The sequence below is a fragment of the Hibiscus syriacus genome, unplaced genomic scaffold, assembly GCF_006381635.1.
Source record: "Hibiscus syriacus cultivar Baekdansim isolate YM2019G1 unplaced genomic scaffold, ASM638163v2 tig00113302_pilon, whole genome shotgun sequence".
NCBI lineage: Eukaryota > Viridiplantae > Streptophyta > Magnoliopsida > Malvales > Malvaceae > Hibiscus > Hibiscus syriacus.
The window spans coordinates 21,034-93,122 of NW_024063454.1; the positions used below are offsets into that span (position 1 = coordinate 21,034).

General features: G+C 35.3%; 4 protein-coding genes, 2 non-coding genes and 1 pseudogene across 6 annotated transcripts; 4 read left to right on the plus strand and 3 right to left on the minus strand.

The window, feature by feature from the left end:
- Positions 1–17,022: 17,022 nt before the first annotated feature.
- On the plus strand, positions 17,023–22,558 carry LOC120186164 (protein NRT1/ PTR FAMILY 5.1-like). The gene is made up of 3 exons (XM_039190177.1): positions 17,023–17,102; positions 17,230–17,332; positions 22,049–22,558. Exons 1-3 carry the CDS (start codon positions 17,023–17,025, stop codon positions 22,556–22,558), a joined length of 693 nt encoding a protein of 230 aa, XP_039046108.1.
- A 15,183-nt stretch (positions 22,559–37,741) lies between these two features.
- LOC120186165 lies at positions 37,742–38,272 on the minus strand. Its single transcript, XM_039190178.1, has one exon. The coding sequence runs from the start codon at positions 38,270–38,272 to the stop codon at positions 37,742–37,744; it is 531 nt and encodes a 176-aa protein (XP_039046109.1).
- Positions 38,273–46,839: 8,567 nt separating this feature from the next.
- LOC120186166 lies at positions 46,840–48,063 on the plus strand. Its single transcript, XM_039190180.1, has one exon. It carries the CDS (start codon positions 46,840–46,842, stop codon positions 48,061–48,063), a length of 1,224 nt encoding a protein of 407 aa, XP_039046111.1.
- A 2,661-nt stretch (positions 48,064–50,724) lies between these two features.
- On the plus strand, positions 50,725–51,430 carry LOC120186167. The gene is made up of 2 exons (XM_039190181.1): positions 50,725–50,914; positions 51,061–51,430. The coding sequence occupies exons 1-2, from the start codon at positions 50,907–50,909 to the stop codon at positions 51,428–51,430; spliced, it is 378 nt and encodes a 125-aa protein (XP_039046112.1). The 5' UTR covers positions 50,725–50,906.
- A 2,424-nt stretch (positions 51,431–53,854) lies between these two features.
- On the plus strand, positions 53,855–55,950 carry LOC120186163 (annotated as a pseudogene).
- A 7,498-nt stretch (positions 55,951–63,448) lies between these two features.
- TRNAC-GCA lies at positions 63,449–63,520 on the minus strand. Its single transcript has one exon. It is a non-coding gene; the product is annotated as a tRNA-Cys (tRNA).
- Positions 63,521–64,575: 1,055 nt separating this feature from the next.
- Positions 64,576–64,647, minus strand: TRNAP-UGG. Its single transcript has one exon. It is a non-coding gene; the product is annotated as a tRNA-Pro (tRNA).
- Positions 64,648–72,089: the final 7,442 nt, after the last annotated feature.

Sequence of the window (72,089 nt, forward strand, 5' to 3'; positions counted from 1 at the left end):
CATGTTCGGATTTATGGTAAAAAATACTCAATTCGACCCGAAAAAATATAATTTTACTTTATATATTTAAGGATAATTACAATAATATCCCTCTATATATTATTTTTTTCCAATCAAATCCCTATTTTTATTGAATAAAAATAATAGTTTTTATTATTTAGGATCGAGTCGGGTTGAATTTTATCTCAAAAAGTCATTGGATTCAGGTTGGTGGAAGGTGTATATTTTTTGAGTCAAATCGAATCAGATGAAGAGTGTAAAATTTTTAGATCGGGTCGGGTTTGAGTCGGATCCCTAGTACATAATGTGATAGTTCAATATGTAGCAATCTCTAGGCAAGGTAGTGAACCATTATTTCTTTTGACTACCAAAAGATTCTTTTTTCCTCTATTTTTTAAGTTATATATTTTTAATTAATATTAAAAAAGTAATATTTATTATAATGTGAGTTTGTTTGGTTCATTATATATATATATATATATATATATACTTTAAATACTCTAACTTCTCAATATTTTATTTTAGAATAAAATATATTTTGTTGAATAAAAATTATTAATCGATAAGCTATCAACACATATTGTTGACGTGAGATTATTATATGTCTAAAGTGAAGATGTGATACATGTCACAAGTTAAAAGTGAGGACATAGTATATGTCATGTGTCAAGAGTAATGACGTGGTAGTCTTACATTAATGGTAAGCATTGATTGTTAGTTAACTAACAATTTTCATCTAACCAAAAATAAGGTAAAACTAGGAATTTCTTATAGTGAGATTAAAATATTTTTATTTTATATAAATACAATTTTTTTAATTGAGGGTGCTGTTAAATGTTTTGTTTATTTTTCAAAAATATATATTTTCAATATTAAGTTCTTAATGGCAGATATAAAATGAAACAAAAACTAAATTTTAGGTATGATTTAAAAAAATAAAAAGTTTAAGTAATAAAACGGACTAAAACTAATAATTTAGGTACTAAATGTGTAATTTATCCTTGAAAAAATACATCATTGCCTTGGTTAATAATTTAATGATAGATGAGAAAAAAAAAGGTAAAATGGAGGGTTGTTTTCTTGAGAGGTTTCTAATTTGAGTAGCCATATTTATAAGGTGTGTGTGATGTCAACAATTAAGAAAAATTCTCAATATATTTTCTTATAATCGTTTAAAGAAAAAATAAATAATTTTAAAACTTTTAAAAGAATAATGGATTATTAGTTGGGTACAGTGCAACTAGGAAGCTTGTGTTATGATTTTCCTTCTGGACTTTCACCATAGAAATAGATACCTTATCATAATCTCAAATAGGATGTCAATAGATGGATTATGATAGCACAATTTACATTTCACATCACATACAGAGACAGACGTGTACTTTTTGTTTTAGGAATGTGGAATTTTAAATATTATATTATATTATAAATTTAAGAACAAAAAATTATAAAGCTTTAAGAATATAAAATTAGATCATTGCATACTTAGATTATATGATAATTTAAATTGTCGGAGACACTGTCCTCTTCGATCCATTTTTACACGCTTCAGATAACTAATCAAAATAAATATTAATTAGGAAAAGAGGTGAATAAAACATGCTGCTTTCAAATGGTGGAGAGGGCATCCAACGTTACATAGACCTCATTTTCCCTCAATTGTAAGCAACAAATTAGTTACTATTCCACACATACTGAAAAGCAAAAAAAAAAAAAAAAACCTACTTTGTTTCATAATGTTCCCTCTGCTAAAAAAACAACTTAATTTAAAGCTAAAAAATAACATAAATAGGTGCGACTAAAAATGTTATCAAAAAGCATAAATTTTACGTTGTGTACAACTTAAAATTTTATCTTCTTCATAACATTTTTAGTTGTCTAGTGTTAGAGACAAATCATATCCATGAGATTGCCTGACAATAACCCAATTTAGGACCAAGCAGATGCATTTGTAAGTCAAAGTAAAGCTTGAAGAATGGTGATGGATGGTCTGTCAAGGTAATGGCCTAGTTTCGACCGTTCTAACGTCTATTGGTTTCATAGCTGGTTAGTTTATTTAGCTTGTTGCTCAAATATTGGAAATAGGCTAGTTAGGTTATTCCACTAGTATATGCTCAAATTAGGTTATTCACTAGTGTTGATAACTCAATTGAAAATTGGAAATATGCTAGTTAGGTTCACTAATATATGCTCAAAATTAGGTATTTCCACTAGTATTGGAAATGACCATTTTACCCTCACTATTTAGCCTATAAATAGTGAGCAATTTCATTCATTAAGTATCATCCCAACAAACATTTGTTTTGAAATACTCCTATCTTAAGAGTGTTGTTTGAGTTGAGAGAAGAGCAATACCACCAAGTTCACTCCAGTTTTCGGGTGTACGAATTTTAGGAGAGCCGTGTTAACCTCAGGGGAACGGTCCGCCTACTGTAGCGATTATACACATCGGAACGAATTTGTTTCTAAGGCAGTGGTTTTTACCACGACACGGTTATCATTCTGATTGATTATTTCATTTAATATTTTTCAGTAATTGCTAACGCCTTGTTTTGCAGCAGTCTATTTTACCAACAATTTAGAAACAAATTATACTGCTGTTGAAAGAATATTTGTCATGTTTGATCATTGATACAAGGAGTTCAGGTTTGATCTATCTTGTTACTGGAAGTTAAACTGTTTATATGTTTTACATGGCTACAAAATTGCGTAATTGGTATTGCTTGACTAATTTTGAATGATCGCATGTTTAATAAAAAAAACAAACGGGTTTTCCTCTAAACCATTTCAACTAAAAGCTTTAAATCTTTGCAAATAGCTTTTGCAAAAATTATTAGAATATTTCTAAACATTTGTGAGGAATGCAACGTGGAATAATGCATGATTGGAAACAATTGTTAAGTATTATTTAATAGCTATACAAGTTTTTGGGTAATAAAACGTTTACTGTAAAGTAAATGTACGTATGGGTAAGAGAATAACGTTCGATTCCTTGATAGTAGGAGGAAGTATAAAAATATTTATTTGTTCAAAGGAAAAATATTTTATCATTAAATATTTTATAATAGAACCGTTTTATTTATAGCTTTTAATGATTTTTATAAGAGAAAATAACCTCAGTGACCAAAAATCCCATATAATATACGATTTTAACCAACTTTTTCCGGATTTGCCAAAATGACCAACAAAATCGCAATGCAATCGCTAATTCGCAACGATCTCCATTATCGCAAATTCGCGTTGCATTTTCGCAATGCAATAGTTGAAAATCGCGTTGCGATGGTCTACAGTCGTTGCGATTTTCCCAATTCGCAATGCGAATAAGTAAATCGCAACGCGAATTGGGAAAATCGCAATGCGAATAAGTAAATCGCAACGCGAATTGGGAAAATCGCAATGCGATACTGACTATCGCAATGCGATAATACAAAATCGCAACGAGATACTTACTTTCGCAACGCGATACTGACTTTCGCAACGCGATTCTGACTTTTGCAACGCGATAATACATAATCGCAATGCGATTTTCAAAGCGCCATTAGTATCCTGGCCAAGTATTTTATTTTTAAATTCCAAACACGAATATTAATATATGGAACACTGAACCGTCCACAGTATATCCGTAATCGCAACTCATAACCTAAAACCTAAAATCACAACTCAGTCACATCTCCATCTCTCACTCTCTCACCCATCTCCGACGAAATCCGTCCCATCTCGAAATCCGTCTATCTCCATCTCTTAGAGCCACCCTCACAATCAGAAATGGAAAATCAACCAAATCAACCAACAGGGTTAGTTTTTTTAATTATTCTCTTTTTGAAATTTTTGCATTATTATTAGGTTTTTCATATTGAAATTGATGATAAGTTTACTGGTAATTTCAATAATAGATTAACCATTTCACTTAGATTGCTTATTAAATCAACCGAGAATCGCAACGCGAAATGCAAATCGCAACGCGATTTTAGTTTCGCGTTGCGATTCTCTCGTTGCGATAGTCATTTTCGTGTTGCGATTTTCATTTTCAGAAACTATTCTTCTTCTGCAAATTGAAACTTGAATGAATTGCATTACTTCAACCAAAAAACAAAGACAAATACGAAATTCACAGTGTTGCAAATTTAAGTTTGAAGAATAAACTACTACTCTTTATGTTTATTATTGTTTTTGGTATATCTTCACAGTGTAGTTTTTGGTATATCTAATTTAGTATGTTTATTGTTTTTGTAGAACTTTTATTCGGCTCAATTGACCTTGAGAAATAAAGTCAGCCTGGCCAAAACAATTGCGTCGAAGCTTTCACCTGCACAAAGAAAAATGTTTGAGGATACATGCTTCGGGCCATGGCTGAAAGTACAACATCCCGGTAGAGATGCGATGTTGACACACCTGTTTCTTCAAACCATGACTAGCGATCTACCAGAGACTATACAACGTCGTGATGAAGAGATATGGTTTGATTTTCCACCGGCGTATACGTATTTTGGGCGGGAGGAGTTTTGCTTAATCACCGGTCTACGCTTCGGACACGATGATGTAGGTCGGTACACTAGACACATTACCCCCCATCATGGCTATCCCGGGTTTTTCCTGAGCTAGAGAGGCCGAGTCTACACGTAGAAGACCTGACAAGATTGTTGAATAATAAAGATGGTTTTACTCGGATGGATGACGTCGACGTTGTCCGAGTATGCCTTCTAATTCTTTTGCATGCCGGCTTTTTAGGCAGAGAGGCCAGATAACCTATTCCAAATGATCTAATCAAATTGGTAGAAGACCTAAATGCGTGGAACCTGTTTCCGTGGGGCTCGTATTTATGGAAAGCTACATGGAATAAGTTATCGTCTGCCTTGGATGATCGAAAAAGTTTGCATGGCGATGGTTCCAAATACACTTTGACAGGCTTTATTTGGGCCTTTAAGGTAAGAATTTTTATATGATGTTTCCAAAATTATAAGTAATTATTTAACAATTACTAATGTTTGTTATTATATTGTTTGTAGATTTGGATATTTGAGGCCTTTCCCGCCATGAAGACATATGCAATAAAAACTTCAAATGATATTCCCAGGGCTATTTCCTGGAAGAGGAAACGGACCTTGCAATGGGAAGATTTACTACGGTATACGACAATAAATAATGTAAGTTAACATAAATACTACCATATGTTTATAAACAAGTTATTACTAGTACACGTTTAACTTTGTTTAAGCTTTTATATTGTTAGGAGGCCAACACTCCTCTACAGAGGCTGACACCCACGGAAGCTGAGCTTGCCACTGATTGGTGGCAAGCTAGTAAGCATTTTTTTGATGGAACGGTTGATGAGCAGCCTCCACTTCGGGAGCCATCACCTCGCCCAGAGCTATCACCTCACCCAGAGCCATCATCTGATCGACCCGCTATATACCTCCACAACGACAGCCATCACCTATTCTGTCACATCATCGAGCCTCTTCTCCACCATCACCGCAAGATAGGCGACCGGCAAATATGCCACGACGTTTATCTCCCTGTTCTCCCTCACCTCAATGGGATGAGTTAGGGGAGTTACGTGAGAGGTCAATGCCTTGCGTGAGGAGGTCGGTACTTTACGCAAAGACGATGGTGCATGGCGTGTTGAGGTGTCTACATTACGCGGTGAGGTAGCCGCTCTACGTGAGATGGTAGCATCGTTGCAGAATGAGGTTCATACTCTATGCAACGAGGTAAGTTTAAGATTTTTCATACTCGTAATTCATTCGGTTGCTACCAATACTGCTAAACTGTTTTTGTTAGTATTTGTTTTTGGTTTTGTTTTTGTCTTTTGGTTGAAGTAATGCAATCCATTCAAGTTTCAATTTGCAGAAGAAGAATAGTTTACTTTCGCAACACGAAAATGACTATCGCAACGCGGAAATGACTATCGCAATGCGAAATGAAAATCGCAACGACAAAATCGCAACGCGAAATGAAATCGCAACGCGTGTTCGCAATTGCGATTTGTGTTTCGCGTTGCGATTTCATTGCGATTTGCGTTGCGATTTTCATTTCGCATTGCGATAGCCATTTCGCGTTGCGATAGTCATTTCGCGTTGCGATTTTAAGTTTCGTGTTGCGAAAGTAAACTATTCTTCTTCTGGAATGTTATATATGTTGTCCTTTTAAATGTTTATATAAGTGCTTACTTCTGGAATGTTATCTGAGCATTTTGTGAACTATGATAGAATAATGATTTGGGTGAATACAATGCTAGTTTGAAACATATTTGTCTTTTTTAATATCATGTCTGTTTATTTACTGATTTATGTATTAATTTTTTTTAACGGCCCGATAAGGTGGATGCTTTACGTCGGTTTTCCTTGCACGACGGAGTTCACGCATCAGACGGCGTGGACGTGCTATTACGTCTCGTTCACCCCAATGGTGCGAAGACTCCGCAAGAAGAAGCCCGACTCACCGGTCATCCCTCAAGAGTCCCCTCCAATCGTTCAAGAGGCCCCTATTCTCCCTCAAGATTCCCCCCACCGTTCAAGAGGCCACTGTCATCGTTGAAGAGGTCCCTCCCACCATTCCAGAGCCCGATTCACATGGGGTAATATATCGAAGTATTGAGAAACCCCCACCGGTTCCGGACATGATGGATGAGAGTTGGCTCTCGTATGAGTTACCGGCTAGTACCCTTCCGGTATCTGAAGTGGAGAAAAGACAACTACCGGAAACAATTGTGGATAATACCCTTTGGGCTAAGACCGCAGTTGATTTTTATCTACATGAGCGGAGCCAAGGGTGTTACACTGACATCAACAAACTCAACGATGAAATGTTTTTGTTGCTTGATCGTCTTGGTGGGGTGTGCTATTAGGGGTTGAAGACAGTGGCTATTTGGATGGGGAGGTAAGTCTTATATTTGTCTATATATGATTTTGATTAATTTGTTTAAAAATTAATGTAATTCACTAATATATGTATTTTTTTGTAAAACATATCGATGCGTGGGTGTCACGTCTACTAATAATAAGGAAGCTTAGGAAAAATAAAAAAAATTCGCTATATACAATAATGCCGACGGCTTTTCACGCAGTTCACTTGAAGAATCAACGAGATGAATCATTTTTGTTGGGCAATGGACAAGCTAAACTTTATCCTGCATGGTGGGAGGTCGATAAGGTTAGTGTTTATTTTTTAAATTTTTTAAAGGTGTTCATAAATAAGTGTGCAAATAAATGAATTATTACTTATGATCGTAGGTGTTTATCCCTGTTTTGGAACGTCGTCACTGGCTTCTCGTCCAACTTCAGCTCCCATCCCTGAAGATAATAGTGTATGACAACATGATCAATTACATATCACTGTCTGATTTGAGAGATATTTTCAAGGGATGGAGCTCTCATTTGGCTAAATTCTTGGATGGGATTAAGTATTGGAGTCATTCTGGACACAAGAAGCCAAAGAAGTTCAATGTCACAGTTGTCAGAGACGAGACCGCGCCACAGCAATCGCGGAGCCAGAGGGGATTGTGGTCCTCTCGTATGCCTTTGCTTGGCGCGTTTGACGACGGGAAACACAGAGTTTTTACCTCCCACCGATAGAGATAGAGCTGCAGTAGGCTTGTGGTTTCGGCATTATATGGCTAGAGCAATATATTCGAGACGCTGCCTGCCTGCATCCGCGTTATGAAAGTGTCCATTGTTAATTGGTAAGTCAAATGCAAGTTTTGTTAACATATATACTCCTTTTGGTTTGAAAATGTTTGGTTAAGTACCTAGAATTCAATAATTTGCTGTTTGTAGGTTTTAGATGTGTAGGAAGTCTTGTTTGAGCAAATGTTTGGTTTCTGCAGGTTAATCCTTAAGTGAGCTGCGTGAAATGGATGTACGGGGTCACAAAGTTGTTGATTCATTGATTCAATAATTGATGAAGAAATAAGAATTATTATTATTTTTTGATTGTTTAATTGATTTGTAAAAGATGATTTGTAAATGTTGATTTTTTAATTGATGTGTACATAATTTGTGTTGAAATGTAATAGTTGATTTGTTGATTTTCAATCTGCTTTATGTTGAAGGCAAAACAGACTATCGCAACGCGAAATGGCTATCGCAAAAAATCGCAATGCGAAATGAAAATGCAACGAGAAAATCGCAATGCGCATTTCATTTTCTCGTTGCGATAGCCATGCGATAGCCATTTTCGCGTTGCGATAGTCAAATGAATGTCTAATAAGTATAACAACTGAACAGATCATATAATGTTCAAACTCAAGTTACTAATACATGCCTAACTGAAAATGTTAAAAGTGCACACATAAAATACACATAATGCAAGTTTTGTTAACATATATACTCCTTTTGGTTTGAAAATGTTTGGTTAAGTACCTAGAATTCAATAATTGTTAAAAGTTTATGCATGTTAATCCTCGTTGCCTTTTTCATTTCGCATTGCGATTCTATCGTTGCGATTTGCATTTCGCATTGCGATGGTCAAATGATTGCCTTTCGCAACGCGATTCTGACTTTCGCAACGAGATAATACAGAATCGCAATTCGAGTTTCAAAGTTCGCAACAGTTTTAGTTTCGCAAGCCAAATTTTTTGTGTATATATACGCAGTAGCAAAACTCATAACCTAAATCCCTAAATCACAACTCATTCCATCTCCATCTATCACTCTCTCCGGCGACATCCGTTCCTATATCCAACGACATCCTTCCCATCCGGCAACAGGTCTTAGTTTCGCATCTCGTTTGTTTAGTTACAACCATGAAATCATCTAATGTTGATCATGTTTGGATAGATTTGTGTTTTGGAGGGTCATGGGAGAATGTTCATGGTGTTTTACAATAATGCCTTTACCCATGAATCTTCAACTAAAACTGTCATTAAAGAAGTTAACTTATGAAACCCTAATGTTACGTGTTTCAAAGAAATTGAATTTAGAGCCCCTAAGTGGATTTAGGCTATCTTATCAGAGAAATGGTAAAGTTTATTTGTTAACCGATAATGAAGATGTTGACGATTCATTGCTTACATTAATGTTTCAAGTGATGATGTTACATTGTATGTTGTTGAACCTAGAAGTAGTATTGTTGGGTCAGTAGCGGGTAGTAATCAACTAAGTGGGTCTCAAAACCCACAGCCTTTCTCTAATCCAAATCCAAATCAACTTTCAGCACCAAATTCCGGTTTTCGTATTGACCAATTAGACGATGATGAGCCAAGAGAAAAAATTGTGAGTACTAGTCAGTATTCGAAATTTGATCTTGGTCAATACCCGGACTTTGATATTGGTCAATACACGGATTTTGATGATGTTTTAGAAGAAGAAACAGACCCTGCGTGTAATGATTTTGATATTGGTCAATACCCGAATTTTGATGATGAAACACCCGTTGCCGAGGAAGATGTTGTTGATGATAATGAGAGGAAGTTACGACTGTGAATGAACATGTTGAACATCCATTCTGTAATTCATATAATCCTGAAGAAGAAAAAGAAGAAGAAAAAGTCCCGAAGAAAAAAAATGCCACGGGAGTATAACTGGAATATGCCAGAATTACTTCAGCTACCGGAAGAAGAGTTGGCAAAGAAAGCAGTTGATTGTTACACAAAAGTTATTCGTATCAAGAAAGATGATTGTTTTGATACAAAGGAAGACTTGAAGATAGTTTGTATACGAAATGTGTGGAAGATGGCTATAAACTAAAAGTTAACAAATCAAGCAAAGATCGTTTCGAAACAAGGTGTACGATTGACAAAAACTGTACGTGGCGTATGATTGCAAAGAGGATAAAAGATTCGCAATGTTTCAAGTTAGGACTTTTATTGATAAACATACATGTTCAAGAACCAAGTTTTTCCTCACCATAGACAGGCAAACAAAAAGTGTTGGGTGGTTTTCTGGCTGAGTTAATGTTTTTGAATGGCAGGGTATATCGGGGACATGAAATTATGACTGACATGAATGCTCGGTTCAAGATTAGTATATCATATTCTCAAGCTTGGAGAGCCAAATGTTATGCCTTGGAATTGAGGGGGTCGCCAGAAGCATCGTTTGCCCAACTGCCGGCTTATTGTCACAATTTAAAGCTGAAAAATCCTGGGTCGGTAACTCATATCAAAACATAGAGATGGACGCTTTGAGTTGCTGTTTATCGCCATTGGTGCTGCGGTTAGTAAATCAATATAATTCTGTTGACTCATTTCTATTAGTTACATGCATTTCACATTTAAATGATTATATTTCTTGTGTATATTATTTTGTAGATTCGTTCGTTTATTACTTGCATGCGCCCAGTTATTATAGTTGACGGAGCACATTTGAAAGGTCGATACCTTGGAGTAAACTTATTAGCAATAGCCATGGATGCTAACAATGGGATATTGCCAATAGCTTACGGGGTTGGCAAATCTGAAACCTCTGATTCATGGACATGGTTTATGGGGCATCTTAGGGATTGCATAGGTCCTATTAGCAATCTGAAATCATATCCGATAGGGCAAACTCATTGACAACGCTGTTAGAAGGTGTTTCCCAAATGCTTTTCATGGACTTTGTGGTGTTCATTTGTATAGAAATCTAAAATCAAGGTCGCTGGTATAAAAAAGCACAAATGGACATACTGGAAGGCTGTAAAGGCTTATCGGGAAGTGGATTTCAATAAGCATATAAACTGTTTAAGACGTGTTTTGCCTCAGTGTGCTCAAACACTAGAAGATGTCGGGTTTGAAAGATGGTCAAGAGTACATCAACTTGGAGCAAGATATGGTTTCATGACGTCTAATAGTGCAGAATCAATTAACGCTCTAAGTCGTCATTCCCGGAAATTACCCATTACTATGTTAATGGAGTTTTTTCGAGCCTCTATTCAACAGTGGTACTACAAGAAAAGAAACCATGCATATTATTTCTTTGAATTCGTAACTTATCATATATTTTACTAAGTATATTTATTTAAATTTACAGGAACATTGGAACATCGTGTTACACCATGGACTGAAAAAAAGATAACGAAACGTGTTGTGAAGTCAACGTCATGGAGAGTTGAACCATGTTCAAACACTTTGTTTGAAGTACTGGATAATAACTTAAATGGGCTTGTCGATCTAAATGCAAGGACGTGTAGTTGTATGAAATGGCAAACATCTGGTTATCCGTGTGGCCATGTTATAAAAGTTGCTCTTCATCTAAACCAAGATGATTCAAGCACATACGTATGGATTGCTACACTACAGAAGTATATCGATAGACTTATACCGAGATTGTCTACCCTATTTCACATCCTTCTGAGTGGGACATACCAGATGACTTACAAACAGTTTTGCCACCAGCCATGGACAGAAGGCTACCTGGCCGACCAAAAAGTCACGATCGTATACCGTCTAAGGGTGAAGAGAAGAAGAGATCGACATGTAGTCGGTGCAAGGAAAGTGGTCATACAAGGTTGACATGTGGATCACCAGTGCCATCACAATCATCTTTCCTCTACCAAATATGGATCATCATCAAAATCCAAAGCTCATATGGTGTCAAGAAAAAGGCAATCAAAATCGCAATCATCTTTAAAATCCCAATCACAACTGACTTCACCTTTTGGGACTGTTAACTTAGGTGATTTTAAATGCAAACGTTGTATTATGTAGATTTTATGTGTGAACTTTTAACATTTTCAGTTAGGCATGTATTAGTAACTTGAGTTTGAAAATTGCTATGATCTGTTCAGTTGTAATCACTTAATAGGCAATCATCTTAATGTCTATCGCAACGTGGAAATTACTATCGCAATGCGAAATGAAAATCGCAACGAGAGAATCGCAATGCGAAATAAAATCGTAACGCTAATTTCGCAATGCGAAATGAAAATCGCAACGAGGGAATCGCAATGCGAAATGAAAATCGCAACGCGAATTTAATTTCGCGTTGCGATTCTCGCGTTACGATTTTCATTTCGCATTGCGATAGTACTTTTGCCTTCAACATAATGCATATTGAAATCAACAAAATCAACCATTACATTTCAATCAATTAAACAAGCACAATAAGAATTATGTTAACATCAATTAAACAAATCAACTTTTACAAATCACCTTTTACAAATCAATTAAACAATCAAAAAATAAGCAATAATTATTAGAGAAAATAACACTTCTACTATTGAATCAACTTTTGCAGCCATACATCATTTTCACGCAGCTCACTTCTGAGATTAACCTGCATAAACCAAACATTTGCTCAAACAACACTTTCTACACATCTAAAACCTACAAACAGCAAATTATTGAATTCTAGGTACTTAACCAAACATTTTCAAACCACAAGCCTATAAACATACCAATTGTTTATGGACATTTTTATAACGCGGATGCAGGTAGGCAGCGTCTCGTATATATCGATCTAGCCATATAATGTCGAAACCACAAGCCTACTGCAACTCTATCTATATCGGTGGGAGGTAGATACTTTATACTTCCTGTGATCAAACGGTCCAACGCCAAGCATACGAGAGGACCACAATCCCCTCTGGGTCTTTCGTTTGTTGTGGTGCGGTCTCGTCTCTGCTAACTGTAATATTGAGCTTCTTTGGCTTCTTGTTTCCAGAACGAGTCCAATAATTTATCGCATCCAAGAATTTAGCCAAATAAGAGCTCCATCCCTTAATAATATCTCTTAAATCAGCCAATGATATGTAATTTATCATGCTGTCATATACTATTGCCTTAAGGGATGGGATCTGAAGCTCGATGAGAAGCCAATGGTTACGTTCCAAAACAGGGATAAACACCTACAATCATAAGTAATAATTCATTCATTTGCGCACTTATTTATGAATACCTTTAAACTCAATCTAAAATAAACACTAACCTTATCGACCTCCCACCATGCAGGATAAAGTTTATTTGTCCATTGCCCAACCCAAATGATTCATCTCGTTGATTCTTCAAGTGAACGGCGTTAAAAGACGTCGGCATAATTGTATATCGTGTATTTCTTTTATTTTCCTTAAGTTTCCTAATTATTAGAAGACGTGACACCCACACATCGATATGCTGTTTTACAAAAAAAGACATATATTAGTAACTTACATAAATTTACAAAAAAATAATCAAATGAAAATATAAGAAAAATATAAGACTTACCCCTCCATCGAAATAGCCATTGTCTTCGACCCCTAATAATACGCCCCACCAAGACCGATCAAGCAACAAATAGATATCATCATTGAGCTTGCATATGTCAGTGAAACACCCATGGCTTCGCTCATGTAGATAAAAATCAACTGCGGTCTTAGCCCAAGGGTGTTATCCAGAATTGTGTCGGTAGTTGTTTCTCTCCTCTTCAGATACCGGTATGGTACTGGCCGGTAACTCATACGAGAGCCAACTTGAATCCATCATGTCGGCACGTTAGAGGGTTTCTCAAGAATCCTACATATGACGCCATGTGAATCGGGCTCTTGAATGGTGGGAGGGACCTCTTCAACGATGACAGTGGCCTCTTGAACGGTGGGAGGGGACTCTCGAGGAATGATAGGGGCCTCTTCAACGATAGGAGTGGACTCTTGAGGGATGACAGGCGAGTCGGCTTCTTCTTGCGGTGTCTTCGCACTATTGGGGTATACGGAGACTTAATAGCACGTGCACGCCGTCTGATGCGTGAACTCTGTCGTGCAAGAAAAACCCGACGTAAAGCATCCACCTTATCGGTCCGCTAAATAATTAAATACAAATATCAGTAAATAAACATACATGATATTTAAACAGTGAAACAAAGATAAATATATTTCAAACTTTCAACCAAAAGACAAAACAAAGACAAATACTAACTTCACAGTGTTAAAGTAAAAAGTTTAGCAGTTTTGGCAGCAACGAATAAATTTACTAAGCAATCTAAGTGAAATGATTAATTTAAGTGAAATTACGAGTAAATTTATCATCAAGTTAAATATGGAAAATCTTAAACTTACCTCGTTGCGTAGAGTATGAACCTCATTCTGCAACGATACTACCATCTCACGTAGAGCGGCAACCTCACCATGTAAAGTAGACACCTCCACACGCCATGCACCATCGTTATCAAGTAGAGTACCGATCTCCTCACGCAAGGCATTGACCTCATCACGTAACTCCCTTGACTCATCCCGTGGAGGTGGAGAATAGGGAGATAGAAGTCGTGGCATCTTTGCGGTCGCCTATCATGAGGTGATGGTGGAGAAGAGGCTCGATGATGTGACGGGATAGGTGATGGCTCTCGTTGTAGAGGTGTATAGTCGGGTCGATCAGGTGATGGCTCTAGGTGAGGTGATGGCTCTCGAAGTGGAGAAGTGGAGGCTGCTCATCATTCGTGCCATCAAGAAAACGCTGACTAGCTTGCCACAATCAGTGGCAAGCTCAGCCTCCGTGGGTGTCAGTCTCATTAATGGAATGTTGGCCTCCTAAAAATATAAAAACTCAAACAAAGTTAAACGTCTACTATTAATAACTTGTTTATATATGATAGTATTTGTGTTAACTTACATTATTTATTGTCGCATATGGTATTAAGTCTTCCCAATCCAACAGACGTTTCCTCTTCCAGGAAATAGCCCTGGGAATATCATTTGAAGTTTTATTGCATATGTCTTCATGGCGGGAAAGGCCTCGAATATCCAAATCTACAAACAATATAATAACAAACATTAGTAATTGTTAATAATTAATTATAATTTTGAAAACATTATATAGAAATTCTTACCTTAAAGGCCCAAACAAAGCCTGACAAAGTGTATTTCGATCCATCGCCCCGCAAACTTTTGCGGTCATCAAAGGCAGACGACAACTTAGTCCAGGTAGCTTTCCATATATACGAACCCCACGGAAACAGATTCCATGCATTTAGGTCCTCTACCAATAATATTAGCTCCTGAGGAATAGGTTGTCTGGCCTCTCTGCCTAAAAAGCCGGCATACAAAAGTAGTAGAAGGCATACTCGGACAACATCGACGTCATTCATCTGAGTAAAACCATCTTTCTTATTAAACAATTTCTTCATGTCGTCGACGTGTAAGTTCGGCTTCTCTATTGATCATCAGGAAAAACCTGATAACCATGATGGGCGGGTGATATGACGAGTGTACGGCCTACATCATCGTGTCCGAATCGTAGACCAGTGATTAAGCAGAACTCCTTCCGCCCAAAACAAGTATACGCGGTGGAAAATGAAACCAGATCTCTTCCTCACCACGTTGTATACTGTCGGGTAGATCGCTAGTCATGGTCTGAAGCCACAAATGGGTCAAACTAGCATCTCCACCCGGATGCTGTACTCTCAGCCATGGCCCGAAGCAGGTTTCTTCAAACAATTTTCTTTGTGCAGGTGAAAGCTTCGAAGCAATTGTAGTGGCTAGGCTAACTTTATTCCTTAATGTCAATGAAGCCGAAAAAAATTTCTACAAAAAAACAATAAACATACCAAGTTAGATATACCAAAAACTACACTGTCAAGATATACCAAAAACAAAACAATAAACATAAATAGTAGTATTCTTGAAACTAAAATTTGCAACACTGTTTTGTCTTTTGGTTGAAATGAAAATCGCAACGAGATAATGAGAATTGCAACGCGGAAATGACTATCGCAATGATAGAATCGCAACGAAAGAATCGCAACGCGAAATGACTATCGCGACCAGACAATCGCAACGCGAAATGAAAATCGCAACCGCGAAATAAAAATCGCAACGCGAAATGAAAATCGCAACGCGAAATGAAAATCGCAATGCGATTTTTGTTTCGATTGCGTTTTTTTATTTGCGTTGCGATTCTCTCTTGCGATAGTTATTTCCGTGTTGCGATTTTCATTCTCGAAACTGTTCTTCTTCTGCATTACTTCAACCAAAAGACAAAAAAAGACAAATACTAACTTCACAGGCTAAACAGTTTAGCAGTATTGGCAACAATCGAATGAATTTAATAAGAAATCTAAGTGAAATGGTTAATCTATTATTGAAATTACCAGTAAACTTATCATCAATCTCAATATGAAAAACCTAAAATAATGCAAAAATTTCAAAATAAAAATAAAAAAAACTAACCCTCGGAGGTTGATTTTCATTTCTGAATGATTGTGAGGGATTTTGACTGTGAATGGTTGTGAGGGATTTCGCCGGCGATGGGGACAGAAATCTTCGGAGATGGGGACGGATTTCGCCGTAGAGAGTGAGAGATGGAGATGGGACTGAGTGTTGTGATTTTGGGTTTGAGGTTATGAGTTGCGATTACTGTGGACGGTTCAGTTTCCGATTTATTAAGAAAAAATTCGTGTTTGGAATTTAAAAAAAAATACGCGTTAATACGAATGGCGCTATGTAAATCGCGTTGCGAAAGTCAGAATCGCGTTGCGAAAGTCAGTATCTCGTTGCGATTTTGTATTATCGCATTGCGATAGTAAGTATCGCATTGCGATTTTCCCAATTCGCGTTGCGATTTACTTATTCGCATTGCGAATTGGGAAAATCGCAACGACACTGTATACCATCGCAACGCGATTTCCAACTATCGTAACGCGAAATGCAACGCGAATTTGCGATAATGGAGATCGCGTTGCGAATTAGCGATCGCATTGCGATTTTGTTGGTCATTTTGGCAAATCCGGAAAAAGTTGGTTAAAATCGTATATTATATGGGATTTTTGGTCACTGAGGTTATTTCTCTTTTATAATGGCCATGAAAACATTGGTTTTAATATGGTTTATTGAATTGAAGAACAATTTTAATGGTTAGATTAATCAAAGATTAATAACCATTTTTAATTGTAAAAGGCCAAATGGTTATGGAAAATATTTATTAAAAGCTTATAAATATTTGGGGATATGTTATTCAAAACATTGGAACGGTCGAATGACAAAAGTTTTAATTTGTATGTATGATAGTTGATATGTGGAGAAGAGTAACTATTTATTTTCATATGGGGTAAGATTTTTAGTTTCTGAATATTAAGTTGAAAATAAATATAAACTATTTTATCATACTAATAATTCCTTTGAGAAATTTATAAAGACAACAGGATGGTTGCAATTTTAGAGAATCAAGAAGATGATGATGTTGAACGAGAAGATTCTTCAAACCGAATAGTTGTTAAATTCGGGTTTGATTTTCACAATCTACTGAAGATAAGAAACCAAAATCCTAAAGATAAGGATCTTGTCACAGTCAAATTATTGTTAGTAAATTAATTTCGTGACTAACCATGTATATTCTTCATTTGACTTCAGAAGATTTAAAAGAGATGATGGTTCAGATGAAGAGATTGTCACGATGGATTTTGGGATCATGCTGATTAAAAATGATAATGCAAAGGCTGAAGTAGCATGCATGGTGAGAATGAATAAGTCTATTTGGAAATTATGACTCTATATGCGAGGTCAGATTATTTAGACTTGTTATATGTTAATTCATGTTTTTTTTAAATACATGAATTAGATTGCATGAGCCTTTAAGATAGTCTTTAAAACTCAGTGGATACTATGAAATGAGATAAAACCACTAGTAAAGACTAAGGTAGTACTACTAAGGCTAAGGTAGTAGTGTGAGCCCAAAAATATATATGCATAATAAGATACTATTATGAGTAAAAGTATCAAGCATAATTCTTTAAAGAGATCGTATTTAAAGAAAGAGAAAATTCACAAATGATTTATTGGAAAGTAGTATGAAAGTGCATGTCTAGGATTGGTTCTATGAAGACTTGGTACTTAACCGCCTAGTGCACCACCTCTCTTCATAGAAACCTACCTGGTGCATTGTTCATTACTATGCTCACTATTCAAATACTATGACAAGATACAAACTCTTAAAACTTAGTGCAGAAGTTAAAAGAGTAGAGATTAATTTGGTTGAGTGGAATACCAAATTTAGTCATAGTAAATAAAATATATGATGATCTCTTTAAGGCTAATATGTTGAATACCACGAATGAAAATATGATAGACACTATAGCTACTAAGAGTGTGTTGTAGCTATTAAATCTCTAAGTGATTTTCCTAAGTAGAGGAAGAAAAGAGATATCTTTTTCATAATGGTTTATGCATTTTAATCTTAATGATTTGTAACTTCTCAAAACTTTGAGAATATAATTATGTGTAAACAAAACTTGAGTTTGTTAAAATAGTTTTATGGCTAAAACTCATAACAAACTTTACTCTTGTATGATTGAGTATTTGTTTACACGTTTTACAAGATACTTATGGATATCCTAAAATGTTAGAAATGTGGATTAAATGCATAAACTTAAATAGAAAATATTCTATCAACTTCTTCTAGTATTTCTGCTAGGTCTTCTCAAGAAATTGATTTCGAGACTAGAAGAAGTAAAAGGCTATTTGGACCAAATTTTATCACTTTCTTTATTTCTGAGATAAATGATTTAGACTCTCTTTCTGATCATATAGCTTAAATATTATATGAGGATCTTAAAAAGGCTATAAGATCTATCGATACTAGTTCTAGAAAAGCACTATTAATGATGAACTAAAATCGATAATGTCTAATCATACTTGGGATTAGTTGACTTGCCTAGAGGATTTAAACCTATCTATAGCAAATGAATCTTCCGGAAGAAAATGAGACCAGATGGTTTGATCCAGTGGTACAAGGCAAGGCTAGTTGTCAAAGGGTTCACTCACAAGTTTGTTTTAGAATATTTGATTCTTACTTCCCCGTTATGAACATCTCAACGATCCTGCATTATTTGCACTAGCCTCCATTCATAAGTTGTGAGTACATCAAATAGATGTTAAGAATGCATTTCTGAATGGAGATCTAGATGAGGAGATCTATATGAGAACAATGGTACAAGAAATTTCATAAAACTATACTTAGTTTTGGTTTTGTTGTGAATGGTTCGAATGCTTGCGTGTATTCGGGTTTGGTACTGATTACGTCATCATAAGTTTTGTATGTCGATGACATGTTGATTTTCAGTTCTAACATTGAGATTAACAAAACAACAGTTTTGTCTACTAAATTTGAGATAACGAATTTGGGAGAAGTCAATGTAATCTTATAAGTCAAATTATCAAAACTGAAAAAGGATTCCTTTAGATCAAACACACTATCTGAGAAAGTGTTAAAGAAATTTGACAGTTTTGATGTTGTCTCTGTTTGAACTCTTGTGACCCTAGCATATATCTCTTTAAGAATAAAGGAAGTATTTCCCAAACAGAATATGCTAAATTTGGAAGCTTAATGTTCTTAATGAACTATAATCGGCCTGATATTGCTTATGTTGTTAGTAGACTAAGTAGATATACTCATAATCCGAGTGGTGAACACTGGATTGCTCTTAGACACTTACTGAAGTATCTTAAGGGTATGTTGGATTGGAAACTTGAATTTGTTGGCTATCCCGTGGTACTGGAAGGATATTGTGATACCAATGAGTTTCTGATAATGATAAGGTAAGCTCTACGAGTGGGTATGTTTTTACTTTAGGTGAAGCATCAATTTCATGGAAATCATCAAAGCAGACTTATATTGCTCATTTTACCATGAATTTAGAGTTTATAGCTCTTGACCTAACTGGGCAAGAAGCCGAGTGGCTCAGAAGTTTATTAGCAGATATTCCGTTGTGGGGAAGATCGATTCCTTCGATTTATTTGTTGTGTGATTCATAAACTGCGATATGTGTACAATGGTAAGAAAATACACATTTGCATAAGGCATGAATCAGTTATACACTTAATAAAGAACAGAGTGCTCTCTTTAGAGTATGTGAAGTCGGAAAGGAACCTAGCAGATCCTTGGTCCTAGATTCGTCGAGGGGGATGGGTCTAAAGCCCATTGGTTGAGGAATTCATGGTGGATACCCAACTTAGTTATCTAAGTTCTATGTGGTCAAACGAAACCATGGAAAGACTCATAGTGCACATTCCTACTGCCTATCCCTATGATGAATAATGTGCATACCCATGATGAGCTTAGTTGCTCTTAATAAATTCATAGCCCAGGATTTGGGTGGTCTTAGTGAGAAAGACTTGATGAATTTACCAATTTTGGCTGAATATCTATTCTTAATAAGTTCATAACCCAGAGTTGAGTGGGTAGTTCTAATCGCGAAAGACTGGATGAACTTACCGCTTGAGAGGATGAGTTTTATTAAGATCTTAATGAATTCAAACCCAAGAGTTTGGGAGTTCCTAGTGAGAAGAACATATTGAATAGGAGTTCCTAGTGAGAATGACATATTGAATTCACCGAATTATGAGGTTGAATATTTATTCTTAATGACTTCTTGTCCCAGAGTTTGGGTCGTTCATTTTTAATGAACTTGAAGAAAGTCACCATACCCTTTGTAAGGTTGAGTTATTATAAAAGCTCTTAATTATTTCATAGCTCAGTTTGAGTGGTTTATGTTGAGATAAACTTGATGAAATAACCTATGTAAGTGAAAAGGATTAGCCACCTTCTATGAAAAACGTTGGGCCATTTTTCTAGTACACTTATTAGAATCCTGAGGAAAAAGGGCTAAACATATATACGCTTTTGTATATATTCTTTGTAGACACATCGAGAACTTTAGTGGATGAAGAGGTTAGTTGCGTGTTATGAGTTTACCCCAATCTTAGAAAGTTCAAGACTAGTTTCACTTATCCAATAGAAGGATTACTCATCATCACTATGTACTAGTTCCAGATACATTCACTAGTGCTTAATCAACTAATCTCGCTATTGCTCTTCTCATGTTTTAACTTCATTGCTCTCATCTTTACAAAAGAATTCTTTCGCATTAGTGGGGGAATATTGATAATGCTCAAATATTGGAAATATGCTAGTTATGTTATTCCACTATATATGCTCAAATTAGGTTATTCACTAGTGTTGATAATGCTCAATTGAAAATTGGAAATATGCTAGTTAGGTTATTCCATTAATATATGCTCAAAATTAGGTATTTCCACTAGTATTGGAAATGACAATTTTACCCTCAATATTTAGCCTATAAATAGTGAGCAATTCCATTCATTTAGTATCATCCCAAGCAAACATTTGTTTTGAAATACTCCTATCTTAAGAGTGTTGTTTGAGTTGAGAGAAGAGCAATACCACCAAGTTCACTCCAGTTTTCGGGTGTACAAATTCTTGGAGAGTGTGTTAACCTCGGGGGAACAGTCCGCCTACTATAGCGATTACACACATCGGGGCGAATTTGTTTCTAAGGCAGTGGTTTTTTACCACGACACAGTTATCATTCTGATTGATTATTTTATTTAATATTTTCCAGTCATTGCTAACTCGTTTGCAGTTTATTTTACCAACATAGCCCCCTAGGAGGAAGTGATATGGTGTTGGGTCTCTATCATCCCCTTATCCTGAGCTAGCGTGTGGAGCTACATGGTGTAAACGACCTTCTCCTAGATTCATGTGGACCTTAGGTGCGGAAATTGGAACCAAGTGGATGGTACAATGTCTCTCTAGGATTATACCTAGGAACGATTTAGGGCATGTGTGTCCCTTATCACGCTCTTGGTTGAGGAGTGAGGTTGCAACGTAACATTAGATATTTCCTGCGTGATCTCTCTTCCAAGAGTACTTGGTGACTTTGGGATTATATTGTGGCTCGTGGACTACTACGAGGCTTGTTTATTTGGACATGTTGATGTGGGATTGGCTAATGAACCGAGGGAATGAATCTTGTTAAGTATAGCATGGCTTTATAACGGGATAATCTGAGGCACATTTCATTAAGGAAAATGATGACTTGTATGGGATTTGTCCATTTAAGTGACACACGGCGTAATGTCAAGGCTGAGATGTTATGTCTATGACACCCAGTAGGGATGGAAAGGAAAGGGAGTGCTCGTACTAGATAGAACTCATGACCTTAGAGAATGTGAGAGAATAAAGATGAGCAGTTTAGTCTGTAACACCCTAGACTAGTACGACACACAGTCAACCTATCCGGGTGCTACACGGAGCCACCGGAGTAGCTAACCAACTTCTTTTTGACTTTCTTTTACATAAAAACCCTAAACCACCAAAAACCATAGAGGGGCAACCCTCCTTCAAAGGATTGGCATTGGATTCTTCATCCAGATCATCGCCATTGCTATTTCATATGTTGTCGAGGTTCTAAGGCTGCATGTCATTAGAGTGCACCAAATCATAGGGCCTAAAGAAATAGTTCCCATGAACATATTCTGCCTGTTGCCTCAGTATGTCCTGTTGGGGATTGCTGATGTGTTCAATGCCATTGGACTGCTGGAATTTTTCTACAATCAATCACCGGAAGACATGCAAAGCCTGGGGACGACCTTTTTTTCCAGTGGTATCGGAATCGAGAACTTTTTGAACAACTTTTTAGTAATAGTGGTGGATAAAATTACAAGCAGAGGTAATAACAAAAGCTGGATTGGAGACAACTTGAATGACTCTCATCTAGATTACTATAGATTCCTTTTGGTCATATCAACCCTTAACTTAGGGGCCTTCCTTTGGGCATCAAGCATATATGTCTACAAGAGGGAAACCAACGAAGTCAATGAGGGTTCTATTGAAATGGATAGTAAAGCCTTAGAGAAATATCCAATAGGATTTCAATTATAAACAGGTAAATATATACATACATATATTAAAAAATGATGTTATATGAGATCATGTTATGCCCTTTTGTATGACATGTTCATCAATTAATGTTTTCAGCTTCTATTTTAAAGAGGTAAGTGTGTATGTGCATGTATCATAACCAATGCAAACTATATATATAGAACAACAATTTGAAGCATGAAGACAATCCAAAACACTACTCTTGATTGATGATATTCTCCAATACAATACAATAGGAAGCGGGTTTAACTGCTATAAGAAGATTTATCTAATTGCAAAACTGAGATCATTGGTTTTGTAATGACTCTTAATGTACAAGATCTTGTGAAGGTTAGATGTACAGATTCCGTACAAATGTAACTCTACCAAGCGACATAACGTTTTGCATTTCTCATTTTATCCTCGCCGTTTTGTAGTGTTGTTCCTCCGTTTAGCTGATAGTCGAGGCCTCAACTGCACAGGATATGAAATGTGGCACTACAAGGTTCAAAACTATCCTGAATTCATATGAAGTTCTATGCAAGAATCTCGAGTGCTGTGATTCTAGAGATTAAGGCAAGCCCAAAACAACGTAAATAATGAATTAATAACCACTTAATCATATAACAGTTGTCCAAGAAATTTGATTCAATAAAATTTCATTTTATTCCACCTTGAATTTCTGTTTCACCCCTCCGACCACTAGGAGCCTTTTATCCGGAAATACCATAAATAATTAATCAAATACAGATCCTGTGTATCTGTTAATCTGATGTCAAGGGAACAATCTAACCTGTTGCAGGAGTTTATTCTTTGAGTTCATTCTTTGTAAATTGAAAATTTTGAACTGTATTCTTCCAGCTTTTCAGAACACTTAAAGATCTCTCTACAATTATCATCATCAACAATATCTTAGGCATGTAGCCTGACCAGTTATCTCCTCAATTTTCAAATTTACTATGAGAAACAATTTCATCTACAACCGTTAAGCACACAATAAGGGAAAGGAGGTGATATATGGCAGATATCCTTTTATTGTTTGTCGTTTGCTACTAGAGGATCAACAGTATCGTAATAACATGTTTAGTTCAGGATATGGTCCTTTGTTCAGCATTCAAATTTTTAGACATAAACTGATATCATTTTAAGTTTTAAAATTAAACATCCATAACTTAATCACAAATAAACTGATTACGATACCCTAGAAATAAGTGCCATGAGTTTTAGAAAATATCGACTTTAAACTAACATAAATGGAAAGGAAGAAGAAAAATATCAAAGCAAGTAGACTATACCTGCGCCACTTTCCGCAATGGTTCCTTTGCTGCCTTCTATGAAGTCTCTGCATTGAAGCCAGTTCCCTATCGAGCTCACTTTAGATGACTTGTTGCAATTCATTTCCTATGAAAGATTTGTCAACTCTCCTCAAACCAAATTGCCACTTGTCTGCAAAATGCAAACACTAACCATAAATCGAAGCCTTACATGTAAATCAGGAAATTCTGAATATCCAAGTTTAGTGGTTCACCATGGTATCAACATCACTGCATCATATAAAAAAAGAAGGTATTTATGAAAGACACACTTGTGGATTAAGAAAGGACGCAATAACACCTAATTTTTTTTCCAAAAAGATTAACTTTTCCAAAGCTGAACTATATATGAAGGACAATACTTGGATCAAGAAAGCACACAATGGCTACTAATTTTTTCCAAAAGACTAACTTTCCATAAGCTGAAAATTATCAGTTCTATTTCGCCCAAGAATTATGAACGTAGGGACTCCAAAACAAAGTGGTAGCTAAAGCAGACCCCTTCCAATCAGATAAATAACTGTTAACTCATTAAAATAACATAGGCACTTGTAGAAAATCTCAGCCATGGAAGGTAAATGAGAGACTCGACTACATTATTATAAGGGACGCATAACAGTTTCTGACTAAATATCATAAATTGAAAATCTAATTCTGACTTCTTCAGTAAAAAAAGTCACTTAAGCAAGATCACATCAACAGTGATAATCTGTTCTGAAATAAAGGCAGAATTTCTTTTGCCATTGTTGCATGCAACCTTAAACAATTAGACTGCAACATGACAATGATCAAAGAATCCTATCAGTGTAATAGAAAGAAAGATGGTTGGCATCATCGCTATCTTCAAGGTCGATGCAATTAGCCTGTTCCTAAAGTCAATTTCTTTTATCTCTTCCCTGGAACTTATCTAACCTCCCAAATTTGGCTTCTCTCTAACTCAAGACGGAATCTGTACCTAGGACCTTTCTTACAAAAAATGATAAAATGTTCCACAATCATTAAAATATAACCTCTTAGCAATCTCTCCTTAAACTCCTCATATCTAAAGGCATCAAACAGTACTTTCGACTGCATTGTTTCAAGCAGATTTTCATCTGTCACAAAGGAAGCCTAGGTAAAAGTATTTGGGAACATGACAACATAAATACAACCTCAAACAGAGAAGTGCATCATCCTCTATGTTCTGGTACGCACAAAATTAGAGAGCATCTAAATCCATGCAATCCTATAGACAAATAACTTAAAATAAATAGTTCATGAACATACTTATCAATTGGACCAGAATAGTCTGGAAGTTTGAAAACCTTTGCCAATTCGAACACTAGTTCTATAAGACTCTCAGCATCTCTCAACATTAATTCTATTGGACTGACTTCCCATTTAGATGATACATCTCTCTCTCTACCATTCCACCGGTGATACTAGAAGGCCTTCTTGCAATTATCTCCTTGAGCATTATCTGCTTCTTTTTCATACACAAAATACAATACCACTCAACAGGTATTTTCTTTACCTTGGGCTTGCAGCAACGCATACGAAATGCCTCTTCACAACTGTCACAGATTAGCATCTTTTGTGCTGTTTCTGAACGGCCAAAATGCATAACCTAGAATACCCTACTACCAGTACTAGTTCCAATTTCATTAGCACAAGCCCTAGATATCCCAAATTCCTCAACATTCTTCTTCTTCTGAAGCAGGGAGCCACTTACCTTTCTCAAATAGATCTACCCTCACAACTTTGGCAGCTATTATTACTAGAGGAAGTGCACTCAGCATTTTTTCCACTCACCTTTCGTAGAAGCTAGTAAAAGATCCAAATTGACTTGACGATGTACCTCTATCATTCATACTTTAAACTGTGCGGTTCTCTATTGCATACAAGAGGCTTCGCAGTATCTCCACAGCTACATTTCTATGTTCAACGTGAGAAAACTCCATTCGCTCCATGTTGCCACTGAAAGAGCATCCGAACTGACAAAGAAAACAATCTCACTTCTTGGAATTCACTGGGGCCTCTGCACAACAGTTGGCAACAGAAAACTACCATTGCCACTGCTGCCTTGCCGTTTCTTCCTCCTACTGGAAACAAAAGCAGGGACAGGGATTTGGACAGAAACTCACAGATAACCGCTGAGAACCAGATCTTGGTAAAGGAGGGCATGAGCACTCAGCCACTTTGCATCCTCAGAAGAGAAGTGTCATCACATCTAGAAGACATCTGCCAAATTTTGATACCAGGCATCCAATCAAAAAGAATCTTTGTCTTCCAAGGTTAGATACATAACTAGGCTGGCTTCATTGAAGTCTCCATCAACAATTTACTTTTATTTATTCACAACAACAATCTGGGTATTTTCTTAAGCACTCTCATTACTTCCACTAATCAAGAAACCCCTCTTTATTCCTTTCAACCTTCCTAGTCAATTCCAACGATATTTTTCGTCGTGGTCGTGGTCGTGGTCGTGGTCGTGGTCGTGGTAATACGTGTCTTCGACACGTCCGCGCGGATACTATCTTTTTAGAGAAAATTCTTAAGAAACAAAATTTTTTTAACTATTCTTTTGACCGTTGCGATTTTCTTTTTAACGTTGCGATTCTCTCAATCGCATTGCGATTCTATAAATCGCGCTGCGATTCTATAAATCGCGCTGCGATTCTATAAATCGCGCTGCGATTCTATAAATCGCGCTGCGATTCTATAAATCGCGCTGCGATTCTCTCAGTCGCATTGCGATTCTCTCAGTCGCATTGCGATTTTCTTCTAAATCACGTTGCGACTCTCTCAATCGCATTGCGATTCTATAAATCGCATTGCGATTCTATCAATCGCATTGTGATTTTCTTCTAAATCGCGTTGCGAACTTGGAAGCTCGCGTTGCAATTTTCTTTTGACCGTTGCGATTTTCTTTTTAACGTTGCGATTTTCTAAATCGCGTTGCGATTTTGATATCGCGTTGCGATTTTATTGGTCATTTTGGCAAATTCAAAAAAAGTTGGTTAAAATCGTATATTATAAGGTATTTTTGGTCACTGAGGCGATTTTCTCAAAAATAAATAGTTCATGGAACATACTTATCAATTGGACCAGAATAGTCTGGAAGTTTGAAAACCTTTGCCAATTCGAACACTAGTTCTATAAGACTCAGCATCTCTCAACATTAATTCTATTGGACTGACTTCCCATTTAGATGATACATCTCTCTCTCTACCCATTCCACCGGTGATACTAGAAGGCCTTCTTGCAATTATCTCCTTGAGCATTATCTGCTTCTTTTTCATACACAAAATACAATACCACTCATCAACAGGTATTTTCTTTACCTTGGGCTTGCAGCAACGCATACGAAATGCCTCTTCACAACTGTCACAGATTAGCATCTTTTGTGCTGTTTCTGAACGGCCACAAATATTGCATAACCTAGAATACCTACTACCAGTACTAGTTCCAATTTCCTCATTAGCACAAGCCCTAGATATCCCAAATTCCTCAACATTCTTCTTCTTCTGAAGTACAGGGAGCCACTTACCTTTCTCAAATAGATCTACCCTCACAACTTTGGCAGCTATTATACTAGAGGAAGTGCACTCAGCATTTTCATCCACCTCACCTTTCGTAGAAGCTAGTAAAAGATCCACAATTGACTTTGACGATGTACATCTATCATTCATACTTTAAACTGTGCGGTTCTCTATTGCATACAAGAGGCTTCGCAGTATCTCCAACAGCTACATTTCTATGTTCAACGTGAGAAACTCCATTTCGCTCCAATTTGCCACTGAAAGAGCATCCGAACTGACAACAGAAAACAATCCTCACTTCTCTTGGAATTCCTGGGGCCTCTGCACAACAGTTGGCAACAGAAACACTACCATTGCCACTGCTGCCTTGCCGTTTCTTCTCCTCCTACTGGAAACAAAAGCAGGGACAGGGCTTTTGGACAGAAAACTCACAGAAACCGTGAGAACCAGATCTTGGTAAAGGAGGGCATGAGCACTCAGCCACTTTGCATCCACTCAGAAGAGAAGTGTCATCACATCTAGAAGACATCTGCCAAATTTTGATTACAAGGCATCCAATCACATAAAGAATCTTTGTCTCCCAAGGTTAGATACATAAACTAGGCTGGCTTCAATTGAAGTCTCCATCATGTCGTAACCGGTTTTCGTCCGGGCACGAAATATTATACTTGGCGGGAAAATTGATGTGAGTAAATGGTTTTGAAAATAATTTGGGAGTCGCCATCGGCTTTTTGGGTCAGGTAGGTCGAATACCTAAAATTTTTTTTTAAAGAGTTTTAAGAAACATCAATTAAAAAATGACTGATCTGCGTTTATAACCAAAAATTCGTTCTTTTAATAATAAAAAGGGATTCGTGGTCAGTTACGTTTAGGGAATGATTAGCACCCCTACAACGCCCAAAATTGGTACTTTTTAATTATAAATTGTCCTATTATTAAATTTAAATTTTAAAATATATTTAATTTATAATCCTATTATTTCAAAATTATATTTATTTATTTAAAAATATCGGAAAGGACTTCTAGGTGCCTTAAGACAGTTCTTTTCTTTGATATTAATAAATATTAATTAAATATATTTTTAATATTTAATTTTAAAATACCAGAATAGGACATCCAGTTGTATTAAGACTGTACTTTTCTTCGATATTGAAAAATAAATATTAAAATAATTTATTAAAATATATAAATTATTATTTATTATATATTTATGACTATATAATAATAATAAAAGTATTTAAATATAAACAAATAAAACAATAAAACAATTAGAACGATATATTTAAAAGCAGTAAAATAAATGAAATCATTTAAAATTAGTGACTAATATAGTAAAATTAAGATTAAAAACCTAATTCATAATTAATCAAAATTATAGGGATTAAACATACTATTTTTTTTATTTTATTAATTTAGTGACTAAAATAAAACTATATAAATTCGGATATTAGATTAAATAATTAAACATATTATTCAGATTAAAATATTAATTATTAAAATTATAGGACTAAATCTGTTATTTATCCTATATATATTATTTTAATATAAAGGACTAAACAAATAAAATGAAATTAAAGAACCGAATTAAAAGGATTATAAACTCGATTAGACTAAAATGTAAAAGTTACAAGTTATAATGGCTGCGGACGGGATTTAAAATTTAAATTTGCACAAATAGTCCTTCCCGAAACGTCGTTCGGGAAGGCCTATTAACGTTTGAAACGGCTGGCCAGCCGTCATTTATCTATTCTCCTCTCTCTCTCTTCTCTGAGAGAGCAATTCTCTCTCGCTTCTCTCTAAAACAGAGGAAGCCAGACGGTCGGCAGCCGTCCTCCGGTGTTCTTCCGCCGCCAGCCATCGCCGCCGGCCACCGAAGGCGGTGGCCGGAATTTTTTTTTTTTATACTAAAACATAGATCGGCCGTCCTAATGACGGTTCCGATGGCTTTTCTTTTAAACGGCTCCCGATCGGAGCAAATCTAAGAAATATACCTTCGGTTTTTCGAAGGTGGTGAGGTCCGGTGGTCGGGCTCCTCGGTAAGCTCTCTCTTTCTTTTTCTTTTCTTTCTTTTTTTTTCTTTTCTGTTTCTTTGCTGCGTTGTTGTTGACTGAGATCGTTGGTAGTTTTTTAGTATCTTGTTTCTGTTTCTCTCTCGGTCTCTTTCTTTTCTTTGCAGGTTGGGTGATGGCTTTAGCCATCACCGGGCTCGTCTCAAACCGGTCGAAAGGGGTTCTTCGTGGATCACCGGACTTCCAGTGGTGACTCACATTTGGGAAAGACTTGTGCGGCTGGAGTGGCGGCGAGACTGAAGCAGCGCCGCGTGGTTTCTGGAATCTACGGCGGCGCTGGGACGTGTCCTAGGGTATTGATACCCTAGGGTTTCCTCTGGCAAACTGTGGACCGTTGGATCAAACCAGATCCAACGGCTGAAACTGAGCGGCGGCAGCTGGATGATACAAACCTAAATTGGGTTTAGGGTTTACTGTGGGATTTTGGATCCGGGCCACTGTTTGTAATTGGGCCTCCATTTTGGGCTGTATATAAATAATATATATTAATAAATAATAATAATTATTATTATTAATAATAATAATTATAATAATAATAATAATATAAATAACATTAAAATGAAAAAAATGAATATCTTCACATCAACAATTTACTTTATATTTATCAACAACAACAATCTGGTATTTTAAGCACTCTCAAATTACTTCCACTAATCAAGAAACACCCATCTTTATTCCATTCAACCTTCCTAGTCAATTCCAACGTATTTTTCAGCAAACTTGTCACACCCTAATTTAGGTGCTAAATTATAATAATTTTAAGTATCGAATTAAAGTCGTAACAAGGGAGAAATTAGGGATCAAATCATAAATTTTTAAATGTTGTGGAGTGATTTTGGAACTTGTTGAAAATTCAGGGACTTGAACTCGACTTATCCTATTTTTAACGGGCATTGAAAAATAAAGCTCAATCGTCTTCTCCAGTTCAAAACGTAAATCCAAAACGGTGAGAAAACCCTCCCGTTGCCTTCTCCGATTCGGCGTTATCCGGAAGTTTCATCGAAAAACCAAAACTGCCACCTTGCCACCTTATTTTTCTTTGTTTTTGGTCATTTCAGTCGCCATTCTGACTCACGCCGGCCACCGTTGCACTCCCCAGACAATTTCGATCAGTACCCGACCCATCTCGTCGCCTAGTATTACGTCGTTGTTGTCATTCGTCGTGGGTAAACTATCGATCTCAATTATCCGATTGATTGTTGAGTTTTTGGTCGATTTATTTGGGTTGTTTTGAGTTGTTTGGTGTTTGTTTTCTCGTAGGAAGAATCGGCCGACCACCTCGACCTCTGTCTCCGCTGCATGCGCTGGCAGTAGTGGGGCTCATTCCCCCGCTCTGGTTTCTTCTTGAGATCGGTCTGGATCGACTTAACCCAACTCGAACCGAGTCAACCCGAATCGAGTCAACCCGAACCGAGTCAACCCGACCCGACCTGTTGACCGGTCTGACTCGTTGACCATTGACCGATTTGACCATTGACCATTGACCGATATGACCGTTGACTTTGACCAGTCAGACTGTTAACCGTTGACTTTGACTGAAAAGTCAAATTTTTCAAAAATTCATATTTTATGTTTTTTAATGTCCTAAGTCTGATTTTGAGGTCTGTTTTGCCAAATTTACACTCGATAAGCCGTTTTTCAGTGATTTACATTCGGATTCAATATGAATTCTCAATTAAGTTCAGTTCCTGACGTAAATTCAGTTGCTTTGTATCCGAGGAATTATTGGACGTTGAATTCAAGATCTAGAGTGGTCGAATGAGGATTAAATGTTCAATCGATAAAGCACGAAAATTGAGGTAATACATTACTACTTTATGCACGCTTTATGGAACATTTTGGAAAGTGGTAGATATAAGGATGAATATGATTGGCCTCATCTATATAGTAAATTATTTCTAAACTCGATCCGAATACGATAAAAAGATGGGAACCAAATATAACGCATATGGCTCGCTTAAGAAATTGGAAGAGCAATAGGAAATAATAATAATAATAAGTTCAGTGATTCTATAACAAATGAATTGATTTTAAGATCCGTAAATTTTGATAAATTTTCTTTAAAGGTTAAATACCAGGATTAATTGGATACAAAATTAGTAAAAATAGCCTGAGGTAAAATTACAAAAATGCCCTTATACTGTAAAAGACCAAGACTTCCCCTAGTGGTGAAAATAACCTCTAGTGATCAAATTAGCAAATTACTTTGAACTCTAAATAAACTAGAATACTTCCAAGCCTAAGTTATTCGAAGTAAAAAATTGAATAAAATGATGATAATACCCTTAAAGTGTAAAAGGAACTATGAATGGATATGATAAGGGAGACGATCTAAGAACTTATATTATGATCAAGTTGAATAGAATGAAAGTAATGTATGTAATCTAATTTGCGGAAACAACCAAATTACCATGGAAACTCCGAAGTGACCGGGATAGACTTAACTAATAAATGACCTAAGTAACCTCAAAGACCTAGAATTAATTGAATGACTTGGATAAGCTAGAAACACTAATGAACCTATATGTTGTACCGTCCATAAGGGTTTTGAATCACGAATCAAGCACGATGACATTTCCTGATATCATTGCAATGCAGAAGTGAAATAAAGACCATTGGAATATATGTTAGTCTCCCTAAGATCAATCAACGATGATTCTGAAGATGATCAATTCAACAAGAGTTGACTGTATTAAAGAGTGAATACCTTTGAAGTGAAACGATTTGACTGGTTGACAAGTATCAGTGCTAGGAATTATTCAGTTTGAGTTAACTCGATATCTTGATAGATTGACACAAATCATAAATACCTTGAATCTTCGTTTCTCCCTTATATCAAATCACTAAGAATTCTCCAAGAACCTAATGCCCTAAATGCCTCTAATTTTTGGGATAATGGAATCACATCTGTCATATCTGAAAACACAAGTAAATCTAATGCAAAGGATTCTGAATACCTTTCTGATTACATAGTGTCTCCGAAAAATATATGAATACTATATTTTATGGTTGTCCCTTGTTCCCATATGATTCTAATAAACCATGTTCTGAATAACTGATGATTCTGTCAGCTAATGAACTCTTTCGATAGTGATTCTAATTTTCGGCATTCTATTGGTATACTAAAGATCCATGTTTCCCTTCCCGATAAGATTATCAAGTACCTTTGAATAATATCTGGAACCTTTAGTATGTTCCCTGATCATACAGATGTTTTCTATGATTTTAAGAGTATGTATATGTTATCTGAAATATAGTCTGACATCTGATTTCTGCTTTGAACTTTGATATATTTTCTAATCTATGATTTCAATTATGATCTCTGCTTTGATTTCTGGTATCTCTATTTACTGACTAAAATTATTTTTATACGGGGTACTCTGGGAATCTGGTATGACGAAAGACACTGGCAGGTTCAGTCACTGTTAGTAATTCCTTGTATAGGTTCAGCACTGATTGGTAATTCCTTATGGACCTAAGACGATTCTTGGGTGGACTCCTGAGCCTAATGGGCCTAGCAGTAAGACCTTATGGATCCTAAGGCACTCCCTTAGGGATGACACAACTACTATGTGCTTTTAGGTAAGATCTTATGGATATGAGGGCACCCCCTCAGGTGGGAACTTACGCTTCGACTAGGGTAAGACCTTATGGACCCAAGGTGCTCTCTTAGGTTGGAACCTACGCCCTTTGGGCCTAGGGTAAGTCCTTATGGATACAGTTCTGGGGAACTGCATATTGGCGATCGGTTGAAGGTTTTACTATGGCTTTTGAAAAATACGTTTTAAATATGCTACTGTTTTAAAGTGATATGTACATTTTCACTAGTTTCATGGGAACACACTAGACATCCTATTATGATCTCATGAACCTAGTCCTCCAAACGTTTACTCTAAAATAGAAGCTTCATGTCTTTTATTACCTGAGATATCAGTGGGACCTCAGATCAACATAAGAATCTGTAGATGTCTGAATCATTAATGAAAATTATGTTTACCTATTATTTGCATGTCCTTTAGCATCTTTTGGTACTATTGTACTGAGCTTTCCAAAGCTCTCCCATTTACTTACTATTTCAAGTCAAAAGGATTAAATCAATGCAATGATTGATATCAGTAAAGGAGTTCCACCGGCGTTGTTTGTGGTTACATTGCATGTGATTAGAGGATATGTAGCTTGTATTTTGTTTTTATATTCGAGTCTAGAATCTATTTTATTTTTAAATATTGTTAAATTTTACTATCGTGTTTATAAATTGTTTTATGATTTTACATGTTTTAACAAGAAATTTAAATTTTCTAGGATTTTAACGGTGGGTCGCTCTGGTGGCTCTAATATGACACCTTAGATCGAATCGGATCAACCGTATCAGTCTGTGGATGTTACATTTAATGGTATCAGAGCTTAGGTTGAGTCAAGTTTTCTGGGTAGACCAGCCGGTCGAATATCATAGGATGTTTGGTCAGTACATTCCCCTAAACTACAATCGTACTTCTCTAAGTCAGAACTCCAAGGTCGAGTCCCTCTCTATAACGAGCTAACCTAAGTTCTATCCGTTAGGGCTCTATTTATGCATAAAGATATATCAGTAACGTTTGTCCAAATTATATAAAATGCCTCACGAGTAATGTGAGAGTTACTCATCCGAGAAATTCTGACCCTACTCTAGAAATGAAATTGGGATATATTATCGCTCTATTAACCTAACCTCGTAGCCAAGTCGAATTGATTCCATAAGCATAATTCCGTTCAGATTATTTTATTGGGAAATAAGATATAGTTTTTAGGAGAATGTACATTCAGCTGGTTAAGGATTAGTAAAAGATTAGTACTTCTGTAAAAGCTACTTGAAGATATTGAAGAATTGATGGAAGCTTCATTTCTGCATTTATGTGACTTGAGTGAATTTTGATGATGAAATTCTTTTAAGGATGGGAAAATTGTCACACCCCAATTTAAGGACTAAATTATAATAATTTTAAGTATTGAATTAAAGTCGTAACAAGGGAGAAATTTAGGATCAAATTGTAAATTTTTAAATATTGCGGTGTGATTTTGGAACTTATGGGAAATTTAGGGAATTGAACCTGAATTATCCCATTTTTAATGAGCATTGAAAAATAAACCCCTCGATCATCTTCTCCAGTTCGAAACGTAAATCCAAAACGGTGAGAAAACCCGCTCGTTTCTTTCTCTGATTCGGCATTATCCGACTATTGGTGGTTGTAACCGCCCCGTCCAATTGAATCGCCACCTTGCCCCGACCAAAAGCCCTCTTACTCCTCACTGATATCAGTCGTCGTTCATCGGGAATCACACATTGGAAGTTTCATCGAAAATCCAAAATCGTCGCCTTGTTTTTTTTTCTGTTTTTTGTCATTCCAACCACCATTCTACCTCACGCCAGACACCGTTACACTCCCCAGACAATTTTGATCAGATCCCGATCCATCTCATCACTAGTGTTACGCCATCGTCGTCTTCCGTTGTGGGTAAACTCTCGATCTTATTTATCCAGTTGATTATTGTGTTTTTGGTCGATTTATTAGGGTTTTTTGAGTTGTTTTGTGTTTGTTTGCTCTTAGGAAGAATCGGCCGACCACCCTGACCTTCTTCGTTGCCTCACGCACCGCGACACACTGGCAGTGTTCGTGGGGTTCGTTCCCCTGCTCTAGTTTCTTCTAGAACTGATCCATGTGGTCTGGACTGGTCTGAATCGACAAAACCCTACCTGACTTGTTGACCGAGTTGACCCATTGACCGTTGACTTTGAACGGTCAGACCGTTAACTTTGACCGGTCAAACCGTTGATCGTTGACTTTGACAGAAAAAGTTAAATTTTCCAAAAAGCCCTATTTTATGTTTTTTGACGTCCCAAGTCTGATTTTGAAGCCCGTTTTCCAAATTTGCACCCAATAAGCTATTTTTTAGTGATTTACCTTTATATTCAATATTGTTTCTTAATTAAGTTCAGTTTCTGACGTAAATTCAGTTGATTTGTATCCGAGGAATTATTGGACGTTGAATTCAAGTTCGAGAGTGATCGAATGAGGATTAAATGTTCAATCGGTGGAACATGAAAATCGAGGTAATACATTGAGAATATTGAAATTGGAGTGATCGAATAGGGATTAAATGTCGTTGAATGTTCGAACGATCGAGCTTCGTCGATATTTTGTTTGATTGACGGTGATTATGAAAACTAGTGGTGGTGAGAGGATTGAAATTAGAGGGGTTTTTTTGGATTTTAGGTTTTTTTAATCATTTCAAAAAAAAATTAGTTTACTTTAGATATAATTTTAAGGTTTTTTAAAAATAAAATTTTTAAATTTTATATGATTGACATGTTTCAGATAATAGTCAAACTTAATGACAGTTATGATCTAGACACCTAAAAGTGTAATGTTAGAAACATTAGATACTTTTTTTAACGAAAATTTCTTTAGGCACCTGAAGTTAACTTTTAGTATAAAATATATAAAAACTACTTTAAAATTAAGGTTGAGGATTCAAAATATCATTGTTAGGATTTTTGCAACTCTATCGATCAACCAAAAATGTGTCAAGAGAGGCTGAATTGGCCAAATTAAAATTTTGGGAATATTGAGAGAAAATATAGACAATTTGCACAACGATTTATAGTGGTTCATCATATCAACTAGCTCTACATCCACTATCTTAGCTCTACACTAAGGATTTCTAACAAATTCACTAATTTGTTATTTCTTTTTCCAGACTCAAAAGTAACCTTTTACAACTCCTTAGTTTTCAATGTCTAAACTAGAACCAAATCCATTTTACAAAAGGATAAAGAGAATATAAATAAGAAACATCTCAAATGAATGTGTTTACATAGTTAAGCTCACTAAAAACACTCTATTTACAAGAGATAAGGAAAAATAAGATTGAAGGATCTTTTCTCTTGATATGGATTGTTTGGATAGGTGTTGTAACCTTCTTTAAGTGTCTTCAATTTCTTTTTATATATTGGAATGAGTTTCTAGTCGCTTCTAGCCGATGGTGATGTTTTGGAGTCGTTGGGAATTTAAAATTTACAAAGTAAAATAGTACAAACCAGGAAGTATCGGTACTCAGGTGATGAGTATTGATACTGCACTAATAAAAACTAGTTGTTTTATGACTGTTTGTCTACGAGTATCGGTACTAGGGTTTACAATATTGATACTACTATATAGTTGTATCAATACTCATTTGAGTATCGGTACTAATTTTACATATTGGAATCTAAAAACACATAAACCAATAGGCAATATCGGTATTGCCATAAAAGTATCGACATTTCTCTTATCTTGGGTGATGATACTACAAGAACATTATCGATATTGTAAGAAGAGTATCAATACTTCTTTTGTAGAAAATCATTTTTGTGTTCAAATTCAAGTTTTATGAACTTTAAATTATTTTTGAAAACTTTAAATAAATTCAATCAAGTCCAAAAAATTCTACCCTTAAATTTGTTATATCAAAATAGGTTCAACAAATTATTTTAAAAATTTTCAATATTTCATCATTATTTTTTATTATTAATATAGAGTGATTATAAGTTGTAGTATTTGTTTTAAAGACTCTCAACTATTTGATAATAAATGCTTGCCCTGCAATTATTAAATCTCAGACTTGAAATTTTTAGACATAACAATCATTCATTTAAACACGAAATTGTTTGGTTTATGCGCATTAATTTTTTTATTAAATTGAAACTTTTAAATGAAGAATTATATCAATTAAAAATTTTTGGTCGCATGATATGCCCATGGTTCACAACGTGGAAGATCCATATTTAAAAAATATATATAAACTTATATTTATTATAAAATTATAATAATTGTAAAAATCTAAAGTATTCTAAATATTTAAATTCTTGAAATATTACTAAATTTATAAACATCTATAAAGAATTCTAAAAGCCAATTTAAAATTATAAAAATATTCAAAAGCTATAATAAGGTTATAAAGCTTTCTATAAAGTTTTTAAAAACTAAAAAAAAGTAAAAATGATAACAACAATTAAAAATAAAATATTCAAAACAACATAATACCGTTGCATAGAAAATCTAGGTTGAAAACCATGTAAAATAATATAAAAATTCTACTAATTTCTCTTAATTAAATTCACATAAAATTATTTGAAAAATAAAAAAAATAACACGATAAATAAAAAGAAAGAGAATAAGTTGCATTTGATACCAATCCGTCATAATTTAACCCTCAAATCTTAATAGCATATCAAACCGGTTCCATACTTAAAATTACTTTATCTCCACTCAATATTACCATGACCTAATCCGATAGCAATGCTTTCTTCATTTTTGTCATTGACTGACTTCCTTTAAACTCAATCTGATTCCTTGGTTTAGCTTTAAACCCGAAACACAATGTCGGAACCGGTGATCTGATTCTATTATCATCGCCGTCGTCGTCATCCATGCAATTGTGAATATGTGATCTTGGACACGAACACGAAAAATAGCTCCTTCGTCTATGAAGTATCTTTCGATTCATGAACGATGAAAAAGAAGAACTGGAACCATGTAACGGTGACCATGACAATGACGCCGATGGAGAAGACGCATGGTTTTTCCTCGGAGCAATCAGCTTACGAAAGATGGAGCCTAAAACGGTTGAAGGTTTCAAACTCTTCTTTGTCATTGGTTTCGACTTCATCGAAGAATGATACGAAGGAGGCGGAGCTAAGGGACGAAGCACGGTGTCGGACGAAGGGTGTTTAGGGGTTCCGGGGTGTGATTCCCAGTCGAACGGAATCGCAACCGAAGCTCCTCCGTAGTAGACCTTGGAAGAAGAATACGCCATGGATGTTTCCTTGGACATTAGCCTGTTGAAGACTTGCTGTCTTGCTTGATTTGGAGACCTTTGTGATGGGGCTGAATCTCATGGAACTTGCCACTGTCACTCAGCATATTGGTGATGATTAATTGATTGATACTCTAGTTTGTGTTGAGAGAGTGTGTTAGCTAACACTTTGTAGATCTCTAATTTCTCAAGATCCGAAGTTAAAGCCTCGTAAAGATCGGAATGGAATATTTCAAGGCCAAATAACATGTTTACTTGTCTAAGTTTGGTGGGTATATAATTAAGGCTCATGCAAATTTCTTACATTTTATATTATTCCTTTATTCTCGATGTTAAAAACAAACAAACTGCATCTGTGGTTCCAACTATAGTAGAGTGGTATTTCAACTAAACAGAATCTTAGTTAAATAAGTATTCTTGTTATTATAACATTTTAATACTAGTAGGTTTGATAACAATGAAGTGTGCAACAACTTCGATTTAGAAATTTCTAAATAATCAATTTCTTTGAAATTTCTGATATAATCCAAATATTACATCAAAAAAAGTTACAATAACAACAATATTCTACCTTAAAGTAATGATACTACATCATCAGTATCAATACATATTATGTATTGTTGTTAGTTAAGTAGTTTAAGGTTTATTATAATAGTTAGTTTCAATCATGATAGTTAACACAAGTTATATATTTGTGTATAATAGTCTTGTAGTATGTATAATTATAATAGTTATTTTCAATCATGATAGTTAACACAAGTTGTATATATATATATGTGTGTGTATAATAATCTTGTAGTATGTGATATACGGGAAAAACAAGATTCTTTCGTTTCCTTGTTCAAGCTTATTTATTATTATATGATATCAGAAGTCTTATGTTTCCACACTTTATCATGTCTGATTCATTGTATGATAGCTTTGATAATTGCAGCAATCCATATTATTTGCACCAGTCTGACAACTCTAATATGGTCCTGGTCACACTACAGTTGTCCAACAACAATTTTCATAGCTGGGAGAGGTTGATGATGCTTGCTCTTTCGGTCAAAAATAAATTGGGATTCGTTGATGGTTCTTTCAAGCTCCAGTCTAGATCCTTCGCTGCCAGAGATATTTAATGCCTAGACGAGAGCTAACAACCTGATTAATTCTTTGATAAGATTTAGTTTATCATTTTCAGCAATTAAATGGGTCACTTTTTTTATTAAAGAAAAGTTTAAATGATTTGGAACAAGGTCATATGACAGTCAGCATTTATTACACTCAATTGACAATTATTTAAGATGATTTTTTTTATTAAGCAGTTGTACAGTTGCTTGAGTTGTAGTTGTGGTGGTGTTAGGCGTATGCTCTGATATCATGCAAGTAAGGAGGCATATCGATCAGATGATGGCCAGAAGATGGAGGAGAAAAAGTGACCGACTATAGTGTTTGTAAGTTATGGGTTTTAGTTACAAAATAGAGGATAGAAAGATGAGTTTATTTATTAGGGGAAAATGATTACAATACTTGGATCATTTATAATGACTTCACTGTAACACCTTAATCTAGTCCGTCCCAAAGATCGAAGGATTAACGTGTCACACGAAACCACCGTTGCGGCTAACCTAATATAAAAAAAAATTGTAAAGCATCATACAAAAACCATTAATAGTGACATAAAATAAAAACACAATAATCAATTTACAAAATATGTGGAGCTCCCAATACATCCAAAATGTTAATACTGAGTTTAAAACAAAACAGAGTTATGACTGAATACAAAGGTCAACAAATAGTACATGCCCTCTAAATATGACTCAAGACATACTTTAAAGCCTCAGTTGATCTGAAATCACTGTCGATGATAATTCTCCATGAACGGTCTCCTAAGAACCTGCTCACACATACACACTTTGAATGTTGAGCTTAAGAGGTCAATCTCATACTAATAATTGTATTTGTACTACATGCATTCACTACATAAGCATCCTAGTTGTGTAACACCCTAAACAAGTATGACACACAGTTGACCGATCAGAATGCCACACGAAACCATTAGAGTGGCTAACCAAAAATTTTCTTTAATTTCTTACTTTAAAACGACTAATTTAAAATACTAGTCTTAAAATAATCAGCCACAATTTTATAAATATATTACAATATGAGCTCCCAAAATAAACAATTCAAAATATACAAACCAATGTTTAAAATAAAGTTATGACTCGAATATACAAAAAGGGGTCTACAAATATGCATGCCCACTAAAGAAATAATCTCGAGATGTACTTTGCACTAGTAGATCTTCGAAGCACAAAAGTTCCTCAACTAGTCCTCCTACTAACCTGCGTAAGGAAGCAAATTCTAAACACTGAGTTCACTAGCACAGTGCCACAGTAACAACTAAATCATACTAAAAGTGTTCATTAAATGCTCAAATTATCTAGTACAATACAATAGTAAGTATACTCATATACTACATTCTTTATTCTATGGTAGACATCATGATGTGACTGAGGTTCTGCATCTCGGAGCTCACACAACCCTCTAGTCTATCAAGGATGAGACCCAAAATCTCTACATCGGACAAAACACCCTCGACTAACCCATCCCTCACGAGTGTCTAGCCTCGGCCCTAGTTAGCCAGTTTAAAGTGCCTCACGTGCTACTTAAGGATATCCGGACTGAATTTACTTTTTCTAATACTAGTATTATTTGCTAAAGTGACTCGGGTGTCTGGGTCGTTTCCCGAGCATTCAATCAAAGCTAGTTTTAAGTCACTCTAATTTCGTTTCTAATGTAATTAGACATTATTCTTGTTCTTGCTTGTAGTCTTATTTGAGGGTAATTATAAAGTTTTTGGAAAACTTCATCCTTTTTTAAAGTCCCTTGAATTTCATGCCAAAAAATGTGCTTGGGTATTGATACCATGCCTATAGGTATCGATACTATCCCTCGAGTATCGATACTCCTCCTAGAGTATCGAAACTCTATTGCCATGTTTTATTAGAGGGAAAAAGAGTAGTATCAATATACCTATGGGGAGTATCGATACAAAAAATATACACTGGAAAAGTGATTTCGATACCAAGCTCCCTGGTCTTGATACCAGAACCTCAGTATCGATACTCCTTCTAGGGGTATCGACATTGTCTTCATAAACTATTTAAATCTAAGCCTATTATAAGAACAATATTGGTATTGTTCCTCCAGTATCGATACTCACCCTCGAAAATGCCCTATTTAGGCACGAATTGGACACTCAATCTCACCCATATTACTACCTTGAGGTTTACAATCGCTATTAATGTCTTATGTAGTTACAAAGGGGCATAAATAAGGTTTTAAACATGTTTAAAACTCTAAAACATAAAAATTACCATGGGTATGTTTAGCATGCTTCAACTTAACTCTTAAGCTAATGTTGCATTTCTAATGACCCCACAAAGGGTATAAAAAAAGTTATAAATGTGTTACCTTGAATTCTTGCTGCTAGAAACCCCCCAAGTCACCCAAGAAACAACTTCTCTTTTCTTTTTGCCCTTGAGCTCTCTCATACTTCTTTCACTAATCAAAGGTAAGAAAAAGGAATTACTAGCTTGACCAGGTGGTTAGATTAAAGTTAAGAACACTTCTTATAATTTAAATATACAAAAAATGAGCTAGAATCCATATATTCTCTTAAACCTTCCTAAAACCCATTTTTTGGAACTAAGTGTAAAACTTAAGAAATTAGGCTTAAATTAAAGTTCTTTGATTGAAGATTACCAATCTTACCTTATCTAAACTCAACTAGGTAAGAAATCTTTGAGATTCTCACTTGAAGGAAGAAAGAGAAAATAAGAAAGATAAGATGATGGTGTTTGGTGAGCTACTAAGGGGAGTGGTTCACGTAAACAAGCATAAAATAGGGGGTTTTCAGCTTTTAATTTGAACAATGGATAAATTACACTATTGGTCCCTCATATTTTTATTTCATAAAATACTCATAACATTTCTTTAAAACTCTTGGGCCCAACTCAAGCCCACTAATAAAACTTGGTCCAACTATTTTAATAGGTCTTTGGGCTCACTTATAGGTCTCGGGTTGACCCAAACTACTAACCCAAAACTCGGGGCGTTACAAGTTGCATAGGTTTGAACACATAAGGATGTTGTTATGCAAGGATGAGGTAAGTATCATGGTGTGGTTGAGGGTTCTGCATCTCGGATCGTATGGCCCTTTAACCTATTAAGATACCCTTGGGTATTTGGGGTGAGATTCAAAATTGTATCGAAAATGTACACCCGACGAATTTACTCCATCGAGTCCTGGGGCATATATACCCAATTGGCAATTAAAGTGCCTCGACACTAGCTGGGACATATTTGAATACTTCTAACAAGTAAGACAATCGTCAACTACTAAATTAACTTGGGTGTCCTGGTTATTTCCCGAGCGTCATATAAAGGCTAGTTTTATGTTATCCTAGTTGATATTGTTTTGAACCAGGGTATGGTACTATCCTGAGTATCAATACTTTTGAACAAGGGTATCAATATTATCCTAAGTATCAATACCAAAATTTGCTTCGATGTTTTGAAATTTTACTTAGTATCAATATCCCTATTTAGAGTATTGATATTCTACTCCTCAGTATCGATACTCCAATGAGTACCGATACTCCTAGCCCAAAATCCTCTTATTTTAGGTTATCTAATGAATAGTGGGCACAAAAATGGCTTCCTATTTCTCCCAAAAGCCCTATTGAGGTTCTTAAGTGTTATTTAAGTTTTATGTAAAATAGAATGGGTCATGATAGGCCAATAAACAAGCTGAAAAACACTAAATATTGTAATCTACCATGAGCATGCTTATATTGCTTCATAGCTCGTGCAAGCTAACAACACACACCTAGTGATCTACAAGTGGTAGAGATGAGTTATAAGTGTGTTACCTTGAATCCTAAGCTTCTGGAAGTGTCTAAAGCTCAATAAAGTGTTGTTTTTTCCTTTCCCTTGCTCTTGGAGCTTTCTTCCACTTCTCTCACTTTGCAAACACAAATTTCAAGTGATGACTAATAAAGCTCCCACCTTTGCTCAAGTTATTAATGAAGAAGGTGAAGATTTTGAGTAAAGAAGAAGAAGACAATAAATATTAAGAAAAATAGTGCCTGCTGCGTGACCTCACCAACATTTAAACAAAATCAATATTTCTAAGAGTTTATGGGATAATTGCTCTCATAGTCCTTCCTTTATTTAAATATTAAAAATGTTATTTTTAACTTCTATTGGGCCTAAACCAAACCCAACTTGGGACAAACTCTTTCACAATATAATGGATTTAATTTTAAGGCCTTCTCGGATTAGCCCAAAACTCCTAACCCAGGTTTTGGGACATTACATTTATAGTTGGGGGTTTATACAACCCAAACTAACATCAAACACTAATAAATTTTTAATTAACACTAACAATCTCATAACTAATTATACCTTAAGTATAAGTATCAATACTTCAAACATAAGTAGCTCATGTTTATTTTAAAATTTTTAAGGTACCAATACCTCAAGAACAATATCGTTATTAGCGTGTATAAATTATCTATTAAGGTCTAAGAATTAACCCTAACATGACTCTAAACATCTCATTTGACACCTAAATCAACCTTTAAGGCCACAACATTTGTACTACATCATTTGGTATAACATCTAAAAATACAGGCTAGTAGAATTAAATTTGCAATCGAGTAAATTTCTTTGAAAACAATTAAATAATAATTAGTAATCAGTTTCAACTAATTATTTTAATAATCAATTTCTTAAAAAAAATCAGCAAAAAACTGCAAGTTCTTTTTAATAAACATTCATGAAAAATATCAATTATTTTTTACATCATTATTATGACCTAATACACCATACCAACTAGTTAACAGTTTGAACTGTAAACTTTATGTTTAGTATCGCGTTGATTTAGTCACATTAATAATAATATATGTAGTACAAACTAAAAGAATGATGGGTAATTTTCTCATATAATGTTTTTACTCAATGTAATGTGTATAAATTAACTTTGTTTCTCATTAATAATCCAACATGATATCTATTTTTGGTAAATAAAATAAGTTCTTTGAGAGTGATTAGAATATAATATATTGTCTCAAATATTATTTCTTCATATAACATATTAGATTTTATGGAGCTTTGAATTAATTTTGTACTGTAAAAGATTGATATGTTTCAATACCATATTGATAACATAAGATAGCAATATTAGTCCTTTGGAGTCTTACATTAATTTTCTACCACAAAAGATTGTCTCGTTTTTTAAATAACAAAAATGTTTTATATGATGATGTGTATTATTACATTGTCTACAAGATATAAAATATTCGCATTCGCTTAAAAAATAAAATATATTCAATAATATATGCTTAATAATTCAAGTAAATATTCACAAATAACAAATATATATACACACATAATACTATTAACGTTTTTATCACAAAATCATGTAACTTTTATTCTTCATCAATATCATATTCACTCTAGCAGTGGCACGACATAAACACCAAGTAAACTAACACACTGTAATAAATGGTAACATAATTTAATTATAGAAAATAAAATTTTATTTATTAGTTACAGTAACCAACAAAAAAGAAACCCTTGAAGTAAAAATCATAAAATAGAAATTAATTTGGTGAAAACTTTAAATAAAATAAAAGACCACGCAATTTAAGAGACATTCAGTTATAGCCTTATATTTATATATATTAAACCATGTTATGTATTTAGCACCCGTTTTGCTACAAACATTTTTTTTAAACGCTAAAAATATTGTCGAATAATTCTTTTTGTGATATCTTTAAATAGTTTAGAATATTTATAAGATATTATTTGTTTATAATATTTTTTAGTCATTGATAAATATATATATTATAATGTGTATCAAAATAAATATATATATTATAAACTTAACTGTTTGAATTTAAAATTTTTGAATAAATAATATTTCTTTTAATCATTAAATTATCTAATAAACTTAATAACATTTTCTTTTAAAATGTTGCTTTATTAAAAAAAGTTATTTCAAAAACTGGAAAAGAAAAAAAACGAAAGATCAAACGAACTCACTAGAATAAATGTAGGTTAAACCGACACATAGTGATATTTGAAATTAAATTTCCAAGATTTCTAGGCATCTTCTTTATTACAAAATCCATGTTCACCGACACATACTGGTTTTAGGTAAAACGTCATAAATTCCCAAGATTTCTAGACATCTTCTTTACCACAAAATCAATGTTTTTCTGAAACTTTCACCTCCAGTGCTTCATATATATTAGATATAAAAAATAATAACAAAATTATAAGAAAAAATAATGATAAATAAATGAACGTAAATTAAAAAAGACAAAAATAAATATATTATATAAAAATTATATATAAAAAGACAGGAAAAATTACTAATTATTTATCCAAACTCAATTTCTTTAATACATTTCATAAATTAGGTCGGATATGAATTAAAAAAACGTGATCATGCTTCTAAAAATTGTATATTCTTATATACTTTAAATGATTTATTTATAATAATTAATTTATACTTTTAAATTTTTATAATTTTACATACTATAAATTCTTAATAATTTTTCTAAAATTCTCCTAAATTAGTTGATCGGTGATGAGAATTTGAAAGAAAAGATTGGGAGGTTTTGGAAGGGAAATGATGGGTTGGAAAGTGAGCCAGCCACACATGGTAATAATTATGGGGATGCATGCCCTTTCTCACATTAGTCCTCCAAAGCATATAAACACACTATAGAAAAGACGATTCCTTCATAATTTAATTTACATATTTATCTATTTATAACGAATTTATTTTAATATTCCCGTCACTTCCTATTTTCGCTTTAATTTGATTATGAAATACAGTTTTATGCTTGTCTTCTGCCATATGACTTGCTAGTCAACGACAACATTGAAGGAACAAAAACCCCTTTTTGTTTAGATTTTTGAGATAATTCTCAAAGTCGTCATTTATTTTAGGTCTAATTCTGTATTTAGGCGTTCTACTATGTATAAATTGTGTATTTAGTTCATACGCTGTAATTTAATCGATTTTAATTATATACTTTTGAAATTCTAAAATTTTAGTCTGCTCAAATAATATAGAGATGGTATAATTAAATAATATAAACTTAAAATCATCAAATTAGAGAATTTGAACTAAATCTATAACTTACGCGTAATATAAGAATTAATTGTAAAATTTAATTTATTAGGTCAGTAATGGATTTCAAAATTTTAAAACAAATAAATTAAAAATATTTATAGTGCATGTAAATGTGAGTAAAATTTAATTAGAAGTTATTTTGTTTTTTTCACTTTCTACTTTTTTTATACCCATTATTAGGAGTATTATAATAGGTTCAATCTGTTAGACGGTTATAGTGGAGCGCACGATAGCCGGTTTTCTCTAGGTGCACGTTAGCAGGTTTAACGTTTCTGGGTTCTCCGTTCGTGGCTCCGGTCTTGTTTTCTTCTCTCCATCTGGTTACTCTGTCCCCTCATTCTCTTATTCCTCAACCAGTTCCCGTGCAACCATGGATTGGAGAAAGTTGTTTGAAATTTCAAAAGGTCTTGACCTTGATTTTTATCCTCCGACACTACGCGATGGGTCTCCGGTGGTTCAGCCACCGCCAGAGGTTTTTGAAGATGGGATAGCGGAGTGGAAACACTCGTTAGTAGGACAATTCCTTGGGCCACCTCCAAATTTCATCTCAATGCAAAGAATCGTTGAAGCCATGTGGAAAAATGCTTCGAATGGCAGTCCGGTTCGCATCAGCAAAGCAGGTAACAATCTCTTCCTCTTTTCTTTTAGTTCGAATGCTGCTAGAGATTGGGTGTTAGAACATGGACCTTGGCATATCTACAACAAACCGTTGATCCTTAGAAATTGGGAACCAAATATGAAAAAACTCAGTTTTGACCTAACAAAAATTCCAGTTTGGGTTCACTTATTCAATGTCCCTTTAGAACTTTACTCCCGAGCTGGTCTTAGTCATATTGCTAGTGCCATTGGAGTCCCACTCTCCATGGACTCTGTTACTGCAGAAAAAACAAGGTTGGAATTTGCAAAAATCTGTTTAGAAATAGGGCCAAATGATAAAATACCTGAGTATGTGGAGGTCGTATTGAACGATGGGTCTGTTACTTCAGTGTTTGTGGAGATCCCTTGGTTACCACCAAGCTGTAGGAGTTGTAAAATGTTTGGCCACACAGAGAAGGGCTGTAAAGTTCACAAACAGACTGCCCAGCAGCCTACACAAGTATGGAAAAGGAAAGAAACTATTCCTAATGCTAATGATTCTGAACCGTTAATAGGAGGAACTGAGATGTTACAAGGAAATTTAACTTCTGTTAGCAACAACAGTAAGGAGCTTATTTCAACTGAAGTTAGTACTGACTCAAGCAATAACATTATTCCCACTGATCAAATTATTTCTGCTGTTAAAGAAGATGTTATACTCCCTGACCTTACTGTTCCTTCAGTAGAGGTTACTGAACCTACTTTGTTATCACGGGAAAGAGGCAAGACTTCATCGACAACTGTGCTTGCTGGGTCAAAAAACAGATTCGAAATACTATCCGTAATTGAAGATTCATCTCCTGTTTTGAATGAAAGTAAACCAAAGAAAAGAGAAGCATCTAAAGGTGTAGCCAATCTTTTGAACGAACTGAAAACAAAAAAGAAAGACCGTTTTGATAAAGCTAAAAATATTGTAGTAGGAGTTAATGTGGCTGCTACATCCTCTCTTTCTCAATGATTGTGGGATTTTGGAATATAAGAGGACTCAACAGTCCTCTTAAACAACATGGTGTTCTAAAGAGAGCTCGTCTTATGAATGTTGATATTCTTTGCCTCTTGGAAACTAGAGTTAAAACTAGTAATGCTTCGTTTATTCTGAATTCTAAGTTTGAGCACTGGAATTATTGTACTAATCACAACTTTGCTGAGAATGGCAGAATTTTGATCCTCTGGAAGAAAGGCATTGATTTCTCGATTATACACATGTCTGATCAGTGTATAACCATTAAAGGTCATTATCTTAGTAATCCTCTGATTATCACAGCTATTTATGGCAGAAATGAAGGTGTTTTGAGAAGGCAACTATGGCAGCATCTACATGAAGTGAACAGCCAGCATGGCAATTTTCCTTGGATACTGGGAGGTGATTTTAATGTTATTCTTAATTCGACAGAAAGTTCAAATTCTGCTCTATTGGGCCCTTTTATTACTCCAGACATGAAGGAATTCCAGGATGCTTTGTTTGACTTGGAATTGCTTGACCACCCTTATTTTGGCCCTACTTTCACCTGGAGCAACAAACAACACGAATCATATCTAGCAAAAAAACTTGATAGAATCTTAGTTAATCCTATTTGGTTTACTGCTTTTCCCAAGTCACATGTGGAATTCCTTGCTCCTGGAATTTCTGACCACTATTTGGTAATTGCTTGGCTTTCTAAAGAGGTTCATGCTGACCATCCTAAGCCTTTCAAATTTTTTAACTTTTGGGCCCACCACTCTGAATTCCTAAGCATAGTTAGCCATTCTTGGCACTCTTTTTCCCAGGGCAACCCTATGCAACAACTGTTCTCCAAGCTTAAACGCCTAAAAATCAGTTTGAAAGCCCTAAACCAGCAGCATTATAGCAATATTTCTGATCGTGTCAACCAAAAGAAACTGGAGCTCGAGGATCAACAGATCAAATCTTTAAATCTTGCTGATTCTTTCCAAAAAGAATCCCAATTGCAAAACGAGCTCCACCTCCTTCAAGAAGCCGAAAACATGTTTTTAAGACAGAAAGCGAAGGTACAGTGGATTAATCATGGTGATAAATGTACGAAATTTTTCCACTCTGCAGTTGCTACTAAAACGAAGAGGGATACTATACGTGTGCTTATTGATGACCAAGGAAGAAGATTAGAAACTTATGAGGATATGGCTACAGAAGTCTTACGGTTCTTTACCAACCTGATTGGGACTAATTTTGAGGTTAAATCTTGTGACCCGAACACTTTAAAGGATCTGATTCTTAACTCTTTGCCTTTGGAAAGCTCTAATGATCTTGTTAAGGAGGTTACTCGTGATGAAATTAAAGATGCATTTTTTTCTCAAGGCAACGATAAAGCTCCCGGTCCGGATGGTTACACTCCATATTTTTTCAAGAAAGCTTGGCCTATTATTGGTGATGACGTGGTGGCAGCTGTTACTCACTTCTTTAGAGATCCTTACACTCAACCTTATGCATTTAATGCCACTTGTATTACTTTGGTACCTAAAATTCCAAATCCTAGCCAGGTGAAAGATTTTCGGCCTATTTCTTGTTGTTCGGTGGTCTATAAAGCTGTTTCTAAAATCTTGGTCAATCGATTGACACCCCTTCTCCCTGGAATTATTTCGTTTAACCAAACGGCTTTTGTTAAAGGGAGGAACATAGTAGATAACACTCTTCTAGCTCAGGAGCTTGTCAAAGGTTATGGAATGAAGACTTTATCACCAAGATGTTCAATGAAAATTGATCTCCACAAAGCATTCGACTCTTTACATTGGGATTTTATTTCTACTGTCCTCATTGCTATTGGACTTCCTGCCAATTATATTAAGTGGGTTGAGGCTTGTTTCACTACTGCTCGGTACTCTATATCTTTTAACGGTAGTCTAATTGGCTTCTTTAAAGGTGCTAGAGGATTAAGACAAGGTGATCCCATCTCACCTTTACTTTTCGTACTATCAATGAATATCCTTTCTAGTATTCTCAACAAAGCTGCTACTAGAGGTATTTTTGGCTTCCACCCTAAATGTAAAAAGATTGGGTTAACTCATCTCACCTTTGCAGATGACTTGCTTATTTTCTGTCGAGGGAATGTAGAATCTGTTGTGGGGGTAATTAGTGTTCTTGATCACTTCTATGAAATTTCAGGCCTTAAACTTAATGCTCATAAATGTGAATTCTTCACTGCTGGAATTTCACCAATGAAAATAGGAGAAATCAAACAGATTACGGGTTTTAACCATGGTTGCTTACCTGTTAGATACTTGGGTGTTCCACTAGTATCTAGAAAGCTTTCGGAGAAAGACTGCATAGCTCTAATTGACAATATTAGAGACCGTCTCCATAAATGGTCTCGAAGACATTTGAGTTACGCTGGAAGACTCGAGCTCATTAAAACTGTTCTTCATAGTATCACAAATTTCTGGTGTAGGCAGCTAATCCTTCCACAATCTGTGCTTAATCGGATTGAGCAGTTATGTTCAAGGTTTTTCTGGAAAGGTTCTGATATTGCTGCTAAAGGTGCAAGAGTTAAATGGGATAAGCTTTGCCTCCCAAAATCGGAAGGGGGTCTTGGCCTAAAAGACATAAAATCTTGGAATAAAACTTGTATTCTGCACTTGATAAAGAAATCCTTGCGGGTGATGGTTCGCTATGGATCGCTTGGATCAAAACTTATGTTATCAAGAACTCTGATTTTTGGACTATGGAGGCTAGGATCAATACAAGCTGGAGCTTTCGTAAACTGCTCAGTATGAGGAATCACGCTGCCCCCATTTTTGCTTCTGGAACTCATTCAATCAAAGACATATGGCATCACATCCGTAACAAAGATGACAAGGTTACTTGGCATAAATTATTCTGGTTTCCTCTTCATGTCCCTAAGTATAGTATTATTACTTGGATGGCTTTCCTTGGCAGATTACCAACCAAAAATAGGCTGATTCGAATGGGGTTAAACATTGACGGTATTTGTGTGCTTTGTAGTGAAGAGAGGGAAACTAGGGACCACTTGTTTCTTCATTGTTCTGTGGCAAATTCTGTTTGGAACTCTGTCCTGCATCTTAATGGCATTTGCAGAGGAACTTGTTCATGGGATGCTCACATTTCATGGGCTTGTGCTTCATGGAAAGGAAAATCACTACTCACTACTATTATGAAGCTTGCTTGGACTACTTTTACTTACATTATTTGGGAGGAGAGAAACAAGAGAATTTACCAAGGACGCTCAAGAAATGTTAATGCCTTACTCCTTGCTATTAAAGACTCTGTTGCTATTCAACTTAAGGGTAGAGAAATAAATAGAAATGACTATGTCAATAATACTCTTTGTAATCAATGGGGTATTGAACATTGATGTTTTCAGTTCTGTTGTATAGTGTTGTAAGTGTTGATTTTTATGTATGAACTTTCAGAGTTTTGAAGCAGTTTTACTGCTCTTTTGGATATAAAATTGAATTGATTTATCCAAAAAAAAAAATTAATTAGACTCATTTTTTTGAGTTATTCAAGTTGTTTGAGTTAAATTGGATATTTTAGGTTTGAATCGAGTTCATATTTTACCTTTTGAGAAACTGAAAAATTGAATTTAACTATTTTACTATTTAATTCCTGATTGTTTTCTTTCAAATCATCATTTGTTTTAACTCAAATTTTGTTCAAATTTAATCCAACACTCCTAAATTATTGTAGAATACCTACGTTAATTGCTCTTTTGAAAACTATTGTAGAATACCTACATTAATTCCTCTTTTGAAAACTAATTTCCTTTTTATTTTACAATTTAATATCTTTTGAAAACTAATTTCCCTACATAATACCTATGTAACTTGACTCGACTAAATTTTTTTAAATCAATTTTTTAACTTGATTTAAATTAATTTTTTTAACCCAGCTTGACCTGATTGAATACTTACCTTAAGTGAGCGATTGATTCACACAAAAAAAATCATTATCAAGGAGAAAAATCTTTCATGAAATTGAATTCTCACTTTCGGTTCATTAAAAATATTATTACCGAAGAATAATTTTTTCCCAGAAATTATTCTATATTGTAATCTTATATTCTAATTAAACAAACCAAAAAAACACAACATTATTATAGTAATATCATATTCTAGTAGCTTATTTCTAAAAATTAATCTTATATTTTGTGAACCGGTAGAAACTGTACGGACTTAATCTATAATTTTCATAACATACATTTCTAATTTCCAAGACTTAAAACCAAATGATTGTTCTATCTTTTGAGTAATCTGAACAGTTTTCTTCAATTTTACGCAAACGTTGTCGTTTGATTTGACCTTGCCTTTCCCCTTCCTAAAGTGCAATTCCCTATATTCCTTTGCCTTTGAGACCGCAATCAACGGCCAAACCCTCAAAACCAATACTAACATGCAATCCCCAATCTCATTATAACAAGCTGACGTGTCAATATACCATTGATCCAAACCTCAAAACCTTTTCGCTAGCTCTGATTTCTCACAATAAACAACCAATAAAAATTAGACACGTCACTACGGCTCCAAACTTCAACCTCACTGAATTAAAAAATGGAAAAAGGAACAGGAAAATCGCTTTGCCACCTTTTCTCTCACTTTTTTTTTTGAATGATTTTCTCTCACTTTCACCATGTGGAAATATGGACATAATCATAACAAATCTTATGGATTAATTTTTAATTTATCATTATAATTATTATTTAATGTATTAATCAATTAATTAAAATTAAATATTATACAAAATTATTATAGAAAATCCTTAAAATTTAGTTTATTTTTCCAATACAAGCAACTAGCCTTATTAAGAAGCAATGATGGGAACATAAGCATGACTAATGGGGGCCATTACCTCCTCAAAATTTAAAAAATTATAATTTAGACTTTTATTAAAAGAATAAAAAAGAGAATTGGTAGTATTCGACTAACATCAAAAACTTAAAAGAAGAAAAAGTTGATCTGATTTATAGAGAAAACAACACAAACCTTAAGTAAAAAGGAGAGAGCAACGTGCCTTCAAATATAATTTGTTCTATTTACAGTGCCTTAAGTAAAAAGGTGATGCGAGAACGGTGGTGGAGAAGCTTTCTTCCCTTAAACCTGATTACTCAGAGATTGGGTCAGTGATATGGGATGCAAACCAAAAATCATTATCCATTCGAAATGGCTGTTTCAGTTTACACCAAGATCAAGCAATGGAGCTGCTCACCTTATGGTTGCCGATTCATCTTCGGGTATGGAGGAGATACTGGATCGAAGATGCCCCGAAGATGGTGCTTCGTCATGTCGCTGTATCCCCCTTAGTCGTTGTCTAGTGGGGGACGTTGCTTGGGGATTTATGCTCAATTTTTTGTAATCCTCTTGATGTGTGCATGATCACTGTTTAAGTTTGATTTTTTGGAAGAAAGGGAGAGAAAGGGTCGGTGCGTTTGCTTTGTTTTTCAGACGATTCTTTTGTTTTTTCGGTTGTTTTTTTTTTTTACTTTTGTTTAGCTGTCATCCAATCTGGTTCTCATTGGCAAGGTTGGGAGGTGCAACTTCTTTTAGTTGGTTTTTCATTAATAAAGTGCTGGCCTTTTCGAGTGTTCAAAAAAATATCATTGATTTTGTTTAAAAACTCTAACATCTTATCTTTTTAGAATAATTAATTATTGATTAATTTTTCATGTTTAAATATATATATATATATATATATATATATGCATTGTTCGTACATATAATTCATAAAGATACGTATGTATTCTCTTTTTCATCTTTAAAGCTGGAATTGCACACCCTTTAAAACTAGGCCTTTTGTCTTTGCATTACACTCACAAGTCACATTCACATTAACATTTTCTTCACACTATATATTTACTCTCTAGCTAACCTTATTTGTGTGCCTATGCAATGGCAGCTGAACCTCAAAACTCCCCACTGGAAGGATTTCCGGGTACACCTAAGATCCAGGAGGTGAGACCCGAGTCCGGTTCCAAGAATTTCGGGTTTTGCACCGATTTGTGTCATGTCCCGGCCGGTGACCTGAACCCCGGAATAAGGAGAGTGAGTTTGAGGGCTGAGATCGACACTTCACCACCTTTCGGATCGGTTAGGGAGGCTGTGACCCGGTTTGGTGGCAGCGGACCTTGGGTGCCATTATACAAGTTTGATGCGGCATATGTAAGTACTATCACCCTGTTCTTTGATTATTATATATATATAATGTGATAATAAAGGTATTCTTTGTTTTGTTGCGTAATCATGAAATTTTCAACATGTTATCATCATTTTAGTTTGCATATTGCTTGTATTTATTCATGTGCGTGTGTGTAAAATTATGAGAACAGAATGGGATTGAAGAGTTTGATTTAAAGAAAGTGGAAGAACAAGCAGCAGAATTGGAGAAAGATCTGATTGTAAAAGAATTGGAGACCCTTGATGTGCTTGAAGAACTGGGATCCACAAAGAAGATTGTTGAAGAATTAAAGAGACAGCTGCAGCATGAAGCCATGAAGTGCATGAATGGTACCAGTCCTGATTCCGATACCGTCAAGGAAACGAACGAGGAACATTGTGAGCATTCTAGATTCAGGTCCTCGAATCCCGGCTCGATTTCATCTCCGGAATCAATTTTGATGGAGTTGAAGAAAGCTAAGTTGAACCTTGGTAAAACTATCAATGATCTTGGGGCGATCCAAGCTTCGGTCGAGTGTCTCAATCGGAAGATGAAGAAAGAGAAGAGTCTACTCGAAAGGACCCGTGAGAAGCTAACTTATAAGTTTGCAGGGCTGGCATTGAAGCCTAGCAATGGCAATTTTGAGCAATCATCAAACATTTCAAGTGGTACATGTCACAATAATGCCAAGCCTGAGCAGTTTAAGCAAATGGTTGATCCTACAAGAAGTGAAGTTCCGAAACCGATGTCGATGCCGGCAAATGAACATAGAAAGCCTTGTATTAGAACAGCTGAAATGAGGTGGATTGCAGCTAAGAAGATGGAGGAAGCTTCAAGGGCAGCAAAGGCCCTTGCTGTTATCGAAATGAAGGTTCGCCGTGCGATGATAACTCTTCCGGATTTTGCTTGCCAGAACCGGAGTTATTGCCTCGAACCCCTCATGCTGAAGCAAATGTCTTCAAGCTTTCAATCCTGAGGAAACTGGAGAAAGCTTCAGAGGAAGTTAAACATAGTAAAGAGGCATTGGAAGATGCTCTCAACAGAGTCGAAACCGCAAACAGGATGCAATTCGATGCCAAAGAGGCTCTCAGGAGATGGATTCCGGATCAAAAACAGAGGAAACATGTTGTTCACAATGCTACCAAGATCGACAATTTCCCACTCCCACATCCTCATCAGCATCAGAAGATCACTCGATCACCGTTACACGATCTGAACGAGCGAAATCCAAAGACGGACGATGAACAAAATCCCGTCTCGAGGCCACCGGTTTCGATGGAGGATATCCTCAGCAGGAAACAAGTTCCAACTAAAGGTCCAACCGAAAGGCAAAAGGTAGCTTTGAGCCAAATGCTTCATGAACTAAGGGAAGATCAGCATCATCATCATCTGGCATTTTCTCCAAAACCTGATCAAAAAGATGAGCAGAAGCAGTATTTGAGCCAGAGAAGAAAGTTTGGTTTCATCCACATCTCTCTTCTGCAAAAGCAAAACAAGAAGAAACCAATAGCTTTAAACACAGTTTGATAACAGTTTGGATACGTGGTGATCTGTTCATAACATGTGTTCAGTTTGCTTCATTTGTTTGTGTTGGTTTTGGGTGATGTTTCCTTTTTATTTCTTCATCATGTTGTTGGCATCTCTGGATATTTGTTATGAAATCTCTCCTGTAAATGTATTATATAATTTGTTATCATGTATGCACAAAAGCGATTGAATCAAACACTGGTATAGGTGAAATCAGCAGGAGATAAACAGTATTTTAGAATTTGGGGGTTTAGAATGAAATTGAATTATTTTGGAATTTGGGGTTTAGAATGAAATTAAGGACTGTTTTGCAATTTTTAAAAGTTGAGGGACCTAAATGTAAGCACCTAAAAAGTTAATTGACCATTTATATAATTTACCCTAATTTTCATAACTGCAATGTTGGGTGACTGTAACGGCCGTGTAAAGTCGGGACCATATTACAATCAGACTAAATATTGGGGGATTGAATTGCAAGTTTTAAAGTTAGAGGACCTAAATGAAAGCTTCAGAAAAGTTCAATGACCATTACTATACTTTACCCTAAAAATTATTAACTCTTAAGAGTAAGTTTAATAATAGTATTATTTATCAAGCTATATTTATTTATATGTGACTACAGGAATAAAAACATTTAATCGTTAAAACAAGTTCAATATTTAATTCATGATTAACAAAATATTATATATAATTTTAAAGTTAATATAAAATATTATATATGCAATTGCTCCAAGTTAAATATTTATTTTGTTATTGACGAAAGTTAATATAAATTAAACTGTGTTTAACAAAAGACTTTTATATTTAAAAATTACATTTAATATTTCTTTCATTTTTAAAATAAATATATAATTATTAAATTAATTTTTCACATAATTAATAATTTTAGATTTCAATATATATATTAATAAAATAATGACTTAATTATAAAATAAGTGTTTAAACTATATTGTTTTTCACAAATCAGTTTCTAAACTATTTTTTGAATGATTCTGGTGTCTAACGTTACAAAATTTATCACTTTAGGTGTTGGATCGTAAACGACGCTGATTTTTAAAAGTTATCACTTTACGTGTCATATTCTGATATTTTATTTTTTTTAAAAAATAATAAAAATACTATTATATTTATAAAATCTTAATTTCTCTTAAATTATGACTCAAAATCCCTAAAATCCCAAAATCATAACACTAACGTTTTGTTGCCGTCTTTTTCGACTACGACCACCGTTGCGACATAATCTCTATCATCTTTTTAATTATATGTCGTCATAATTGTAGTCGATCGATAATCAAAATCACAAGAATTCACATGATATAAAATATTGATTAATCGTGGATCCGCCATTGATCGACACGATTTCATAACCTAAAATAATTTTGAAGGAGTAAAAGCGCCTTTACGCAATAAATTACCGGTCTTTGGCTCTGGACCTCATTTTGAGCCTAGTCTAGTCTTCACTTTTGGCAGAGCCCTCTCCTTGGTCGCCGATCATTCCCGCCGAAAAGCTGTGGAAGTTCACTTGAAATAAAGAGAGAAAGAAGTCAAAAGCAAAATCTATGTACTATTTCTTTTATCCCTCCTCCTATTTTCAAGTAATCCACAGGGCCTGTCAACTCCTCAGAAACTAACCTGTAATCGCTTATATGTACGGCCTGTCAACTCCTTAGAAACCAACCTGTAATCGCAGATTTTGGCTCCACAGTAAGTAGAAATTTCTCGCCAGATTAGTTTTCAATTTCTACTTTTTTAGTTTATATTCAATGTTTTGCATTTACTCTGAAGTCTGAATTATATATTTGTGATAGAGAGAGGGTATTAATTCTTTTTCCTGATTACTTCCATGGATTAGGTTATGTTAGGTATGACTCATAAATATACCAGTAAAGAGGACAGGAGATGGAGCGAAGTGAACATCAACTGTCCTTACAAAGAAAGTCTCGTTGTGGGGTTACAAATTATGTGGGTTGAGGGTGCGGGGGCGTAGCCCCCGCGGTACGGTACAAGGTTAATTTTGTAATTATGTACCAGGGTTTTCTATTATAAATAGAGATGTAACCTAGACCTAAAATATCATTGAATAAAATTCTAGCTCCGCCTAGGCACCGAGGACGTAAGCACATTGCCGAACCTCGTAAAATTCTCGTGTTCTTTCGTTTTCTTTACCCGTTTTCGTCAACAATTGGTATCAGATGTCAGGAGCAAAATTCGAAGTCGCGAAATTCGATGGTCAGGGTAACTTCGGATTATGGCAAACGAGGGTGAAGAATCTATTGGCGCAGCAAGGGATCTTGAAGGCTTTGCGACCTACAAAGCCGGCGTCGATGGATGAGGAAGATTGGGAAGAATTGCAGCATCGAGCGGCAGGAACCATACGATTATGCTTGGCGGACGAGGTCATGTATCACGTCATGCATCTATCGTCTCCAGACGAAATTTGGAGGAAGTTGGAAAGTCAGTTTATGTCCAAATCCTTAACGACAAAACTGTATCTGAAGCAGCGGCTGTATGGGCTGAAGATGCAGGACGATCACGATTTGGCGCAACACGTGAATGTCTTCAATCAAATCGTTTCTGATCTGGCTCGGCTTGATGTGAAAATTGAGGATGAAGACAGAGCGATGATTCTGTTGTGTTCGTTGCCTTCCTCTTACGAACACATGGTGACTACTCTTACATATGGGAAAGAGACTATCAACGTTGAGGAGATTACTGCAGCCTTGTTGGCTCACAACCAGCGGAAGCAGAATGCAGGGGAAAGCTCTCAAGCCGATAGCTTATATGTCAAGGGTAATCAAGATCGTGGACGGAAGCCAGAGAAGGCAGGGTCCGGGAAGCGGAATTCCAGATCCAAATCCAGGGATAAGAAGACGATTCACTGTTACAAGTGCAAGGAGGCGGGACATATGAAGCGAGACTGTCCGAAGTTGAAAAAGCAGACTGATGAGAAGCGTGATGGCTCATCCAAGTCTGTGAACGTGGTCGAGGATGATACTTCTGATTGCAGTGAGGGTGATATGCTTTCTATTTCAACGACACAATTGACGGATGCTTGGATTCTTGATTCTGGATGTTCTTATCACATCACGCCAAATAGGGAATGGTTTTCGACATACAGGCCGGTTAATTCTGGTTCGGTTTATTTGGGTGATGATCGATGTTGCAATATTGTTGGTATTGGTGATGTCAGAATTAAGATGCACGATGGCTCCGTTCGGACGTTGAGTGGTGTTCGACATATCCCAGACTTGAAGAAGAATTTGATTTTCTTGGGCACTTTGCACAAGAATGGTTTTATCCCTAAGGCTGACGAGGATAGGAAAACCATTCGGATTGTTAAAGGAGCATTGACTGTGATGAAAGGCAAGATGACTGCAGGGAATATCTACAGATTGTTAGGGAGTACCGTTGTAGGTGGAGTTCACTCTGTTGAGTCCTGTGATGATACGAAAAAATTGTGGCATATGCGCCTTGCTCATCTTAGTGAACGTGGTATGGCAGAATTACACAAGAGAAACTTGTTGCATGGTGTCAAAAGCTGTAAGCTCGATTTTTGCAAGTATTGTGTTCTTGGTAAACAGACTAAAGTCCGTTTCAAGACTGCGAAGCACACAACTCAAGGGATTCTTGATTATGTGCATTCTGATGTATGGGGGCCTTCCACGATATCGTCTTTGGGTGGATCTAGGTACTATGTTACTTTTATTGATGATTTTTCACGGAAAGTTTGGGTGTATTTTTTGAAACAGAAATCTGAAGTTTTTGAGAAGTTCAAGCTGTGGAAAGCTGAGGTAGAAAACCAAACAGGACGAAAAATCAAGTGTTTGCGGTCTGACAATGGTACGGAGTACACAGATTCACAGTTCCTACAATTCTGTAAGGAGCATGGGATTCAGAGGCATTTTACAGTGCGCAAGACACCACAACAGAATGGTGTTGCGGAACGAATGAACAGGTCGTTGAATGAAAGAGCCAGATGTTTGCGGTTGAATGCGGGGCTTCCCAAACACTTCTGGGCTGAGGCTGTTAACATGGCGTGTTACCTTATCAACAGATCGCCAAGGGCATCGCTGGCTGGGAAAGTTGCAGAAGAGGTATGGACTGGTCATGATGTTAGTTTTGATAACTTACGGATTTTTGGTTGTCCTGCTTATGTGCATGTACCTGCTGATGAGAGATCCAAACTTGATGCAAAATCGAAGGAGTGCATTTTTCTGGGTTACAAGAAAGGTGTCAAAGGATTCAAGTTCTGGGATCCAGTTGCGAAGAAAGTTGTGATTAGTAGAGATGTCGTTTTTGATGAACAGTCTATGTTGCAGCAGAAGCAAGACACGACAGTGGTAGATTTCGAGCAGTTTCCAGTTGAGAAACCAGAAACTTCTCAACCGACTTCTGGTGGTTCCACTACGGATGATTTGCAGGATTATAGTCTCGCCAGAGACAGGGTGAGACGGACGAATATAAAGCCTCCGAACAGATTGGGTTTTGAAGACTTGGTATCTTTTGCACTTACTGTTAGCAGTGATGATCCAGTTACTTTTCATGATGCCGTTACTAGTCAGGAAAACGACAAGTGGATGGCAGCCATGGTTGAGGAGATGGAGTCTTTGAATCACAATCGCACATGGGAGTTAGTTCCCCTTCCTGAGGGTAAGAAGCCGATTGGTTGCAAATGGGTGTATAAGAAGAAACCATCAGTAACAGAAAAAGAGGGGGAGAAGTTCAAGACTCGTTTGGTAGCGAAGGGTTTTTCACAGCAGAAAGGAGTTGATTATGATGAAATCTTTTCTCCTGTAGTCAGGCACACTTCAATCCGAGTAGTACTTGCATTGGTGGCTAGTTGGGATTTGCATTTAGAGCAGATGGATGTTAAAACTGCTTTTTTGCATGGTGATTTAGAGGAGCAGATCTACATGCGGCAACCTGAAGGTTTCACTCAACCTGGAAACGAGCATTTAGTTTGCAGATTGAAGAAATCTTTGTACGGGTTAAAACAGTCTCCGAGACAGTGGTATAAACGGTTTGACTCCTATATGATCAAGATTGGCTACAACCGATGTGAGTATGATTGTTGTGTCTATGTTAAGAGCCTTGATGATGGTTCTTTTATTTTTCTATTACTGTATGTTGATGATATGTTGATTGCTGCGAAGAACATGGATGATGTTATCGGTTTGAAAACTTTATTGAGTCAGGAATTTGATATGAAAGATTTAGGTGCTGCAAAGAAAATTCTTGGAATGGAAATTTGCAGGGACAGAGACTCAAGGAAACTGCGGCTATCTCAACGGGGTTATGTTGAGAAAATGCTAGAAAGGTTTGCGATGAGCAGCACGAAACCAGTTAGCACTCCATTGGCAAATCACTTTAAGCTCTCATCAGAACAGTGCCCTAAGACAGATAAGGAAGCTGAAAATATGGCAAAGGTTCTGTATTCTAATGCTGTTGGCTGCTTGATGTATGCGATGGTATATACTCGTCCTGATTTAGCTCATGCTGTTAGTCAAGTTTGTAAGTACATGTCTAAACCTGGTAAGCAACATTGGGATGCAGTCAAGTGGATCTTTCGGTACTTAAAGGGTACTGTGGGACATGGAATTGTTTTTGGGAGTCAGCGGGATAATCCTTTGGTTGTAGGATATGTGGATTCAGATTATGCAGGTGACTTGGATAATAGAAGATCTACGACAGGGTATGTGTTTACTCTTGGTGGAGGGCCTATTTGCTGGAAGTCTACTGTTCAATCTGTCGTGGCACTATCTACAACTGAAGCTGAATACATGGCAGCGGCTGAAGCTGCAAAAGAAGCTTTATGGCTTACTGGTTTAGTGAAGGAGTTGGGTGTTCAACAAGGTGGAGTTCAGTTGCTTTGTGATAATCAAAGTGCTATTCACTTGGCTAAGAATCAGGTGTATCGTGCTAGAACTAAACATATTGATGTAAGGTTCCACAAGATCAGAGAGTTGGTTGCATCTGGAGAGGTTTTGTTTCAGAAGGTACATACTGATGAGAATGCCGCTGATATGTTCACCAAGCCAGTTACGACAGACAAGTTCAAGCATTGCTTGGACTTGTTGAATGTTTCGAGTTGTTAAAGAAGCAAGGTAATCCAACCCACATTGAAGTTTCCAAGGGGCAGGATATTCGCCAAGGTGGAGATTTGTTAGGTATGGCTCATAGATATACCAGTAAAGAGGACAGGAGATGGAGCGAAGTGAACATCAACTGTCCTTACAAAGAAAGTCTCGTTGTGGGGTTACAAATTATGTGGGTTGGGGGTGCGGGGGCGTTGCCCCCGCGGTACGGTACAGGGTTAATTTTGTAATTATGTACCAGGGTTTTCTATTATAAATAGAGATGTAACCTAGACCTAAAATATCATTGAATAAAATTCTAGCGCCGCCTAGGCACCGAGGACGTAAGCACATTGCCGAACCTCGTAAAATTCTCGTGTTCTTTCGTTTTCTTTACCCGTTTTCGTCAACAGGTTAACTTGTCGGCAATTAATAAAATAGCAGAAGAGGGTATACTGATTACTTTTTTTATATATTATTTATTTTTGCACGCATTTGTTAGTTATCTTGTCAGAAAACAAATTAATATGAACTTCATTAAGTATATAATATTGTGCAATATGCCCTTAATTTAAGTTGAAATTCTACTGGATTCTCAGGATCAATTATTTCAAGTTGTAAAATTTGGAAAAGTTAAAAAAAGAAGGGATTGAAGGGCATTCCGAGAATTGAAATTAGGACCTGTGAGCTATAATCACCCGAGTATGTCAAAGTTCTCAATATTTTTTGATTATTAGATCTTTTATTCAAGATCTTTATAAACTTTGATGACCATATGCTTAGTGTTTAGCAAGTTGTTGAAGTGCTGCCTGACAACTTAAACAGCTAGTTTAAAGATCATATTGGATAATTAGTTCCATTGTCCTCTATTGTCTCCTAATAAGCTTTTGTGCGCAGGACTCTGAATGCCAAAGTATTTTGTTGATGGAATAGGTATAAGTGCTATCTGCTTTGGCTACTAAAGACATTTGGTAATTCTAGCAAGCATCCTGAATTTGAGGAAACTAAAAAGAAACAAGAAGTGAGGCATTCCAAGAATTTGTTCAGAACCTCTAGGCCTAGCATCTTTAGCGGGAATCATACGACTAGACCGAAAATGCCCAATTTTGATGCTTACCGTGTCTTGTAATGAAGCTAGTTATATAGTTTTAGATTTAGATATGCTGGTTCTACAACAAACTTATAATACATAGCAATAGGATAGTACCATCAAGTAGCATTAAGCTACTAGGAGAATTAGGTAGCTATGTTGAAATTTATTGAAAAATACCATTTTTGTATTCACTTCACACCAAATATCGACCGGTTATGACAGGTCTAATGTCTATTGTTTCCCGATGTTACAGGTCAAACAATAGCTTGACCAGCTTGGAAATTAACATTTTTATATACATTATTTAGAATTAATTAAGATGAAGTTATTTTTTTTATTTATGGCTATATTCTTTTGATTGGTTTCTGCTTCAAAACAAGATTTTTACTATTTTCTTGTAGACATCTATCCTTTATTTGCTTTGACAACTAGAAATAGCATGTTAGTGGCACTTGGCAAACCAAGGGAAGACCAACATTATTAGGTTCACACGTGGGAAAGAAACAAGGGACATAAAAACCAAAAACAAAGGGCCCAACCAGGTTCGAACTGGTGACCTCTTGATCTGCAGTCAAATTCTCTACCACTGAGCTATGAACCCATTTGATTTGTAGGTAACAAAAAAATATAATAAAAACCTGTGGGCGTAAAAGGGGTTAGAGCAATAAAATAAAAAGATATAGTCTCAACCAGGTTCAAACTAGTGACCTCTTAATGAGCTAAAGGGCAATCCGAGAGTAGAACCCTGTAGGTCTCATACTCAAAGCAAGAATCGTACCACTAGACCAAATGGGCACCACCTTTAGTGCTTAAAACAACCTTTCTCTAACTTGTTTATAAGTTATTCTACTGTCAGAAAACTAGCTTAGTTCTTAAAGTAATGGTTTAAATATGTTCTTATTAGACATGCAGGCAGTTCTAGACTGATCATTAAATGTTGTGTCAGACTAATCTTTTGTTTGTGGGGCTCTGCAACTTAATCTTCAAGTCTAGAATGATGCAATATGTTAGAGGTGCTATCTACTTAACCTGCTAAACCCATTTTGTAATTCTAGTTAGGATCTTGAAATAAACCCCACCTTGACAAGGCTTTGCATCTATGTATTTGCTTTGCCACTCTTGTTTTATGCAACAAAAAGAGTAAAATGAGTATGTCAAAGTTCCCATTTTTTATGTTTAATACGGCTAGTTTTTTTTTTTTTAATTCAAGGTCTTTATGAACTTTGATGCCTATATGCTTAGTGTTTGGCAAGTTGTTAGAGTGCTGCCCGGCAACTTAAACAGCTGTATTTTGTTGAGGGAATAGGTGCAAGTGCTATCTAGTTTGGCTACTAATGACATTTGGTAATTCTACCAAGCATCCTGAATGATCCCATCTTTGAAAAGGTGTTGTTTGCACCTTTGCAAGGGTCTGGTCCCACCGTTTAGTGCAGCCATTGCTTTTATATGAAGACTTTGGGATTACAAGTTTGGAATAGCTATAACCCTTATTTAAAAATATTACATACAGATTAATTGCTTGTTTGATTTGTTTCTACTACTCATTATTTTTATTCTTGTCTTAAAAACAATTAATTCTATGAAAGTTGACTTTAGGCTTGATTCCTCTTGGGTAATGTTTGAAAATGGTAATCAAGATATTGTAAAAGAAGATAGGGGGCATTCCGAGAATCGAACTCGGGACCTCTCGCACCCAAAGCGAGAATCATACCACTAGACCAAATGCCCAACTTTGATGTGTAATGCGACCTGTCTTTACTTATTAGCTTTTTTCTTTAAGATCCTGTTAGCAAGTTACTCTGTTGTTGAATACTAGCTGAGTTCTTAAACTAATGGTTTTTAATATGTTCTTATTGAATACATTACAGATCATATTAAACCATTCAAATTGGAAGATTTTATCAAAAGAAATAGGCTGCAATTGGTCGATCTCCTTGTAGAAAAGTGAAGCAGTTAAGCTAGTTTAAAGATCATATAGGATAATTAGTGCTACTAACATTAAACGTTGTCTCCTAATAAACTTTTGTGTGCAGGACTCTGCGAACTGAATGCCAAAGTATTTTTTTGTTGGAGTAAAGTATAACTTTGGCTACTAAAGACATCTGGTAATTCTACAAAGGATCCTGAATTATCCCATCTTTGACCAGGTGTTGTTTGCACCATGACAATTGCAAGGGCTTGGCCAGACTGTATAGCGCAGTCATTTCCTTTACATGAAGACTTTGGGATTACAAGTATGAAATAGTTATTATCCTCATTTAAAAATAATATTACATACGGATTAATTGCCTTTTTGATTTGTTTCTGCAACTCATTATTTTTAATCTCGCCTTAAAACAATTACTTATTTGAAAGTTTGACTTTAGACTAGATTCCTTTTGGCTAGTGTTTAAAATGGCAAGCCAATATATTTAAAAGAGGAGTAGATGGGGCATTCCGAGAATCAAACTCGGGACCTCCGGCACCCAAAGTGAGAATCATACCACTAGACCAAATACCCATATCTGATATCTTACTCAACCTCTCTTTACTTGGTATCTCTTTGCTTCAAGATTCGATTCGAACTTGTTAGCAAGTTATTATGCTGTTAGAACACTAGCTGAGTTCTTAAACTAACGGTTTTTAATATGTTCTTATTGGATACATAGGCAGTTCTTGACTGATCAGTCAACAGAATCCTGAAGTCTATTGTGATGCAATATGTAGCGGTGATATCTACTTTAGTTGCTTAATGCATTTTGTAATTCTAGAAAGGATCCTGCGTTGATGAGTTTCTGCGCCTTTGTGGTGCTTTGCCGCTCTGTTTAATATAGTCATTGCACAAAATAACATTTGAATGAGGTTCTATCTTGGTAAAAGATAGAGCATATCGACTTCTCTTCCACTTGTTTTTCTTGCTGATAAACGTTTTATTCATCAAATTATTTCAAATCTGGCTCCTAAAATATCAGTTGACTACATTCTTATGTATGTGATTCCCTGCTTTAACAGGGTTAAGGTAGGTTTTTGATTTGGATGCCAAGGCTCATTTTACATCTGAAGACTGTTAGATCAAACGTAAGAAGAATAGGTTGCCCTTTGTTCGACAAGATTAAGTCCGAATACTGGTACTTTTAAATTAGGTCTATGCAAAGGAATCTTGTCAGGAACTAAATGGATCTTAAGGTACTAGGCCTCTATATTATTTTACTTGTAAAGTTGACTTTGCTTCTGTTTCTCTGGTAATACACTTAAGTGTAAGGACTAAGAAATTAAAAGGAAAATGAGGCGGGGCTTTCCAAGAATTGAATTCAGTACCTATTGCACCCAAAGCAAGAGTCATACCAGTAGAACAAATGCCCAGTTTTAAACTATTTGTGAAGCATACCACTAAAAAGAAACAAGGATGCGAGGCATTCCAAGGAGTTAGCTCAGAACCTCTAGCATCTGTAGTGAGAATCATACCACTTGACCAAATGCCCTTTTTTGATACTTATTGTGTCTAGTAATGAAGCTTGTTTATCCAGTTTTAGATTTAGATATGCAAATTCTACAACAAACTTCTAATCCATTGCAGTAGAATAGTGCCATAAAGATAAGCTTATAGGACAATTAGGCAGCTATGTAGAAACAAATATGAATTATTAGGTTCACATACGTGAAACAAATAAGGAGTTAGAAACTTAAAATCAAAACAGAGATCCTAACCAGGTTCAAACCGATGACCTCTTGATTTGTAGACAAATGCTCTACCACTAAGCTATGAACCCATTCGACTTAAATTCTACAAAATGTCATTGCTATAATCTGAGGGCATAAAAAGAGTTAGAAGAATAAAATTTAAAAAGGTAAACTACAGGGTTGATCGTTTTTGTTTAAGTTTTGTAAAATTTTTCTCAATGAATTTAAAAAACATAATATTCAGTCATTTTCATTTTTATTTAGTTAAGATGTGATCATTGAAAGTTAAATGTCGTTAGACTTTTATCAAGTTGTTGATGTGACATAGTGAATATATAAACTAAAAAGGGTAAACTAAACAAATGATCACTAATATTCGAGTAAATTTTCGTTGTTCTCACTTACTATGTTGCACTGATATGGATACGGGAACGGGAACAAGGACGGAAAACAACAATTTATAAAATTACAGAGTGAAGGGATTGTAAGGGTATGACATATAAAAAAATTTAAAATTATAAATAAAGTCAATACTTCATATAAAATTAGAAAATAAAATTCATAAGTAAATTACAATATTAAAGTATTAAATCTCAATACTCGAACAATAAATTCATAAGTAAATTCATAATAGGGATATTATAACCATTTTATACAATTACATAAATTTAAGGATAAAATTAATATAATTTAAAAAATAAAAATAAAATAATTAAATTAGATCTATTTTTTAAGAATTGATTTAGATCTCTTATGTAAGCAAAATCATTCCTTAAACCTTTAATTAAAATATTTTTCATATTTAAGAGTTAATTTAGAATTTAGTTCTATAATTTGAAACTGAAACGTCCTAATGTAAGTATCGAAACGTCCACGAGTTCGTTCAGTCGTACCCCGACATGTGGCAAGTCCTCGGTATGTACCCCAACCGTACTTGAAACGTGGAAGCAGTGTTGTCCCCGTCCTTCACAGAGTTTTAAAAGTTTCAAATTGGTCGAGACCTCTTTGGTGAATTTTTTTTTAGATTAAAATTCGTAATTGTGGACACATGTATAATGTTATTATTAAGTATGACACAAAATTAAATGATCAATTATGTTGCACGTGTCATAGTCTTATAGATTTTAAAGTGTCATGTAAATAGAAATGGAGATACTATAAGGGGTAGAATTATAAATGTTTATAATTTGATTTAGTATTCAGTTTAATATTCAATTTATATAAAACGATAGTGGTCTTCAAGAAGTAGGATAATTTGTATTAGTCTTTTTACGTCAAAAGCAAATATATCTTATTGGAAGACTACTATCACTTTCTAGATGATTTATATCAATGGATTCAGGTACGCTCTCGCAAATCTAATATTATATTTTATTCTTGGTGATTTTGTATAATTAGATTTTGAATTTTGATTTCATATTTATTATGATTTAGTTATATTAGAAGTATTTTAACTTTTTAACTGAGAAAGATTAATCTTTTAGAAATTCTCACTTTGATTCCTTCATCTGTTTTTGATTTTCTACTGAGTTTTATGGTGAGTTCAGGTTAAGATGACTATCAGCATATTTAGCGGCCGGTTGGTCCTTGTGGTTTGCACGAAATGAGGCTGCTTTCTAGAACAAAATTAAAAGGGACCGGATAGTTGGAAAATTTTGTGTTCCCAATTCCATTCGAAAATCCGTGAAAAATAATAGGTTAGAAATTTCTATCTTTTCATTAATTTATGATAAGTATGAGGCATAACTGATATTCCTAGTGTTTGAACTCGAGACCTCTGTCGTAACCGGTTTTCGTCCGGGCACGAAATATTTATTTGGAGGGAAAAGTGATGTGAATAAATGGTTTAAAATAATTTGGGAGTCGCCATCGGCCTTTTGGGTCAGGTAGGTCGAATACCTAAAAAATTATCTTTTAAAAGAGTTTTTTAAGAAAACATCAGTTAAAAGATAAACTGATCTGCGTTTTAACCAAAAATTCATTCTTTTTAGAAATAAAAAGGGATTCGTGGTCGGTTACGTTTAGGGAAGGATTAGCACCCCTACAACGTCCAAAATTGGTACTTTTTAATTATAAATTGTCTCTATTATTAGAAATTTAAAAATTCAAAATATATTTAATTCATAATTAATTATTTCAAAATTATAATTATAAAAAAATATTAATTTATATATTTATAAATAAAATATTTATTTAGAAATATCAGAAAAGGACTTCTACGTACCTTAAGACAGCTCTTTTCTTCGATATTAAAAAATAAATAATTAAAACAAGTAATATATAATTTATAAAATTTATTTATTTAAAAATATCAGAAAATGGACATCCAGTTGTTTTAAGACTGTTATTTCTTAATATTGAAAAATAAATAAATATTAAAACAGGATTAAAATAAGTTAATAGTAATAAGATTTTAATAAATAAAATAAATATTATAAATATATATATATATTTATGGCTAAATAATAATAATAATAGTAATAATAATTAAAAGTAAACATATAAAATTAACATATAATGAACAAAATTAAAACTATATATTTAAAATAAAATAAAAATTGAAATTAGTGACTAAATTGTAACTTAATAGAATTAAATACCTAATTCATAATTAATTATTTAAAATTTGAGTGACTAAACATGCTATTCTTCTTATTTATTAATTTAGTGACTAAACTAAAATGATATAAGATTCATATATCAAATTAAAATAAATTGAAATATGTTGTTCGGGGTTTAAAATATTAATTATTAAAATTAAAGGACTAAATATGTTATTTATCCTAAATATATTATTTAATATAAAGGACTAAAATAAATAAAATTAAAATTAAAGAACCGAATTAAAAGGATTATAAATTGATTTAGTGACTAAAATGTAAGGATTACAAATTAGGATGGCTGCGGAAAGGGTTTAACTTTTAATTAATTATAGACAGACCCCTCCCCAAAACGGCGTCGTTCGGGGAGGGGTATTTAAGCCCCAAAACAGCTGGCCCGAAGGGCCAGCTCTCATTTATTCTTTCCTTCTTTCTCTCTAAAAGCCGAGAGAGAAAAATTCTCTCTGGCTTCTCTCTAGCTTCCCTCACCGGAGAGAAGCCGGTCATCGGCAGGCAGCTGTGTACCGCCGCCATCCCCGCCGCCGGCCACCGTCTCTGGTGGCCGGAAAGTTTCGTTTTACATGAAAATAAAGGCCTTCTCTTCCTAAGGCCAAATCTGGCTTTAGTTTACCCTAAAAAACTCCTAATCGGAGTAAATCTAAGAAAATACCTTTGGTATTTTCTGTTCTCCGGCGATGTTTGGCTTCCGGCGATGATCGAGGCTTCAAGGGTAAGTTTCCTTTCTTCTATCTTTTTTTAGTTTCTTTTGTTGCTTCATCCCTGTCTCTTTCTTTGTAGGTGGGTCGAGGCTTTTATAGCCTCGACGAGATGCGCCTCGGACCGGTCACAAGAGTGAAGGCCAGTAAGTCACCAAACCTATGGTGGTGACTCACAAAAATCAAGCGACGTGTACGGCTGTAATGGATCTTCTGGAAACTTTGACGGGGCATCGTGGCAGCGGCGGAGCGAAGTGGAGCGGTTGGAAGTAGAAACGGCGCCGCGTGGTCCCTAGGGTATCATCACCCTAGGGTTTGTGCTGGATGCGTGTGGGCCGTTGGATCTCTCAGATCCAACGGCTGTGATGCTGAGGCGGCTGGATGATGATATGGAAACCTTAAATTGGTTTTAGGGTTTCCTGATGGGTTTGGGCTTGGTCACTTGTAACTGGGCTCGTCTGGGTTGGGCCGAACTTGGCCTGTTTGTAATAATAATAATTTTAATAATAATAAATAAAATAATAATAATAATAATATATAAAATAATAATAATAATAAATAATAATAATAGAAAATGGGGAAAAAAATAGTATCTCCAGCTGCCCCTCTTTGCTCATTCTCGTGTTAACAAGAATAGAGCAAAGACGAAAAGATAATAATATTTTTTTATCCATTTGAATTCACTTGATTAATATGGAGATGTTGAATAAATTCTTCTCCTTCTTCAGATGAGTTCATCTCATTATGAACTTTCCGCTGGGGATGATAATATCTCCTTCTGTGATGTAATTTGGATAAGGGTTGAACAAGTTCTTCTCATTATGAACTTCTTCTTCCTCTTTAGATAAGTTCTTCTCATTATGAACTTTCTGGAAAAGTTGATACTGATCTACCTCCTTCTATGATAGTCATGAAAAAGGTTGAACAAAATTTTCTCATTATGAACTTCTTCTTCCTCTTCAGATAAGTTCTTCTCATTATGAACTTTCTGGAAAAGTTGATCCATCAAATGATGAATTCAAACAAAAAGTTGAACAAATTCTTCTCATTATGAATTTCTTCTTCTTCAGATGACGAGTTCTTCTCATTATGAACTCTACCTGGCAATGTTGATCCATCAAATGATGAATTCAAACAAAAGGTCGAACAAATTCTTCTCATTATGAACTTCTTCTTCCTTCTTCAGATGAGTTCTTCTCATTATGAACTTTCTCTGGAAAAGTTGATCCATCGAATGATGAATTCAAGCGAAAAGTTGAACAAGTTCTTCTCATTATGAACTTCTTCTTCCTTCTTCAGATGAGTTCTTCTCATTATGAACTCTTTCACTGGGGATGCTGATCCATCAAATGATGAATTCAAACAAAAGGTTGAACAAATTCTTCTCATTATGAACTTCTTCTTCCTTCTTCAGATGATTTCTTCTCATTATGAACTTTAACTGGCACTGTTGATCCATTGAATGATGGATTTAAATCTTTGCTAAAATCTTTGAAATTCCTGTCAAAATTCAACATGGATAAAATGAATGAAAATGCACCTATTTTTGCAAATGCCTAAATATGATGCATGAATGTTAAGTTTATTTTTATTTGATTTCAAATTGGTGAACTTAGTATTTCTTCAGTTGTGTAGAAATCCAATAAATCTTTCTTCTTCAAATCGGAGAATCTATCATCTTTGAAAAATATAGATGTAGATATAATGTCACAAAACCCCTTGAGAACAAAACTCAATGGCACAGGCTCTTGAAAAGTTTGCACTCATGTAACATGTTGATTCTGATAACTACTCATCTAATTATGAAGTGATCTCTCAATATGATTTCACAGATATTGATAGTTCTTTTGATACCGAGAAAATCCTAAATTCTGATTCTGATGAGGAGAGTAAACTGTTATACTTGACGAAAATGGGATACTCAAATGCTATGTCTTCAATAGCCATAGAGATATAATCCTGATTCATCAATTGCAGAGTTGACAGATTTTATATGTGCTGCTCAAATGGCTAAGGCTGTTGACACACTTCTTCCGGTAAAAGATAGGAAGCCATTATACAATGATCCCAATTACAAGAAAAGGCAAAACTCGAGCTATGATTTTTGGGAAAGGAATAAGCAGAAGAAGCTTGAAAAGAAGCTTCTTAATGAAGACGATCATGCAGTTCATCTTTTAATTCCAATGATTGGTTC

What these genes read in the sequence shown, in the direction of transcription:
- LOC120186164 (XM_039190177.1), top strand. Translation starts at nt 17,023, where the DNA reads ATGGTTGCAATTTTAGAGAATCAAGAAGATGATGATGTTGAACGAGAA. An exon ending in CGAATAGTTGTTAAATTCGG is followed by an intron (nt 17,103 to 17,229) that starts GTTTGATTTTCA and finishes ATTTGACTTCAG; the next exon opens with AAGATTTAAAAGAGATGATG. An exon ending in AGGCTGAAGTAGCATGCATG is followed by an intron (nt 17,333 to 22,048) that starts GTGAGAATGAAT and finishes TTCTTCATCCAG; the next exon opens with ATCATCGCCATTGCTATTTC.
- LOC120186166 (XM_039190180.1), top strand. Translation starts at nt 46,840, where the DNA reads ATGGATTGGAGAAAGTTGTTTGAAATTTCAAAAGGTCTTGACCTTGAT.
- LOC120186165 (XM_039190178.1), bottom strand. Translation starts at nt 38,272, where the DNA reads ATGGCGTATTCTTCTTCCAAGGTCTACTACGGAGGAGCTTCGGTTGCG.